The following is a 72,089-nucleotide window of genomic DNA, read 5'->3' on the forward strand; positions in this document are numbered from 1 at the left end:
AAATGACTCCTCTGACGTCGATGCCGGCTTGGCGAGGATAAAACCTCACAACGTCTGGCGCGTTAGGGAAAAGCTAATAGGTTATTTTTGCCGGTCCCGAAATTGTGTACATTGAGGCTACGTCACAATACTGTCATTATAAGAAGGCCGAGTTTTTCTAAGAAACCACAAACTTATTGATCAAGACGATATTCGACAAAAAGAAAAGAAGGAAAGGAAGCACGTTGTTAAAACGCAAGGAACATGTACAATAACCATGACTGGCATCGTTCAGCTATAATGAAGAAGTTTAATTTAAGTTAAAATTAAGTAAAACAAGGTATGAGCGAGGAAATCACAGCGTAAAATTAAAGGCACGTAAAATCAAAGGGTTAGCAGTTTAGTTATGTGAAAAAAAACACCAGAAGAGCACAGTTTCACGGATAAGATTCTAGATGGAGTATTTAATTTAAGTATGTCTGCCCCTAGAAGCACCGTCAGGACTCGAGAACTAATTAAAAGTGCTCTACGTCAGCCTGCAGGTGTATTGGTGGCGAAGTAAAATTAGTAAAAAGGCAATCGAAAAGTACGTATTCCGTCTTACCACCATGTCAAATGACTCCTCTGACGTCGATGCCGGCTTGGCGAGGATAAAACCTCACAACGTCTGGCGCGTTAGGGAAAAGCTAATAGGTTATTTTTGCCGGTCCCGAAATTGTGTACATTGAGGCTACGTCACAATACTGTCATTATAAGAAGGCCGAGTTTTTCTAAGAAACCACAAACTTATTGATCAAGACGATATTCGACAAAAAGAAAAGAAGGAAAGGAAGCACGTTGTTAAAACGCAAGGAACATGTACAATAACCATGACTGGCATCGTTCAGCTTTGACGAACCAAGAACATTCTGTGGAAAGCTCTTAAGGCGACGCAAACATGGTAAAAGACTAATGACGGATGAGCTGTGCCGATATGAACTTCCATCCACCTCTGCACGACAAACTAGTCAATTAGAACAGAGATGAAGACAACTCTTAAAGAGGCGATCCAAATTCGCCAAACAAACGGTCTTCACAAGGACTTACGTCTTGGCCAGGGCAGAAGCTACTCAAGTCCAAGGTCAATTATAACGTGCTTTGCATTAACTTGTTTTGTAGAACAAATTAATTTAATATACTTCATGCAGTACACTTCCGCAGAAGGTGTACAGCATGAAGTTTCTCCAACAGCAACAGCTTCAACAGTTAGATTGGACGGATGGGCTGATCGACAAATGAAAATCTTCTAAAATTTTCTCTCGCCCAGCTAGACCCGTTTGATAATAGTTCTTAGGTTTACCGTCCCAAAACAACGTTATGATTATGAGTTACACCGTATTCTGGAGGGATTAGGAAACGTTGACCACCTAAGGTTCCTTAACGTGCAGCTACCGTATGTTCAAGGGCCTCAAGCATTTTTGCCTTCATTGAAAATGCGACTTCCGCGGCCAGGATACGGTACCGCAACTTTCGAACGAGCTTCCTAGAATGAGATACTCGTGTAATATGCACATTAATTGACGTGCTCCTAATCCAACATTTTTTTTACAAAGGATATTTCGGTGAATGCAAAAACAAAACAAGCACAATTTTTGAAAGCACACAACGTGTACAAAGTAATACGCAAGTTGAACTATTAGCGGGTGACAATCTTACCATAATAAGTAAAAAAACAATGACGAATGAGCTTCAACATATGAACCGTAAAATGGGCCTTGCAAGCGAAACAAGTGCTAAGAAATAAAGAAGCTAGTGTTTTTCAAAAGAATAAGCGCAAGTCATATCCAAAGAAATAAATTAAACACGTAGATGACAACTTCCAGATTATTTGTCAAGCATTGGAAGGAAGAAGTAATGCATGGAGGAACGGTAAGGAAATGCGCTGAAGCAAATTGAACGTGGTTGAAGCTGAGTGGACAAGAATTGGTCGCATAAATGTGGAGACATATTCGGTCTTCCTCATGGGCCCACAGTGCTTCAGCGCCTCGGTTATTACGACTCATACGAGCACGTTGTCGTTTTGCTTCTTCAAAGCCCCTGATGCGCGGTTCGCGTTACACTCCCGCCTGCAGAAAAACCAGGCGCACGTGTCGGGGGAAATCTGCTATAAATTACCGGCGTGAAATACGCAGTTTCATGTAAGTTCTTTGCGGTATTGCCTGCATAGTGATTTTTTTTCAGACGAGAAGGTTGTTAGCAAAATCAGAGAAACATTTTCCACCGACCCGCTTTGAAGCTGGTACATTTTTCACGCTCGCTGGAGAACGCTCGTTCAAAACCTTGCAATTTTCCTTTTTTTTCTTAAGGCAAACTAAGGTGCCAGCATACATTTACTAGTTCGTTGTATCTGTGAAGAATGGCAGCGCGTGGCACTCGTATGTTTTTTTGTGCTTGATAAAGGAAACTTGTGTGGCAGTTCCCGTACATAAAGAGATGGGTTGCGAATCAGGGAGCATGATACGGCAATAATTAAAGCGCCTAAAATGCTGCGAGGTTAGTGAGATTGTTTTCAAAGACGAAGCATTACGTGGGACGTAAACTGCATTTTGAGAGGTCGTTTGCATCGTCCAGATGTCTTTGGGCTTGCGTGAAAGTCTCAATCAAACTTTTCGGTGGTAGACACTTCCGATAATTATGCCCTGAAAACGAGGCCCTAAAAAGGTAGTAATAAAAAAAAAGATGAAGGCCGAGTGAACGCTTTCCATTAAAAGAAGATGCTGACTAATATTTTTATATCTTTTTTTTTTCGAAGAAGGAGAAAATACGCCCTGGAGGCGTTCACGAATACAAAGCTTATGAGTTTGGAAGGATGCTATAAAGTTTGAAAGCACGAAAGTAATTACGAAATGGTTGAACAAACTTTGCCCCTCCCCCCTCCACCTTGAAGATACTGGTGCTCAAATATGAGCGGAATAAAACAAGTGCGTGTGCTTCAGAACGTCTCCATCTTGAATGCATGCGCTCGCAACAAAGACACACGGAAAATGACGTATACATCATTCCGAACACGGGTGCGCGCGGACGCATGTCGCTCTCGCTTCGTCGGTAAACGTAGAATTACCCTGGGGAACACAAGAAGGAAACTGAGACAAGCACGAGAGTTTCAGGAATGAAAACAGCGAGGGCGAAAAAGAAAGAAGACTGTAATGGAAGTTTTTCTAAGAAGCTAATATGAAAGGTGAATGTGACGACTAAAGAAAAGGCAAAAAAAAACGCGTTCCGCTATTTTTCTTTCTCTTCTTTCGCCATGTTGCGAAAACAGTGTTGCCGCGAAGGAAGAGACGTTGCTGTGAAGGAAGAAAAAAAGCAGAACACATCTGCGCCCGTAGTGGCGTAAAACATTCGCGTAATCATTCCTTCTTGTCACTAACTCGTATTACGTGAGAAGTATGTGTCGTCCTCTTCTTCCCACATTTTCTTCCTAGTTAAAGCCTGCTCTGTGGCGGAGGTGCCTGCTGAGTGGCCAAGTGCATGGTGTCCGGCCTATAGGCAGAATATGAAAGGCAAAACAGACAACCACCAGTTAGTAACACGAATTCGTACGCATTTCTCAGAGGGATTCCTTAGTCGACGAAAAATTCGCCCAGGCCTGGTGGTCATGCTACAAACTGGTGGTTGTCTATTATCTCTTCCTCAACGCTTCCACCTATTTTTGGGATTCATGGTACTAATTTGCATACGCAGATCATGATTCCTCATTTTTTCTCGGACCTAATTAAACGAGTGGTGGGAAAAAGCTAGTGCACGTGTGCCTGCTAGTAATACGTGCATGAGAAGAAAAAAGGCTAAAAATAAAAAAGCAACTTAGGAACGTGGCCCTGCGTGAGCCCTGCATGAATAAAGGTTTACTTGAAAGTAAATTGATACGCGAGAGTGGTTTAATTATGAATAGAAAGCAACCTCCTGTATTCTCGTAACATGTTCTTAATAAGCAATCACTGTTGCAGAAAAAAACGAAGAAACATGAAAAAAGTCCGAAAACGGTGCAACGAGTTGAAGGGGAAAAAAGAAAGAAGTTTATATCAATATACCCTAATTCAAAGAATAGCTGCGAAGAAAGTGAAGAATGGGGAAGCGCCATCATGTTAGGGTGTTAGGACAAATTGGGTACCGTGCATATATAAAGGATGGTAATAAGAACTCGTGTTCCAGGACCTGATGTAATTTCTTCCTTGAGGCATTCTCTGCGAGTGCCGCTAACTGAATTTATCTTTTCTTCTGGTCCCTCGTTCTTCAGATCTCATCAAGAAACAGTTAGTGCATTACAGAAGAAACGTCACCACCATTTATTCCGTCACACTCTGCGAGTGCAGTTACGGTGGTGATAGTGAGTGTGGATTTCATTGATTCAAGAACTTAGCGTCACGGCTGCACCCGACATAGATATTACGAGGAAAAAATTATTGAATCGGAATGAATTTGGTCACGCAATAAAACAATGAGCCAGTGCTAGTGCTTTAAAAATCCCGTCCGAAGAGTTTATACTGTCCATCCTAATACGAGAATCAGTTCCCTAAGCAGTGCCTTTGCTAGCGTTGCATAGCTGAGCTTGCCGTGAGCTGAAGACTCGGCGCGCGTATAAAAGAGGGGAGGGGTCATGTAGGCGTCGCATCTGAAGCTTTAGAGGGGGGAGGTGGGGGTTGCACACATTTTAAAACACTCTCTCCAGATTCCAAAGGAGATCAATATGCAGAAGTCTTATTGTGTTGAACTCACGAGAACAGGACGTTCGTTTCGTGACCTCCGTTTGTTTTATAAAAGCGCATATGCCCAAATAGCTACCGCCACGTCAACGAGGACATCACTACACCCTTTAAAGGGTGCAGCAATATTCATTTGTCATTTGTACAAAAGGAAGTGTACTTTTCTGGAGTAATAGCAGCTGTCGCACGCATTATGTTACGCTTTTGTGGTGCCATAAATATTGCTACAGAAATTTTCTTAAAGAACTATGGCTCTTCAGTCGCTCAGGTATCATTGAATTGGTGCGCGGCTTATAAAGATGTCTAATCTTCATGCTCATCACTTAAGATGTACTGCCTGCATGAGCACAACTTTAGAAGTATTTCTATACTTGTGAACGTATAACACACGTATACACACAAAAAAACTTCATGCACGTGCATAGGCAGAGCAAATAATTGCGTTTTAAAGAACATTTTTGTTGTTTAAGATAGTCGCTATGTTATCACTAAGCTATTCGGTTCAATGGGGCTGAGGTCAAGCGAATTCATGCAATTGCTACCTTTTGCATGTAGGCAGGACCATCATGTTTGCAGCTACGGTAGACACTAGCGCGAGGTTTCGCACTGAAGGTTCTTTTTGAGAAACTCTGGGTATATCTCACTATTATCCGCACTGAGGTCAAATTTACTAGGTCCCCTGCCATGGCAGGCCAGCTTTCAACTCGACACTGCCATGACCGGTAGTTGTGATATGTTTTGCGAAGGAACTTTTTTGCGTATAAAAAACGTTGTTGGAATATTTTTGCTATTTCTGTCATGATGCATTAGACCCGCAAATGTTCATACCAGTGAGTCGCCAGGTGTGGTAATGTGCGTTTTATACTGAAATTCTTTTTTTATTTGCTGGGGTTAGAATTTCTAATTTAGGGCGCCTATTTGCATAAACTTTTTGTGAAATGAACTAGTCAAAAATGAGGCGAATGCCATTGTCACAACACCTCAATGAAGAGCGTGCTTGACTGCAGATGTAGGCTTTTTGTGGTGAAACAAACAGGGAAAAAAAACGTGGTGGTGATTCTGAGTTCATGTCGGAGCCTACAAAGCTGGAAAATTGGACCATCATCACCGAACATCGCACCATAATTTTTCCTATTACATAAAACCTACATATACAGTGCAGCAAAGCATGATAGAGACCATCAGTACAATTGTTGTTGCTATGGAATCGCGCCAGTGAATATTTATATGTTTACTGCATATGATTTAGAAACACACACGAGTACGGAAAAGTAGAAAGAAAAAATCGCAGTAATAGCACCTGTCGCATTTATGAGGCACTGATTGCGTCAACTGACAAGAAACAAGAGAAACAAATGCAAAAATCATTCATTATTAGATGGGTAGAAGATCAGAAATAAGTTGGCACCAAAATAGAGAAACAAATGCATGACCAAAACATATGTGCACGACAACAACGAAAAGTGTGTCACTGCTTGCTAAAGCGGCTGCAAGAACATACTTAGAAAACGGTTTGCACAACATTACGCTGAGCCAACAACTCAATTTGTAGTACGTTGCATCAGAATGTCCAGTATACAGTATACAAAGGAAACCGGACTTTCCTTTTTCTATAGAAATTGTTTTATGTTGGAACAGTGCAATGCAGAGAGCAAGATGGGCACATGATATTTACATGGCGGACAGCAGGGTAGGTCATATCGTCTAATAAAATTAACTTGTCTTCTTGATTATATTTGAACAAATGCTAGCTATGGGTTAAAGTTGCAACGAGTCAGTTTAGCTTCAACTCCCAGAGCTATGTTTTGAATACATGTACACATATACGAAAGAATGTGTAGGAAGCCGAAATACTATCAACAGCAAAAGTTTGCGGTACGCGAAATCTTCGATAAAGCTGAATTTTGGCTTTGTCTGAAATTGTAATTTCGAAATATATGTTCTATACTACACTTGGCAATCCGACCTATACAGTCACCAGCTTGATTACAAGCATTAGGTGATTATATAGCAGAAAATCGCATTTTTTGTGGATCCGACGTCCTGCAAACTTTCATTGTTGATGGTACATCTTCGCCGTGCCTCCTCCATTTCTGGACACGCTCACGAATAATATGGAGTTTATGGGTTAGGCTACCCCTAGTGTTGAGTTAGCTCTTTCTACCACTTTGATGTCAATTCTTAACTCATTATGACCACAACTTTTGCCACAGTCACTCATAACAGCAATAACACTTCACATTGAAACAGCGTGAAAGAAGGGGGCATAGAAAGAATTCAAAGCGCGAGTGCTGTGTTGTCAAGTGGCTGCATCCTAGAATTTTGCCGCCCGAGCATGGTTTATAGACACACATATTATCGCATAACAGAGATAGCTGACGCCTTCACTATATGAAAAAAAAAGATAACACGTGTTTTTGCGCACCGTCCATTGCGTTACTTGATTGCGAGTGGACGTACCTAAAGAAAACGCAATGATGTTACAAGTTGATTGATTGATAAGTGGGGTCCAACATCCTAAGGCCACAATATAATCAGAGACTTTGTAGTGGAGGTCTCTGGAGATTTCTACCACTTGGGGTTCTTAAACGTGTACCCAATTCCGAGCACTAGTCAAAAAACAGTGCTCGGGTTGACAAATCTTTCTGTGTCCCCCGTCTTTTGCGCTGCTTCAAATATTGATTAATATGTGGGGTTTAACGTCCCAAAACCACCATATGATTATGAGAGACGCCGTAGTGGAGGGCTCCGGAAATTTCGACCACCTGGGGTTCTTTAACGTGCACCCAAATATGAGTACACGGGTTTACAACATTTCCGCCTCGCTGCTTCAAATATTAACGCAAACCAACTAGCCCAACTCTTCATTTTGCTGTAGTTAGTAGAACACCTCAATTAGAACAAGAAAAAAATTGCGTTAATTCTTCAGCGCCTTGATTGGCTTCCGTTGTCTGTCGGTATTCAAGAGCTTATTACAGAAAAATTGAGCACTCGTTCTTGTTGTTCTTCTTGGCCTTCTCTTGTGGCTCGTACTCATCTCATATTCATCCTTGTCACTATATACTCAGTATTAGTGGCACTTGCCAGAAAATTGTGTAACGTCATTCACAGAAAACACCAAGGAATGCTAGGGCGTGGAGGTGAGTAAGGAAGAGGAAAGGGGCATTCTTGACACAGCCAAGAAGGCGCACACAGGCACAGGGCTAACACACCCGAGCACCACCGTCTTGTATCGGGCTGGTCATGTCACACCGAGTGCCAAGCCAAGCACGATGCCAACACGGGGGCACAGCAGCCAAATTCCCGCTCGCATCGCCATGCGCAGTGGTTGTGTGGTCCTGGGGTCCCAGAAGCCACCGATTTCCAGGAGGAGTGGGTTGATGACGCAGCGGTTGAAGCCGCGACGACTTCTGTGGCAGCTCCTTTCTTTGTTCCCCAGATTCTGTCCCTTTCGCGCTTTTGCAACTCCACCATTATTCCTTTTATCACTATTCCAGGCTCTCTTGTATGCCTCAGTTGCGACTGCACCCACTGGCTTTGTTAAATGTGGTTATGGATATAAATTTATTAAATGCGAAGAGTATGAATATATGGTTAATGTTTGCTTGAGATATAAAATGTAGCATGCTGAGCTCACAACAATTATAGTTCTCGGACTGCCTTTATTGCATTTTGACAAAAATAAGATATCGTACATTTATAGCTTTGAAAAATGGCCTTCCACCTACGGGCTGTCTGGATACAAAATATTGCCACGCCCATTTCTTGTTTCAGTTTGGATGTGCTCGGTTTGCGCCCACAAAGTCTGCCAGCAATGCTCGGCGAAAAAATTAAGTGTTCCAGAATTTTCGCGATTGCGGTAGATCATTTTGTTAAGATGCGCACAGGACGCGCACCATCGAACTTATTCCAGAACTTACGGAATCACCAGTGATAAGGGTGGAAGGCTCGATGCATGATGAATAAAACGAGGCGCGTCCCAACGATGATAAGACTATCAACGACCGACACTGACTGCATACGACGTACTAGCATAGCCACTGCATCGAAAGGACCCGGTGACCACGGTACTGTCATTTATTACATGCCGTTTACTCATTTTCAAGTACAGCCGCGGCCACGTCTGCGTAGAGCACGTGAACAGCCGGTTTTAGCTCTGCGGGGCGAAACCTTGTGGCAGTATCAGGTGCTGACGTGGTCAGCCTGATAACTAGGCCGTTCATGCTGCTGATATACCACTTTAGAGCCTGAAACTGCCTCAAGGTTACGGCCCGCACAGCAAAAACCGGCTGCCCGAGCGCTCTACACAAACGTGGCCATTACTGTACACCCAATGGCAAACCAGGAGACACCAGCCGCCTTGAAAAAAAAAAAGTGGGGCTCAGTGAAAAAAAAATAGTAAGTGGCGCGACTTTTACTCTCCTCCTCTTCTTTCTCGTTCTCTTTTCCTCCTCTTGGCCAGTGAACCGCAAATGCAGACATGGTGCGGTGCGGCTCAACATGTGCTTGTGTCATTGGCTACAGCGATTCACTTACAGAGGAAAAGAAATTGGGATTAGCCACGTGCAAGCATGCTCCAAGTGATTCTTTCAGATCCTTGCAATCATTGCAGATAATGAGGCTGCTTTGAACATTGCCGAGAAGCTAACTTTTACTTTGTTTCTGGTGTACTAGTAAAAGCAGCAGGCACGCTGATTATCTTGCTCTGTGTAAGGTCTTGTCTACACGACAGTGTAAATACCACAATTCCATTTCTGCCATTCTTCTTTCACGTCTCGATGTAGACTCCACTTCAACTCTGTGCCGAAGAAACATATGAAACCACGCTGAAAGAAACTGCCTGCCCAGCAAATTCTTATTTTTTTGTTAATATTCATGTTTGCTATTCTTTCGTATATTTCATCTATATTCACGACTTTTCTACTTCGTCAGTTAGCATCGATTCTTACACTGACCGTGTTTATGAAGTTAGTATGTCTTCACCGTTAATCTTCTACGAATATTATTAATACATGGAGGATGCTTGAAAGAAGGGCTGCAATCTTTGTCATTGACAACATCACGACATTTCAGGTTATAAGGGCTGATAACACTTATATCGGCAATGTTCTACAGCAGGAATTGACAACCTGTGTCCCTTGAGTCGCATGTAGCCCACGGGGCAGTTTTATGCAGCCCCCGCATGGCATGAGAGCACTCCCCGTCGTCACTTCCTATTTCAAGCCGACATGGCAGTTTTGATCTCGAATGTGGTTTTTGCTTGCAACCTATCTTGTGACGTGTGTGCAAGAAATAAAAATAAGTTTATTTGTGTTTGTACTGTATTTTCGATGATTAGCTTAGCGATTGAAGTACACGAAAATAGACTTCATCAAGCGTGCATAAACGTAAAGTGACAACGTGTCGAGGGAAGAAAGCACAAATATTTTACTTGTATGTGCTGTTTTCTGCCTCAAGTAACCACGTCTTGAAGATAAAGGGATAGATTTTAAACTTCGCAGAAAAGACGCGACTGCAATTGCGAAATACATTCAATAGCGGTAGGATACAGAAAAACTCGCTCTGTGCCCAGTGCTTTTTTGCCAAAAAAGAAAAGCTTTTAACGCAGGCCCATGCCAAAAATGTTTTTTTTTTCATGAGGAAGGGGGTGGGTGGCTGGGGGCATCTGTTGAAAGCCTTGAAAAATCATTACCTTCATGATATATTTTTAGTAAACCACCCCCTTCATGCTGATTTTGAGAGGGGGGGGGGGGGGGGGGCTTAGCGAACTCTCTGGGAACTACCATGTTCCCACGAGTATAGCGGCCGTGACAGTATTCTGAATCGTCTACACTGTTCGAAGAATCTCGATAAGCAGCTGGCAAAAAAAAATGAACAAGTATTTATTCAAAAAAGTGGTTTTACAGTGGTTTGTCAGAGAGCGCTACCACAGCCGGGCTATCAAAATGTCTGGTTCGTGAATGTCACCATGATGAACACGTGGCAATTGTGCACATGTTGATATAGTATGTTGTTATAAACACGTCCACTTCCTATAGTGTAAGTTTAACTGAAAGCAAACATTTGGAGTCAAGTAGGGCTGGAAAAACTTCATTGATTGAAATGGGGGGTTTATCGTCCCAAAACCTCCGTACGATTAGATTGTGAGAGACGCCGTAGAGGAGGGTTCTGAAAATTTCGACCACCTGGGTTTTTTGTAACATGCACCCAAATCTGAGCACATGGGCCTACAACATTTTCGCGTCCATTGAATAGGCAGACGCCGCAGCCAAAATTCGATCCTGTGACCTGCGGGTCAGCAGCTTAAGCCCCGAGATCACCGTGGCGCGCTGGTTGCAAACACTTTATTGACTTTATCGTGAGGGAAATATCTGACCCCTCGACAATCTGAGTAGTGGCTTTTGTTCGTTTTCATTGCACATTTTTCATGCATTGTGCAGCCAAGAGGAAACGTTAAAGAGCCCACAACACATTCTCAAGTTGCCCAGATTAGCATTATTTCGTATTTGTAAGAAGTATATATCAATTCTCGAATGCAACTGATTCTTTTTGAGAGATGTTTACTTAGGTAAATGTTGTTGTCTGTCAACCGTATCCTTTTCAGTAAACTTTGGGACGTTAAACCCCACATATCAATCAATCCTTTTCTGTAATACAGGTCAAACATGTAACTTCAAATGCCACCATTCAGTTCTCCGCGTTTAGAAGAGCGTGGGCAGAATTTTTTGTGGTGTCTATTTGTTGGGCTAACCATAGCCTTCGTTTTTAGTTGGCAAAGTGATGATTAGTTGTATTCACCCAACATCTGAGGCACGTAACCATTTACTGTATTCATCAGCGCTTCCACGAATACCGGGAATGAAAGGCTCGACTAAGAACAGCATTGCTCTTAGAAGACCACGGCTTTCGCTTTTAATGCGATAGCGTTAAAAAGCTCGTTTCGCTGAAATTCCGGCGTCCACATTGTTGGATGTGTGCGAGGAATCATCATCTTATGCGTGACCGAAAATTCGGGAAAAAATGCAAATAACATAATAAAATATTTGGTGCGAGTGGGCATTTGATCCGGGTCGTTTGCGTGGCAAACAGGTGTTCTACCACGCATCCACGTCTCTTTTGGTGAATACAGTGAAAAAAAAATTCCTGTGCTTGGAAATACAGTGAATGTAACTTTCATGATTTACAAACACACGCGTCCTGAACACATGCTTCACAATACAACATGAAATATTGCCGTAATAATGCGTGGTACAAGCGTGCATTGCCATCAGTAGTCAGGACATGTGATTATCATGGTCGCTTGATAGTTTAAAGCCAGTCACCCACTTCAAAAGGCCCACACGTTACTGCACCCTTAAGACCACTTAGAGAGTGCATAGCGAGTTCGAATAGATCTCATTCACCAAGTGTTTGAAGTACGCACTAGGAAAAATAAATTGCTATCGCATTCAACTCTCAATGGCAAAGCTTAAGAGTTCCTTATTTATTAGATGCCTTATCGGTGAATGCATGAGAGACTCTGTGAGTTTTGTCTCAGTAATAGTTCTGCGATAACGATGCTCTCATTGAAACATCACTAAAGCATGCCGTAGTGTAAATTACTCCGTAGATCGGCGCACTGCACCAATAATCAGTGCTCCTATACGGGAGGCTTGAGATTAATTCGGATGACACTATGCATAAGTAAAGTTGCTGCATGTTTGTGCACGAGAACTTGGGAAATAAATCTAAACCTTTTTTTGTGTTTAGAGAAAGTTTCAGAGATAGGGGCAAGTGTAACGTTCGTAGAAAGAGTATACATAAAACATGAATTGAATGGGCCCACACCTCGTCTTACTTACTGGAGGAGGCGGCCACATTGATAATTATTAGAGCGTTCGTAATCGTCGAGAAAATTCACGCTGCATCTCTTCTTTTTTTCGCACCACGGGCATGCTTAACCGTCTAGTGAAAATGTCCCGCGTGTCTACAATCTTTGCGGCAAGAACGCGATGAAAATAAGCAGAAGTGCGATAGATTGCGTGCGGAATATCAATGAGTTGACTCTTTTTAAGAAGCACACTTGCACTACAAAAAAATTCCAGCCAGTTCAATGCCGTAAAGAACAGTGAGACCTTTTACCCCTTCGTTATAGGCATTGTATTTTGCTCCTAAATTTCTGCAAAGTTTTAATTAGAATTTTTTTAAACAGCGAAGTGGTTCTTGATCAAACCTTTTGTTTATGTTCAGTGTGCGTTAGAGATTGTAGGTCGTGGCAGCATACTCTCTTCTAAGTCACATAGCACACAGTGGACTTGACGCGCCTCTTCAAAGAGAGTCATATTCGTGGAAAGTCTGTACTATCCTAAAAAACTCATGCGTACTTCTTTTCATGCAGCGTGGTGCAGGACCTGCACATACTCCTTCACTGTAATAAGATTAAAATGTCGTCCCCGTAAACATAAAGCAACAAAGAAGGTAGAAGAGCCGATATGTACACATATATGCGGCCGATCGACTCGGGCACCCTGCTTGTCGCATGACCGCAGGCCCGATGCTCGGGAGACGATCGCCTGTCCGCATTATGGTGCAAGGGCAGCTATTTCTTATTCAGCTTACTTCGATCTTTTTTGCATCCTTTACATTTCTTACTGCCGATGCTCTGTCACCTTAAATGGCGTCCACCCAGTTCTGTGAAAGCGCAGCGGAAGGTGAACACCGCTTCTGGCGCTGCCATCTTCTACCTGGTATCTTGCGCATTTTTGTTCGCTTTCCCTCTTCCTGTCTACTTTTGATCTTATTTCTTTCCTCTCGTTACGTTCAGTTGAAAAAAAAAAACGACTTCTCTCAGGTATGGTGCGTACATGTAGATACGAGACAAAATAAATGCATAGTCATGAAAACTTTGCGTCTTCTTGTTTTTTTAATGAATAATAATCAGCGAGTCTCTTCACTGAAAGCGAAGAGACTCGCTAAGCCTGGCAGGCTATTGAAGTGGACCATCTAATTCCTCCATGGTTCCATGCGTACAATAAGAAAAAAAGAAATGCATATATAGAGAGATTCGAATGAAACCCATACTTTTACACCACTCGTTTTGATATACCGAGATGCACAGCACCCTCCTGACTGCCGCTATCCGCTTCGCGAGGCCACAAAAGCTGGGGTCAAGCTTTCGCATCTCTCGCTTTTGTAGAAATGGATGTCACAGGATTGCATGCGTTCTTTCTTGCGTTTTGTTTACTTTTTGGCGCTATACTAAAGAGTGTTCATGGTGGCGTATGAGGGGATTTGAGTCCCTGACAGATCTCAAACTAGGTGTTGCTGTCTAGGTTTATGCTAGAGTACCGCTGGCTTCGGTGCTCGTGCGTCGTCATATATTGTATTTGTTGTTGATGTTGCTATTAGGAAACACCACTTGTCATTGATTCTTTTTTTCTCTTTTTTGTGTGTACACTTTCCTTCTTTATCTTTCGGGAGTCGAAAGAGAAATAGGAAAGACGCATTTGTGATTCTTAGAAGCTGGTAATAAATTAGTGTAGACGAATGTTCGCCAATGGCAATAAAAAATGCTGCCATCTTCCCTATGCGAGAAAGTGGATGCTGGATTGGTTGGTTAAAAATGTGTTGGTCATGTGGTGTTTGGTGAAAACGTTATTGTATAAGGCCGTCTGGTCAGTTTGCAGATTCAGAGCAACTGCTTTCACCTTTTCGACTGGTGTGCTGCAGTGAGTAATGGAATTGATCTCACAGTCGTCAGCTAACTCAACTCGAACGCAGCCTGTCCTAAAATGGTCTGATTCATGCCAGCAACGCGTAGCCTTGCGTTCTGATGCCGATACGTTACCAATACATGCCAACATACTATCCAGGCATACGGAGGTATTATCTCGGTAACAGCGCCCAGCACTTCGCAGCTGGCATCAGTCAAACCTATCCTTGTCACACTGTGAAGCGTTCGAGTTACGCGTGCTGATGACTGCACCTCACGAGCTAAGCGAAGAATACGTAGGCGGACAACACGATGCTCTCGCTCCAAATGAGACTTAAAGAGCACGTTAAAGACTCCCAAAGGTGTACATAACGCCAGATAGCACCGATGGTTGGTGCAATTGTTGCGCTGTCGTGTGGTGAAAGCCCCCGGCAGTCAAGGAAGCCATGCACTTGAGCAGACATTACAATTTGCACCGGGCAGAAGAAGCGGCAGGTCGCCGAGTGATTCGATCATCAATATCACGCCAATGTTATAGTATTGTTGCACCCATTGAATCGGTGTCTTTCCAATGTGCAGCTCGCCCATACTTGCGTGAGCACGTTGCCTGGCATGGATAAATATTGGGGCTCATTTATGAGGTAGAATATGCAGACCAGCTTTCTCCAAGCAACGGTTGCATCCAGCGCTCTACGAAATGTACCATAAACAAACACAGTGGTGTGAAGTATTCTGACACACATTGGGATGTCGTTACCATAGGTCACTCTGCCAATAGGTGTTAAAAGCAGCACTGTATTCCACACAAGACCAGGCATATCGTATATTTTCATCAGTTATGATGTACTCTACCTGAGACACCCTTATGATAATAATATTCTTGTTCCAGTGGCAAGGTACCTATGCAAGCGTGATCTTCTTTGCGCTCCTTCTGACGTGCGCAATGCCAGAGAAAGCACACCGAGGTGAGTAAATAAACAAAAAAAAACATGATGGAACGCAAATGCACCATTAATAACTACAACGGCAGTAACAGCAAAGACAGGAGCAGCAGCGGCAACGATGGTGCTGAGAGAGCATTACCATTACCAGCATTTTGATATTTACCTCCAATAACTTTAATATTGCTCTGCACTCGTGCCGGTACCTGCTTAACAAAAAGGCGGATCTTCTCTTTTCACTCAATAAAGCCTGGAGTTTCTGCAATAAGAGAACAGATTTGGGTTTTTTGTTGACTGCTTAGTTTATTTACCCTGCAGCCTCTGTTCAGTCCTTTATGAGTTTCCTTATCAAGAAGCCGACGTCATGTGCCGACCATGTTCCCCCCTCTTTCCCTCTACATCGAGCCTGGCTATGCAATACTCGTACGAGAAAAATAGCCGGAGCCAAATCTGCGTGTTCACACCACATTTTCAGGTCGACCGAATGCTTAGACTTTGTAAGGGATGCACCTGTCACCCTCCAGCGTCTTCGTTAAACCCGTATCTCTTTATGGTGCAGCGTTGTGCTTTCTAGGAACGCCCGTAGAAGTTGCTCTCACGTCTATGGCGAGCACTCGGTTCTCAAAACGTGTTCTTGACGCAATATTCACGGCTAGTTGTAGTGAGTGAATCGATCAATGTTAATGAATAACGCCGTTCAAATTTACGTTTTGAGAGTCAATATCGAAAGTCTAGGAGAAAAAGAGAGACAGAGAGGAGCATGATTGAGCAGCAATGCTCGATAAGGCTGATTTTTTGGGTAGTATTTTAACCACAAAGCAATAATCGTCAATAGTCGTGGTTAAAAGAGCGAGAAAAAACGTGGCATTCCATACGAACATTGCTATGTAGTTAACGCGCATACTAACAACTGTATCGTTTGTTTTTACATATATATACATTGTTTCTTATGGTGCCAACATCGAATATGCGGCACTGTACAATGATAAGGCAGATCGGGAAAGCACCCATGCAAGTGCGTAAGGATGGCATCACTTGGGAGATTCGGGTGCAAGGAGTGACTACACCTTAACAGCATGATTAGCGATTACACTCTGAAGCATGTTCAAGTATCCGAATAAAGCCTTAATTAAGGCAACCATCATTATAGAAGAAGCAGTATTGTGGTCAGTAATAATTTTAACATTTTCTTTATGGTATGTTATAGATATTGCAAGCATTGCATGTTCGCCGTCACGTGTCCTTGTTATGCCTATTTCATAAGTACGTGTACAGTAACAAAACATCGCCATTGCACCTTCAACGTCCCCTCTACACGTCACGCATGTTACATAATCATCTCAGCTTCACGCGCATGCTTGGTAACACAATCACGTTTAACACATCAGCACTACCACAAGCCGTCCGCATGTGGAATGATCTTCCCGACATTATCGCCTCTGATAGTCATTCTAACACGTTTTGGCAAAAGCTTGAGATGCATTTCTTTCCTATAAAATCGGGAGATTGCTTTACTTGTTTAACTTTCGAGCAATTTTATGTTGTGAAATGTTGGCCTTTATTTTCATCAGCAAGTTGTAATCTTTCTTTTAAGTGCTGCTTACCTATTGAATTGTTAGTCTATGCTACACCTCATTATGCTATTATTATCAACTTGCATTGTATAGTTGCTCCTTACAAGTTTACTTTCACATTCACTGTAATCCCGCCTTCACTCAATGCCTTCGGGTCTGTAAGGCATTTTTCAAGAAATAAATAAAAAAAATAGAAGCGCTACTGTTCACGCCGATGTAGTCATAACAGACTATAAACTAGGGGAGAAAGTTACGAGAGCGATGAGGGACAAAAGGATTGCTGCACAAGTACTCCCACGGCAAAACCGGGTTGTATGATGGATCAAGAGAAAACTCTTACATCGGCTTAAAACCGGAAAAAAGTTGCTGCGATCATCGCGGCACTTGCGCGAGCACGCGCGAAGTGTTCAATCGGCGAGCTGCGTTTCTCGCGGCGTCACACAGTCTTTTATTTACGCTTTATCCACCCGAGTTTCCGCGTTTTCGACGCTGTCACGGTGAGTGCACACGCAAGGACTTCACGTTATGGCGCCTCTGAAAACGGTGTTCTTGAGCTTGTCGACTTTAGAGGGAAAGAGGATACTGTCGTTGCAGCTGGTATAGGATGAATGCGAAGAAAGGGGTGGGGTGGAGTGCTGGATGTTTGTAAGGTGACATGGTGGCGTATAACACGTCACTCACAGCCATGACAAGGGTATCACGATAACGGAGTCACTTGACGATGCCAGCAGGCAGTGTTGTGTTCGCGGAGGCTGTTGAGATGTATACAGTGAAGTAGAAGTTCCCCGACTGAGGTGGATTGCTGACAAGGCGGTGAGGGTGCCGTCACACCGACGCTTTAAGTGACGGTCCTAATAGAAGACATTATTATAACGCAACCTTTCGGAAAACCAATAACTACTGTTGGGGTTGAACGTCCAAAAACCATCATAATGTTACGAGAAGGAGACCGACTCGGAGGAGTAGTCACAGATGTATTTACAGCCGGTTAAGCGAGCAGCGCCAGCCACAGAGATTACCTCGGGCCAATCTGTGTCTTCTTCATCTACATGCAGCATAGCAATATTATTACGAGAGATGCCATGAAAGAAGGCTCCAGAAACTTCGGCCACCTGTGGCAGGGGCGTAGCGAGGGGTTGGCACACTTAGCCCCCCGTGCTCCCCCCTCGAAAATTGTTTCGTCATGGCATACAAAGCAAAAAATGACTATTTCAAGGGGGTGCCCTCCCCGAAATCAAGGAAGTCTCCCCCACAGAAATTTCTGCCTACGCCCCTGACGTGCGGTTATTTAACGTGCACCTGAATCTAAGTACTCAAGCATTCAACCTCAAGCATTTAACCTCAAGCATTTAACCTCAAGCATTTAACCTGCATCGGCGATGCGGCCGCTACGGCCGGGATTCGATCCCGCCACCTAACGGTGAGCATTCGAGCGCCATAGTTAATGGACCACCATCGCGCGCAGGACAGCTTCGTCGGAGTTCGCTAAGAGGTATCGTGACTATAGGGAAATAATGAGCCTTGGTAGGGCTATAGCCTTTATTTATATTTTTCACTTTTAAACAACAGCTGGGTATACAATGTCAATATTGGTAGGTGACGCTCGTAGATTTTATAAAGCATATGAGATAGCATCAGGCGAAGGCTAATGTAAAATAAATCTCTATATAATGAGTGCTAGCAGTCACTTGACTTATGTATGTTTCTGGTCTACAACAGAATCTAAATACCAAACCGACCTCCTCCTTTTTATGCCAGGAGGCAATAAAAAGCACATTCATCATTATTTTTTTTCCTACGTGCCATTAAACAATAGTGAGCAAAACAGCTAGAGGCTGATACACATGCAAATGACAGTTTTATTGCGTCAAGCATAACGTGTTGAACATGATCTCTTGTCACCAAAATGTGATTCGAAATAATCAAAACAGGACGCTGTCAGAGGAGATACTCCCGATACGACGTTTTATGATTAGGCCTACTGGAGTGGAATCTGATATGCTTTTAAGGAAACAGGTCACGCTCCCGTTCTCAAGACAGCATTAAAGATCAACATTGGGAAACACCTATCATCTTAATAACATCGTGGTTGTTTAGCCCTCTAAATGACAACGCAGGTAATTAACGCATTGCGAAAGCTGCATGATCGCGCCGGAACGAACTTCTGTGCATCTTCAGCAAACTTTGGCATCATGTTGCTGCTTTGCTCTATTTTTATCGCTTTGTTGGGGTGTTATTTATTATTCAAGCCGCTAAATTGAACTGGTACGTAATAGATGAATTTTAATTGTCCCTTTCCTCGACGTGTAGTTTTCTTTCAAGCGCGCCTCGTGTGGGCGTTATGCTGTGTTGTGTGCTTCAAGTGTGCGTTTACGTTCGGCTAATTGTGCGAAGTCGTTGAGTGCCCAATATCACATCGTGCCTGAAATACGGCACCTCTCACGGTAAGCAGTTTTCGCGCAGCAGGCTTTGTACACCTGCACAGTCAATATCCTCATCAAAAGGAAGTGCAAGCAAGACGCCTGCATTGAAAAAGAAAACAAAAAGAGGCGAGACGAGCAGTTCAACTTGTTTCGCAACTATTAAGGCTAAGCGTGCTGCCTCGCAGCTAAGTTGGTGGGTTATGCTCCAGTGGTACGGAGGACATATATAACCATATAACTGATAAACCCTATGAGTTATAAAACAGCTATCAGTTATATATTCGTCCAAGCATTTGACCTAACACACAGGAGCGGTCACTTGATTACACTCCAATAGATTCCTGGACACTGCAGCCTAGTTGGCAACAAAACAGCCGATAGCGAAGCAGTATACAACGCTCCTATGTACGTCAAAGTACCGTATTCGCGCAGTGATGTCAACACAGTGTTGAGATCGCTCATGCGCGAATGCGCTGCTACTTACTGGTCGCTACCAGATCACCCGAACAAGCGCCTGCGGGAAACAGACGCCGGTATGACGTTTTGTCTTCCAGATAAAATCAGCCGAAGACTTGCTAATATACTGCACCGAATTCGCCTAGGCGTCGCATTCACTCGCCACTACACCCACCTAATCGGCCGTGCGGACAGTCCGAATTGTGAACGCTGTCAAGTGCGCGAAACGATAGCTCACATATTTTGTTACTGTGCATTATACGTGGCGCAAAGAAAATGCCAACTTCAACGTTGGCAAGCATCGGACGAACGCTATTAAGTGAAAGCAACATATTGTCAGCAATGAACGACCAAACAGTGTCAAAAACTGCTACAAAGACTGTTCTAGACTTTATAAAAAGCACTGGACTAGATACTAGACTGTAGGGTACTATACTAAGTGGCTACTGTACATACGCACCACCTCTTCTTGTCCCCATCGTCACCCTTCACCCCTTTTTCCTTCCCCTTTCCCTTGTCCCCTGTGTAGAGTAGCAGGCTAGAGCGAACTAGCTCAGGATGACCTCTCTGCCTTCTAATAAATTCTCACTCACTCTCTATCAGTTATATATATATTATTATATAAATTTCGTTCGCGTGAGTACGCCTCTGCTACTGCCAACATGAAGATCAAAACAACAATCACATGTTTTTCATTGCCGACAGCGTAGAACATTTATAGCGTGCGTGGCCTTGTTTTGCACTGCATACAGACCATAAGGTATATTTAACGTATCACGAAAGGCAGCTTACCTCGACCTTTACTACGCGGTAATCTCGCAGACTTCAGCAATGAATTTCGCGTCGTTGGACGTCATTGTCGTTTGCTGCACAACGTATACCCTGCGGTCTATAGAGTTACGTATCTATGTATTTTCTAAACGAAGATACAGACTACCTAACACTAACCTATTGATGCTGTGCCTAAAATATCCGTTATTTTTGTTTTTGGGTAGATATTGTTCACGAATATGAACGCAGCCATCAGATCGTGCTGGGCGGCTCATAAGGCCACTCACGCAAAAAGGTTTGCGTAAAAAATTGAACAACGCTTCACGTCTCTGACGCACGTCCGGCGGAAGGTTGTTATGAACATATTAGAAACTTTTTCTAAAGAAATAAAAAAAGAGAAGGCATTAATCGCCCGGGTCTCGAGTATTGTAATTTAATACGCGGCTTCGCGCTCGCGGCTCTTGCTTCCGTACGTCGAGAAACTGGAAGTGCCCTTCACGCGGTGAAGTCCGTGTAAAGGTGAAGAATACTGCCTTGCATGATTAGCGTTACGCTGTTAGGCGTATCTTGCGGAAAAGGAACAAAGAAATGATGTAGACCGGTGTGAGGTAAGGGCATATAAAAACAAAAAAGGTGTGTGTGAAGATAAGCAACTACAGTTATATTGTTCATTCCATTTATTATTTTAATGTGTTCCCTAATATAATCTAGCACACACATTCTCAATAATGAGAAGCGATGGACATATAACACGATGCAGTGAGTGAACACTATTTCTTAACTTTGTTTAGCGAAAACTTTCTGGCATGATACAAGCGGCTCGTAATAATCTTCAGTCGTCTGAATGCAAAAGTTAAACAGTCTATGGTTTTCTGTAGCACCTCATTGGCTTTGCACTTTTAAGTACATGTGTAAATATTACGTTTGTTATTGGCTGCTCTAAATAACCATAGCTTAAGCTTGAGCACCCGTATTACAAACAGTTATTTTAATATTCTGTTCAGATATGCAGGATTGCTCGGTTGTTAGCATTAAAAGCAGTCAAAATTGTATGATCAGCTCATTCTTATTCCAACTCTATTGATCGACCCCTCGAGTGACCCTTGAAAAAAAAACGTACACTTACACTTTTTACGTCTTCGCGATATTAAAAGTTCACGTTTCCGCCTGAGGTTTCACAACGTTCAAAGGTTGTAAAAGAAAACTTTGTTTCTAAAGCCGGGTCCCAGCCTTTCGAAGGTTTCCACGGGTCAAGACCACTAGACTCTAGCCCGCCTCAGTGATTGTACGTTGTGGTCGGCGTAAAAAAATGGCGCGTAATTAGTTGCGTTCAAACGAGCAGTGATAAGCTGTGGAAAAGATTTTGCTCCACGCTGGTCGTTACCCTATCCCGGAGCGGCTATTGAAAAAATTCTTGAATCTCCGCGGCCCATAACCTTCATCCGTTGAGCTTCCCTTTTTTAAACACGGCATCACACACGGGGAAGCTGATGGCCTTATTCACCAACGACCGAGAGGGGATTCAGCACCGAGGAAGTAGAGGTGAGTTCACACTTGTCGGCTGAGATCACCGTAACACCACGATCACCGTATCATACACAGAGAGAGTGAGACAGAGAAATCTATGCGATAGGATGATGAAGAGAGATTGATATGGAGTATAAACCACGGTTAACGCTTCGAATTTGCTTAGGCCTGCCTGTTGGCGAGTCGAAGACGGCTTCTGTAGCGATCGAAGGAGATGACTTCGTAAAGACGCACATGGACGATGAAACGCTCAGGACGAAGACATCTTGCTCGAAGTCCTCGCCACCACCTATCCTTTTTACCAGCAGACAGACCACGCACCTTTTTTTTTTTTCAAACGGCTGCGGCATATCGTGAGCATTTGCCAATATGCTTCTCGCCCGGCATGAAACCTTGATCTCTTCGTGGTGCCTGACCCAGCCTAGCATTACCTTGGTGATACCCGACATCCGTAAAAGCAGTACGTCATCACCGGCTCCCAAACAGCTCGGCTTGCTCCTGCTGTATGAGAACAACCGACGCTCAATGCACGTATACAACAACCGCTCTGTTATGCCGAACATCTCAACCGCCGCCGTCGTTATACCTGTGAAAGCTGCAATAATCGAATTTCAGACATCTCACCCGACGACATCGACAACAGCGGAGCTCGCTGTGCTACATGTCACATAACACGTCAGTGCTGATGAACGGGCACAAAAATGGGTGATCTTCAGGGACTCAAAGGTGGCACTGCAATCCATTCTGTCACCGCTACGCCGCGGCCCACACAAGCAGCTGGTGTTTGAGATTGTAGAAGAGGCCCACCGTTTACTTGAAAAAGTACGTGAAATTACTTTTCAATGGCTCTCAAGTCACTGCAAAATTATCGATAATGAACGGGCCGATTATGTGGCCCCTTCAGCCCATAGAGAAAATAGTCACATATTAATACCGCTCTCGAGGACTGAAGCTGAACGGAAGCTCCGCGTGCTTGCTCGCCACTGCAGCACGTCGCAGTGGAACAAGCCGCGTTTCAAGCACGAACGGCTGTATTCCTTGGATCCAACCCTGAGTCTTCGAATGCCTCCAGGATTTCATTGATGTGACGCTACGCTTTTCTGTAGGCTATGGTTGGGTGTTGCATTTACGCATGCCTCTACGCGTTTCGCACAGAGGTGGCTGACACAACAGCAGGTGACCACTGTGGCAGTGTTGAAACTATTGAACATATTCTGTGCGAGTGTCCACGATAATCTGTTGTAGCACCGAAAGGCGGGCGAGTTGGAACTTATCCATAGTGGGCAGCGCACAAAAGGAAACACACAAGAGAAGGAATCAGGACAAGCGCTGGTCTAACAACTGAAAGTTTTATTTGAAAGAAAGCATATATATACATGTGTACACAGAAAATCAAGTGCTACGCAAGATTACTTCCGATCAATGAAACCAATCTCCTGTTCAGATAAAGAAACAGATGGCTGGCTAACGCAAATGCCAACACTCTTCGCCATGTGGTAAGCCTCAGCAATCTCACGTGTCCTTTGATTATGATGGCGGTCGATGATTGCGGTTTGCTCAAAAGAAGGAATACAACCGCAATCTGTATTCTCTGTTACTATGTTTCTGTTACTATGTGTTAAGGAAACTATCACTGAACTAAATGAAGAAACGCGGTTTGTTGACAAATGTGGTATTTCTGTTCAAAGTTTCCTTGAACTTCTTCGTTTTTATCTTGATTCTACTTTTGTTTCTTGGCAAGGGGATTTGTTTGTTCAGGCCTCAGGTGTATGCATAGGTTCCAGAGTTGCCCCGGTCCTAAGTGACATATTGTTGAGTAGAATTGATCGCGATCTAGAAAGAGATTTTGAGGGTTGGGGGACTCGTATATTTAGGTATGTGGATGATTACTTGGTTTTTTTGGATAGTGTTAGTAGCTTACATGATAAGGTGAACATTCTCAAGGCATTTAGGGAAAGGGGGCAGGGTCTTCAGTTTACGTGTGAAGTTCCCAATGAAAAGAATGAGCTTCAGTTCCTTGACCTAACATTGCGATTCCAGGATGCGCATGTCTGTTGGTTATACGCTCCCAGGTCGGCTAAACCCCTCCTAAACTTTAAATCTGCTCATTCTAAACTGGTAAAAAATGGTATAGTCACTTCATGCCTTCACGCAGCTGTCGCAAAATCTTGTTTCCATGCCACAGAGGAAAGCTTTCGTAATCAGTGTGATCGGCTTAAGACAGCGGGTTTTCCCACCGCCTTTCTCGTTTCTGCTTCCGAGCGTTTGCTAAAGAAAGTAAATAGTAACGCGCAGCCCACCAACCAACCAGCAACCTCTCAACGCGAGCAAAAGCGTTTTGCAGTGATTCCCTATGTACATTCCATTTCACATAGATTAAAGAAAGTTGGGGGCCAGTATGGGGTTGACGTTGTTTTTTCAAGTGGGAATAAATTGGGTAGCTTATGTGGCAAGATTCATAGACGCGTTAAGGGAATTACGAGGGCGGTTGATAACACTTGTTCAATCAAGCACGTTAAGAAGTATACCGCATGTTCGACCGGGGTAGTCTATAAAATTCCTTGCTCGTGCGGGAGTGTCTGCATAGGACAGACCGGTAGATGTATTAATATTAGGCTACGGGAGCATGAAAATTCCTTAAAGGGTGGGGTTCTGTCTCACCTCGCCAGCCATTGCTGCGATTGCGGTTGTATTCCTTCTTTTGAGCAAACCGCAATCATCGACCGCCATCATAATCAAAGGACACGTGAGATTGCTGAGGCTTACCACATGGCGAAGAGTGTTGGCATTTGCGTTAGCCAGCCATCTGTTTCTTTATCTGAACAGGAGATTGGTTTCATTGATCGGAAGTAATCTTGCGTAGCACTTGATTTTCTGTGTACACATGTATATATATGCTTTCTTTCAAATAAAACTTTCAGTTGTTAGACCAGCGCTTGTCCTGATTCCTTCTCTTGTGTGTTTCCTTTTGTGCGCTGCCCACTATGGATCCACGATAATGTTTCCAGGGACAGGCGCTTCGCCATACATTTGAGAAACTAGACGACTGAACTCTTCCGGAAGAACAAATCCTGCGCCATCAGCCAGATCTAACGTTTGAAAAGAACGCTCTGCATGGGCTACTGTGCTTCTTGCGTTCAAGTGGCCTCTCAGAACATCTTTGATCTGAACGTTCTGTGTGTGCGTGTTTGTGTGTTTCTTTTTTTTCGTTTTTATTTATTTCTCGTTCTGTCTTTTGTAAAACATCTATTTCCAGACTCCGCGCAAGGTAGCAAACTGGTTACATTCATCAAGCTAACCCTCCAGGGTTTTCTCTTCATCCATTTGTCTCTCTCTGTCTTACGATTAAATGACATCGTTGTGATATTGAGCTATTTTCATGTGCTGTACGTTTTCATTATGTTTATGCTGTGCCGCGAGGGGGGCACCTTCTGGTCACCTGGTTCCGGGTCCGGTTCCTAGTCGAAGAGTCGAGACAATTGTATTGCATCACCTTTACTGCCATACAACGCATCATTCGTACTCCATTGAGCTTTATTCCTCAAACTATAAACTTCACCGGCCCCTAAACCACCCGGGACGAAACTGTGCATTGGCAAAAATAAAGCGCATGCATTAAAGCGGGGGTCGGCAACTTGTGGTCCTTGAGGCAGTATTATGCGTCCCACGGCCCAATTTTAAAACCCACGCATTTCCCCTTATCGATTTCTTACTTAAAGTTGACATGGCATTTTGCACCTCCAGTGGTGTTAGACACCACTGCCAAAGAAGCATCACTTCCATTTGGCATTGCGCCCCATCTTCAGACCTTGCTAAAGTTTGACCAATATAATGATACATGCATGTATATTGATATTTTAGGGGGCGACGCGCATGTGTGCCTGACGGGGAAGACGAAAAGTTGTCTTCGCTCGATCGCTGGTGAGCCGGGCACGCCATTACTACTGATTTTGAATATATCTAATCCCCAGCTTTGTCGTTACGGCGCTTCTTCTTTTCCGTAACATATTTGGTGGAGGTGGAATGTTCCCGGTCTTCACCATGAAGCTTCGCAGTGGCCGCACCATTCAGCCTCCGGTCATGGCTACCAATGACAACAGCCTGTCAGCGTCCTCATCTGTAGCTCCAGCCACTACATACCTGACGATGCCCACCACCCGTGATCCCGGTACATTCTCCGCACAACCTGGGCTCGACGTCGACTACTGGCTTCGTATGTACGAGCGTGTTAGCCACACACACCGATGGGACCCTACCGTGATGCTCGCCAACGTAATATTTTACTTGGACGGCACCCCACGGGTCTGGTTCGACGCCCATGAGACCGAGCTTACTAGCTGAGATACCTTCAAGGAGTGACTACGCGACATCTTTGGGGACCCGTCCGGTCGCCAAATGGAAGCACGAAAAGAACTCGCCTTTCGTGTGCAGTCGTCAACAGAGTCGCATGTCTCGTACATACAGGATGTGCTCGCGTTGTGCCGAAAAGTCGACGAGCAAATGACAGAGTGACAGGGTGGGCCACATACTTAAGGGCATCGCGGACGACGCCTTCAATTTGCTTCTCTACACTAATGTCACGACCATAGATATGACTATCAAGGAATGCCGCCGCTTCGAAATGGCCAGAAGCCGCTGTGTTCTGCCTCAATTTACGCGGCTACTAAACACGGCTGTTACATCCACTTGCACCGATCTCGGTGTCACACCACCCATGCAGGACAGCGTGACACGAATAGTTCGACGGGAGCTTGAGGCGTCAAGTCCGGCACCTTTTCCTCCACATCCGCTCGACCAAGGCGTCACACAAACGCCTCCGCCCGTCTCCGTTATTCAAGCCGTCGTGAGGCTGGAAATTGGATAGCTTGGTTTTCCTGTGACCTGCTCTGTCTCCCAACCCGTTTCCAGACCAATGACAACAAATGCACCACGCCATGACTTACACTTTATTCCGCGATCCCGCAATCCGGCGGAATGGAGAACTGCAGACGACAAGCCGATCTGCTTCCGCTGCCACCGAGTTGGCCATATCTCCCGCTACTGCCGCAACACTTGGACGCCCTCAAACTGGAGCCAATTTTCCTCTAATCGACCATACGAGGACTCCTGTCCGTATTCGCCCAGTCGTGTGTACCCTTCTTCCGACATCACCAACAGCCGCTCCACTGCTCGTTCGCCGTCACCTCAACGCCGCCGTTCCCCATCGCCCCAACCACGCCGCTATCCGTCGCCGGTCTACTATGGATCCTCTCGGACGGGAAACTAGATCATGCAGCTCCAGGAGGTAGTGCTGCATCGCTTGCGAATGATCCAAATCCTCCATTGACGCTCCCAGCTGATACGAACTTGATTGAGGTGTATGTGGACGGTATTACTTTGACGGTGTTAGCCGATACCGGAGCTCAAGTGTGCATAATGAGTGCTCATCTGTGTCGCCTGCTCAAAAAAGTCCTCATGTCTGCAGCAACTAAAGCCCTCCGTGTCGCTGATGGTGGAACTGTGGTGATCACTTGAATGTGTACCACTCGTGTTAGTATTGCCGGCCGCCATGTTCCCGTTTTATTTACGGTGCTTGAAAATTGCCCCCACGACCTAATCTTCGGCATGGACTTCCTATCGACGCATTCTGACCACATCAATTGTGCCGCCGGTACTCTCTGCCTAGAACTTCCTCTGCTCCCGGATTCTCACCCGGAACTCCCGAACAGCTTGTGCACCACTGACTTCTTCCGGATACCGCCTAAAGCTCTCACATTCATTGAATCGACAACACCTTCTCCCGTGCTCGATGGTGATTATATTGTCACGGGGTCGTGACGTGGCCGAAGACAGGAGACTTCGTGTAGGGATTTAACTGTTTATTAAGGCGAACCTGTGCCCGGTAAACGGAAAGTTCAATTACAGCAGCAGTCTCGCATAGATAGCAGTCTCGGACTGATAGCGGCGAACGGAGCGTCGGCCTTCGATCAACAACTGACAAGCGGCGAAGCGCGTCGGCATTTATACTCTTGCCGTCGAATGTTCTAGCGTTATCGCTGGCGGTGGCGTAGGTTCCAGAACAATCTGTACCGTTCGCACAGTGGGCGTGATCTTATCGAAATGATCTACTAGAGTCCGGAACCTTCTCGAAAACTGCAGGCGCGGTTTGCGCTGAGAATCGTGTGGTGTTTTGGGACGATAACAAAAACTTGGGAATTGGAACGTGGCATTGCCCCCCTGTGAAAAAAGGCATCGTCCCGATGCTTTAACTAAAGATGAAATTACAAGTATAATGCAAGAAAGTACAATGAGTAAATTACGATACAACAATAAAACAAAAAACTCTGGTTCAGTTTCTTAACGCGCATGAAACGGCTTGAGGCGCGTGACATGGACGACTTCAGGTCGTGATCGGCGTCGTTGAGAGATCGTGATGCCGTCGGGGACAACCGACGAAAAGTACTTGGCGTTATGGAGCCGATCAAGACTGGCTATTGGCAAATCGAAGTCGACGAAAGAGACCGAGAGAAGACGGCGTTTATAACACCGGACGGCCTCTTCGAGTTTAAGGTGATGCCCTTCGGCCTTTGCTCAGCACCTGCAACTTTTCAACGCGTTATGGATACAGTACTGGCAGGATTTAAGTGGCAGACTTGGCTTGTGTACTTGGACGAGGTTGTAGTGTTTTCCTCGAGTTTCGACGAGCATCTTCGGCGCCTTGAAGCTGTACTTCAAGCCATTAAGACTTCCGGACTCACACTGAAGCCAGAAAAGTGCAGATTTGCGTATGAGGAGCTCTTGTTTCTGGGGCACGTTATCAGCAAGTCTGGAGTTCGTCCCGATCCACGGAAAACAGCCGCCATCGCCGACTTCCCGCCGCCCACTGACAAGAAAGCCGTGCGCCGATTTCTGGGCCTGTGTGCCTATTATAGGCGGTTCGTGAAAAACTTCGCCCGCATCGCCGATCCTCTCACTAATCTTACCAAGTCCGACGTGGAGTTTAGGTGGGAAACGCCGCAGAAACATGCTTTCCAGGAGCTTAAACATCGCTTCCAGACGCCTCCGTTACTTGCCCATTTCGACGAATTCGTCGAGACAGCAATACATACTGACGCAAGCAGCGTAGGTCTTGGCGCCGTTCTTGTGCAGAGGGCTGACGGACTTGAAAGGGTTATTAGTTACGCCAGCCGATCGCTATCGAAAGCAGAAGCAAATTATTCCACAACAGAAAAGGAGTGCCTCGCCATCATCTGGGCTACGTCGAAATTTCGCCCCTACCTCTATGGCAGGCCCTTCAAAGTTGTGAGCGACCACCACGCCTTGTGTTGACTAGCCACCTTGAAGGACCCTTCAGGTCGCCTCGCACGGTGAAGCCTGAGACTTCAAGAATATGACATTACTGTCATTTACAAGTCCGGCAAAAAGCACTCCGACGCTGACTGTCTCTCTCGTGCGCCTGTCGACCAACCGCTACCCGACAACCCGGATGACGACTTTTTCTTAGGAACGATAACTACCGACTACTTCGCTGAACGACAGAGGGCCGACTCAGAACTTAAGGCCCTAATAGAATACCTCGAAGGCAGGACCGCCGAAGTCCGAAAGGTACTGGGATCGAGAGGTACTGGGATTGTTACCCAGCACCTCCACCAGATGTCACGGGGTCGTGATGTGGCCGAAGACAGGAGACTTCGTGTAGGGATTTAACTGTTTATTAAGGCGAACCTGTGCCCGGTAAACGGAAAGTCCAATTACAGCAGCAGTCTCGCACAGATAGCAGTCTCGGACTGATCGCGGCAAACAGAGCGTCGGCCTACGATCAACAACTGACAAGCGGCGAAGCGCGTCGGCATTTATACTCTTGCCGTCGAATGTTCTAGCGTTATTGCTGGCGGTGGCGTAGGTTCCAGAACAATCTGTACCGTTCGCACAGTGGGCGTGATCTTATCGAAATGATCTACTACAGTCCGGAACCTTCTCGAAACCTGCAGGCGCTGTTTGCGCTGAGAATCGTGTGGTGTTTTGGGACGATAACAAAAACTTGGGAAATGGAACGTGGCAATATTGCGACGCCGATTACTGATGTTCTCCTGGCGCGTGACATTACTGTCCCACACTCTGTCGTAAGCATGGCCTCTAACCGAACATATTTACCTGTTATCAATTTCGGTTTCATAAAACAAGTGCTACCCCAAGGAATTTCGGTCGCCACACTAAGGCCCTTAATTGACGACCACGTCACCTGTTTTACGGCAGACGTATGTCCCGAGCACCCACATCACTCGCAGGATGCAACGTGCCTCGATACGACCTTACGCTCTATGATCGCCCCGGACCTCAAACCTGAGAACTCAACCGCGCTGTACCGCCTTCTGGCTTTATACCGCGACATATTCGACATCGACCACCATTCACTTGGCCAGACTTCACTCGTGAAGCACCGCATTAGCGCAGGTGATTCTCATCCCATTCATCGGCGACAATATCGTGTGTCTGCCACCAAGCGTAAAATAATTCAACAAGAAGTCACGAAGATGTTAGCCAAAAGAATTATTGAACCCTCTTCGAGCCCTTGGGCACCTCCCTTTGTGCTCGTCAAAAAGAAAGATGGCACGTGGTGCTTCTGCGTGGATTACCGTCATCTGAATAGAATCACGAAAAAGGACGTTTACCCTTTACCCCGCATCGATGACGCTCTCGATTGTCTCCACAGCGCCCGATACTTTTCCACAATAGACCTACGTTCCGGCTACTGGCAGATTGCTGTCGACGAAAAAGACCAAGAGAAGACTGCATTTGTAACTCCAGACGGCCTATATCAGTTCAAGATTATGCCATTTGGGCTATGCAACGCCCCAGCCACGTTCGAGCGCATGATGGACTCTCTGATACAAGGGTTCAAATGGTCAACATGTCTTTGTTATATTGACGATGTCGTTGTATATTCCCCAACATTCGAGACCCACCTTCAGCGTTTGTCAGCTATTCTCGACATATTCCGCACTGCAGGCCTCCAATTGAACTCGTCGAAGTGCCGCTTCGGACGCCGGCAAATTACACTGTTGGGCCACCTTGTCGACGCCTCTGGTGTGCAGCCGGACCCCGAGAAAATTCGTGCAGTCACCAGTTTTCCTATACCCCAGTCAGCCAAAGACGTCCGGAGTTTTGTAGGACTTTGCTCCTATTTTAGAAGATTTGTGAAAGATTTCGCAACCATCGCTCGACTCCTCACAGAGCTTCTAAAGAAAGACGTCACATTTACGTGGGGTACCGACCAAGCTGCTGCTTTTTCTCACCTAATCACGCTATTGACGACTCCACCCATATTGGCTCACTTTGACCCATTCGCTCCGACGGAAGTTCGAACCGATGCTAGTGGTCACGGAATCGGAGCCGTGTTAGCCCAGCGCCAACGGGGACACCACCGAGTTGTCGCCTACGCTAGCCGCCTCCTCACAGCTGCTGAGCGCAACTATTCTATTACGAAGCGTGAATGTCTTGCTCTTGTTTGGGCAGTCTTAAAGTTCCGCCCATATTTATATGGCACTAATTTCTCTGTGATAACTGACCATCATGCGCTATGTTGGCTGTTGGCTTACGTCACTATAGGATCCTACTGGCCGGCTCGGGCGCTGGGCTCTGCGACTCCAAGAGTATACCTTTACGGTGACGTACAAGTCCGGACGCCTACATCAGGACGCAGACTGCCTGTTGCGCTACCCGGTCGCTGAGTCGAGCACTATGCATGACACCGACACCGAGCCTTGGGTCTTTTCCCTTTCGCAAATGACATGCATCGGTGACGAGCAGCGCTATGATGCGTCCTTGCGTGCTATCATTGAGTGCCTCGAATCACCATCTTCCAGTCAGTCCGATCGCTCATTCGTGCTCCACGATGTTGTACTATACCGCCAAAGTTTTGAGCCGGATGGACCGGCTCTGCTGCTTGTCATTCCGAAACCCCTTCGCTCGGAAGTTCGACATGAACTTCATGACCTTCCAACTGCTGGTCACCTTTGTGTGTCACGCACTTACGACCGAATACGCCGACGCTTCTACTGACCAGGGCTTGCACGCTCAGTCAGAAGATACGTTGCGGCTTGTGAGAAATGTCAGCGCCGCAAAAACGCCATCGACACTTCCCGCCGGACGCCTTCAACCACTTGATATTCCGTAAGAACCGTTCTTCCGCGTTGGCTTGGACCTACTTGGCCCTTTTCCCTTGTCTTCCTCGGGTAACACGTGAATAGCCGTGGCCACCGACTACGCCACGCGTTATGCCATCACACGAGCTCTCCCAACAAGCTGCGCCACAGATGTCACCGACTTCCTCCTCAAGAACGTGATTTTGCAACACGGAGCCCCACGGCAGCTGCTTACAGACCGTGGCCGCACCTTTTTGTCGAAGGTCATAGCCGACATCTTGCAGTCCTGTAAAACGAGACACAAGCTGACTACGTCATACCACCCGCAAACCAATGGACTCACGGAACGTCTAAATCGAACTCTTACAGACATGCTCGCTAAGTATGTTTCTACCAACCACACCGACTGGGATCTCGCGTTGCCGTACGTCACATTTACCTACAATTCTTCGCGCCATGACACTGCCGGTTACTCTCCATTTTTTCTGCTGTTTGGCTGAGAACCAACATTGCCTCTAGACACCGTCATACCGTCCCCTGTAGTACCGACCAGTGAATATGCCATGGACGCTATCACTCGGGCCGCTCACGCACGCGAAATCACCCGTACTCGTCTTCTGACCTCTCAAGAGAAGCAACGGCGCTTGTATGACCAACGACAACGCGACGTACACTTTCCGCCCGCTTCTTTGGTACTGCTCTGGTTTCTGACCCGTCAAGTTGGCTTGTCAGAAAAACTGCTTACTCGCTACACAGACCTATACCAAGTCCTCCGTGTAGTTACTCCTGTAACATATGAAATTGGTCCTGCCACCCCGTTGCCGTCAAGTGCCCAACAGGCTACCGATATTGTGCATGTTGCGCGCTTGAAGCCCTACAACTCTCCTAGTGACGTTGACATTTATATGCGCAGAGACGGTGCTTGCGCCGCCGGGGGTTATGCTACATGCATGTATATTGATATTCTAGGGGGCAACGCGCGTGTGTGCCTGACGAGGAAGACGAAGAGTTGTCTCCGCTCGATCGCTGGTGAACCGGGCACGCCATTACCGCTGGTTCTGAATATATCTAATCCCCAGCCTCATCGTTACGGCGTCTCTTCGTTTCCGTAACAATATTGTGAAAATTGAGGCAGTGTTGTACCTTATTGTTAATCGGCATACTGTATTCTCAGCCTGCAAAGCCTGCAAGAGCTGCCGTTGGCCCCCCGCTTTGTGAGCTTCATGCAATTTGACCTTCCGGCTCAAAACGCTACTGGCTACTGGTATTTTAAGGCATTCTTAAAGCGAGATCTTAACTGGCTTATTTAAGCAAGTTTCGCTGTGTTATTTTGCTTGACTGTTAAGCGATGAGCACATATGCCTTGGCACGAGCCCCGTCCAGCACCTCTACTGTTCCGACGGCCGCTAGGATTACAAATGGTGCCTCGTAAGTCTTGCCCACGTAATTAATCGTGTGTCTCACTGTCACACCGGTCCCGTTAATTAGGGAGGCGATCGCCGGGCTAATTCCAAGGGCCGAAGTATCGGCCCCCCGAACCGCACCACGAAAGCGTGGACAATTAAGAAGTGGTCCTTTTTGGCGCGCCAGCGGACGCCGGCTGTGGCCCAAAGAACAAGTCAGAGCCGAGAGTTCATAAACAAAACAAATATTATATTCTGAAAAATGGCAGATTGAAAACAATACACAAGAAGGCACACTCCACAATAGTTACATACAATACGTCACCAATCAAACAACGTACTACACAGTACAATCAGCCACACTCAAAACAACGGACACAGACAACGATACGCACTAAAATGCAGTCGCATGCATTGAACAACCAAGACACTTAAAGACTAAAGAGATAAAACACCTATCCAGTCCAAAGTTCTTGGAACAAAAGCCTAAATGATACTCTTCTGAGAATCACTCACTCAAAGTCCAGCGTTGTTGTCGTTCCGCAGCCCTCGAAGTTTCTCTTCCAGGAAACCTCGCGTTTTTAATTGGCCACTCTTCAAGCTTCGAACTTCCTCGCCCGAACACGTCGGCCTCACACACGCAGTTGTCGCCACGCGTCTTTGCTCGATAGCGGTAAACACACGCTCTTGCCTGTAGCTCGAGCCTTCACCCCTCAGGTGGAAATCCTCTTCTTCTCCTGCTTTGTCCCTACGGACAAAACCTTCGCCGACTACATGGCGGAATCCTCACGCGCTCTGGCGCTAACTTCCGTCTTCTCCTGATCTCTCGTCTCCGCTGCTCGGTTAAATACCTTCCGCACGACATTCCAGAAAGTTCTCGTCATTTCGTCGGCGCAATACGCAGCGAAGGCTGGGGAGGGGGCGAGACGGTTGGATTGCCCTCCGCGATGGATGACTCAACCTGGCGTGACCACACCTCTTTTATTCTAGAAATTTCGCGGCCTTGCTCGGCCGCCGATGTGGGATGAGGAGGTTCGTCGGCGAAGCCACGCTCCCGAGGGGAGAGCGCGCGCCCGGGGAGCTTTTAGATGTTTGTTTTCTTTTTCTTTTGACCTCGCGGCGTCACTCCGGCGTTTCGTCGCGACAATTTGGCGGCGCGCCCATTTTTAGCGCTCGTTCTGTGACACTGTCCCCCATTTTAAGAATATTATCTTATAATATTCAAAACCACACAAACAAGCGCGAACAGTCACCACACACTCTCAAACACTGTAACATAGTCCGTCGCTCATGACACGTCACATTCACAATATATAACTCAATACAATTGGACATTACAATTCAATCTCACACACATGAAATATAATCGCAGGTACATGAGCACAACGCGTCATCACACATTCCAAACAATACAAACGTACAAAGTTCTGTCTTTACAACAATTATACAACACTATACATCACAGCACAAACACTTCGACACTTGTGACACAGGATAACACAACATTAACACAACATATGGCACTCAGCACTGCCAAACACATTCTGCTTCGACCTCGACACCTATCCGGTGCATTCCGAGCGGCACTTGCGCCCTTTCTTGCGGTGCTCGCTCGATCTGTTCTTGTGTTTCCACGTTCTTTTCCGGCGAGCCCTTTCCAACGACGATATCTGAGGCGGCGTCTCAGCCATCGTTGTCACTTCCGACACCATTAACGGGTCATAACGTTCAACGGGTCCTGTCTGTTTATTTACCAGCTCGTTCATGTTACGGCATTGGGCTTGGCTGGCCAACACCGTGACCATTACTTTGTCGGTCGGTTGGGGTCGTGCCGACATACGTCCAGCTGCCCAGCACGTGAACTCATTCAACTCGATCATCTTCTCATTCGCTGTCTCTTGCGCTGCGGCTTCACCTTGGGCTTTAGTGAGATCCGTCACGGGATGCTCCTCCACTGTATCTCGCGGTCGCTGGGTTGGCGAGGGCTCTATTTTAGGGTCTTCTCCCAAACATTCCGGATCATTCGGTCCTCGCGCCCCGTCGATGTTTCCGATGACAAGGTCGTACAGGGGGGTCGTCATGCATAAAGCAGTAACCTTCCCGCTGAAGTACGGGGTTTCCACCTCAATCTCTGCTTCGGGAAGCATCCGAACCGTACGGTCAATTAGGCTAACCGGTTTCGTTCTGCCTGTCAACTCGCTTTCCCGTACCAAATTTCTCCGCACGATAACCGTGGAGCTACCGGTGTCTCTTAGAACCGTAATCTTCTTGCCTGCAACCTTTCCAGGCAGCGTTGGCATTCCCTTCGTAACACCGGTTGGCTGTTTTGACGTTACAGCACCCACAATAGGAATTTTCTCCCCATTTTTCAACTCTACGAATTCATCGGTGATGGCATTATTATTAGTATTCGGTGCCGCTTGCACACAGGATACCTGGTGAGTTTAACTCACTCCGTTTCCACATGCGTCTGCTTTGTGCCCAGTCTGACCACACTTAAAACATTTTACTGCCGTAGGGCTCGTAAAGATCGTTCGACAGTTTTTCGCGCGATGACCCACTCGGTTACACAGAAAACATCGCGGAATGCTCTCTGGTGCACGCTTCTTTTCTTCGGGAGCCAATTTCTTCGAATCATCGGGACAATCCTTCTTGACCTTGGCCAAATTAGTTCCACCTTGCGCTTCCAAGAATTGATCAGCCAATTCAAGCATTCCTTCAAGTGACTCAGCCTTCCTCTCTTTCAAATACAGCGACAGGCTTGGGTGGCAACAAGTAAGAAATTGTTCTCTAATTAGGAGCTCTCTAAGTTCATCGTACTCCTGCGCTGTCCCTGAAAGTTCAATCCATCTGTCGAAATAATGGCTAAGTCGGGCGGCGTACTGTGTAGCCGTCTCACCATCAGCTGGCTTTCCTGTCCGAAATCTATCCCGGAATCTTTCTACAGTAAATCTAAATTGCTTCAGCAAAGCAGCTTTCACCTTTGCATAGTTGGCTGCATCGGTCGGCGTCAGCCTACCGTACACACTGAGTGCTTCACCACTCAAGCAAGTACTCAAAGCAGTTGCCCATTGATATTCCGGCCAATTCTGGCTCCTTGCAATCGTCTCAAATCGGTGAAGGTACGCGTCAAGGTCGTCCTTCCTTTCATCAAATGCCACGAGCAGCTTGCTTGGGTTCAAGCGGAAGCCATGCTCCTCCCGTTCGCTGGTTTCAACTCTAGCTTGGACCGGAGTTTCACTTCGCTGTTGCGAACGGAGCCGCTCGAGTTCCATCTCGTGCTGCCGCTGCCGTTCCCTTTCAGCCATCTCCGCTTCTCTTCTCTCGCCCTTTCAGCTGCCAACTTTTCTCTCTCCAGCTCCAACTTCAATTGCTGCTCTCTTTCTTCTCTCAACTGTCGCTCCTTTGCCTCTCTTTCTTCTTTCGCCATTTCAGCTGCCAACCTCTCTCGTTCCAACTCAGCTGCTTTTTCTTCCTTGGCTCTCTCAGCTGCCAACCTCTCTCGTTCCAACTCAGCTGCTTTTTCTTCCTTGGCTCTTTCAGCTGCCAACCTCTCTCGTTCCAACTCAGCTTCTTTTTCTGCTTTGACTCTTTCGACCGCCAGCCTTTCTTTTTCCAGCTCAGCCGCCTTTTCTTCTTTGGCCCTCTCTTTTTCTTTTTTTTCCTTCTGGGTGACCCACTTCCGTAGTTCGGCGCCAGAAAGACCCATCTTCTCACCAAGAGCGACTAACTTTTCGAGATCCATGGTGCCTCGCAACTCGCAAATAAAACCTTGCCGCGTGCAAAAAGTATTTGCCTAAATCAGCCTATCGGAACACTCCACTGCACTCGTTAACGAGAACACTGAACAACACACAAAATCGTTCCGATAGCACTATCAACAACTCGAGGCTCTTTCTCACTACTTTGGACACACTGTGCACCAAAAGGTCCTGTCGCGGACGCCAGAATAATTGTCACACCGGTCCCGTTAATTAGGGAGGCGATCGCTAGGCTAATTCCAAGGGCCGAAGTATCGGCCCCCCGAACCGCACCACGAAAGCGTGGACAATTTAGAAGTGGTCCTTTTTGGCGCGCCAGCGGACGCCGGCTGTGGCCCAAAAAAGAAGTCAGAGCCGAGAGTTGATAAACAAAACAAATATTATATTCTCAAAAATGGCAGATCGAAAACAATACACAAGAATGCACACTCCACAATAGTTACATACAATACGTCACCAATCAAACAACGTACTACACAGTACAATCAGCCACACTCAAAACAACGGACACAGACAACGATACGCACTACAATGCAGTCGCATGCATTGCACAACCAAGACTCTTAAAGACTAAAGAGATAGAACACCTATCAAGTCCAAAGTTCTTGGAACAAAAGTCTGGATGATACTCTTCCGAGAATCACTCACTCAAAGTCCAGCGTTGTTGTCGTTCCGCAGCCCTCGAAGTTTCTCTTTCAGGAAACCTCGCGTCTTCAATTGGCCACTCTCCAAGCTTCGAACTTCCTCGCCCGAACACGTCGGCCTCACACACGCAGTTGTCGCCACGCGTCTTCGCTCGATAGCGGTAAACACACGCTCTTGCCTGTAGCTCGAGCCTTCACCCCTCAGGTGGAAATCCTCTTCTTCTCCTGCTTTGTCCCTGCGGACAAAACCTTCGCCGACTACATGGCGGAATCCCTACGCGCTCTGGCGCTAACTTCCGTCTTCTCCTGATCTTTCGTCTCCGCTGCTCGGTTAAATACCTTCCGCACGACATTCCAGAAAGTTCTCGTCATTTCGTCGGCGCGATACGCAGCGAAGGCTGGGGAGGGGGCGAGACGGTTGGAATGCCCTCCGCGATGGGTGACTCAACCCGGCGTGACCACGCCTCTTTTGTTCTAGAAATTTCGCGGCTTTGCTCGGCCGCCGATGTGGGGTGAGGAGGTTCGTCGGCGAAGCCACGCTCCCGAGGGGAGAGCGCGCGCCCGGGGAGCCTTTAGATGTTTGTTTTCTTTTTCTTTTGACCTCGCGGTGTCACTCCGGCGTTTTGTCGCGACAATTTGGCGGCGCGCCCTATTTTAGCGCTCGTTCTGCGACATTCACCGATCTCTGCCACGTCAGGTCAACGGTCAAGGGGCCAGTTCAGCCATTGACTCAGGCTTGGCACTGATTGCTACATTTCACCATATTGACGAAATCGAGTGGCCCGTGGTGGCTTAAAATTATTGGTAGCGACTAGAGGATTTATTGTCAATTCTCAGCATACGTTGAGAGTGAGCTATACATTCTGTGTTTAGCGTCTTTCCAACAAATCAGCGAGCACATTTATTCTCTATTTTTTCTTGGTTTTAAACCCAACCAGTAGTAGAAGGCACCCTTTACACACAATAACATACAGCTTTCTTGCTTCTCGTATGTATTTCCATAATTCATCTACATCCCGAAGGCAGTGATGCGTCCACCAGTCTCAGCAAAATGTAAGTCAGGAGACTGCATCGAGTGCCGCGAGTCGGCGGTGTTAGACCAAGTTCTTCAGGTTCTTTCACCTCTTTAAAAGTTTCGCTGTGGAAGTAATTATGCGATGGCTAGGCTGCATGTTCCGACCACAGCTCCAACTGTTTTAAATAGTCAGTTGGCTTCTTCGCTGCTGCAGTGCCTCCTAATATAGTACTTAGCGTTGAGCTTTGGTAATAACGCAATAGCCGGACCCACGAGGAAGTCATCTGCTATTGTCAACCTTCAGAAACGATTCCAGTGGCATCGAAAGGTGCCATTAAAATTTCGAAGCTATTCATGGTGCTGTATTCTACGCGGCTCTACGTATTTTGCCATTTTTATCACATGTCATTCTGCATATATCGAGGTTTGACGTTTTGGTGCAAAATTAAAAAAACATTATGACTTATGGAAACCTTTTGCTCTTTGTTCACATAGGCTCTAATGTTAGTGGCGACGCCAGCCGTGGAGCCCTAGATGGGCGATGGAAGGAGGAAGTGAGGAGGGTGGTCTTTCTGTGCTAAAGTAGCTTGCTTGGTCCCAGTGGAGAAAGCGGCAATCGGCGTCGCACCACACTGCAGATGTGGCTCGCCTTGTTAACGAGTTTGAAAGCAAGCGACAATGGTTGGCCGAGGAAGTGGCGTTGCGAGCAGAGCAGCATCGACGGGAGCGCCTTCGCAGATGCCAACGCCCGCTTTCGGTGGGTGTTTCTTCAGTAGCACAAGCTTGTCCACACGTTTCAGCTTCGCTAATTAGCTATCTCTATGGAGTGCTTGTGCAGTGATGTCTTTTTATAGCCACCACTAAGCTAGTTAAGATATGCGTTGCTTTGCAGAAGCGGAATGAGCAGCAAGCTGACAATACAAAGCGCGTTGTCACTAGAGTAGTGAAACATGTCAATTAATTTATTGTCATATTAGTCTAGTTTCTAAAGTTGTTTTTTTCAGCTTCGACTGGTCTTATGTGAGTAGCCGAACCATGTTATTGTAGAGAAATTAAGGTGGCATGAAAGATCATCTACGGGAGGCCCGCTTTTTTTTTTGAATGGTCGAGATCGCAAATTAGTTTCGAAATTAGATTGCGTTGCTCTACACAGATGGATAAACGAAGAAAGACTTGTAATGATTGAGACTTCGTATGTCGAAGTAAAAGAAGCCTGTGCCTCAATGAAATTCCATTTTGAAATAATGAAATATCTATTGTTGCGAAAGACGGACCGATCCCGCCGAAGCCACCACTGTTGCGAAAGACGGGGACGCCAACACGGCCCCGAAGGCGCCACCGCTTTCAACTCCGCCGGGAAGGTCACCAGCCGTTTGGTAGCGTATGTTTCTCAGCTCGCGACTGCTTCTGCGCAGAGCTGATAAGACGAGCGGACGAGACGACGGTGAGTTAAACAAGGTTTATGTACAGCATATATACAGAGGCGTTACAATTTCGGCACTGGGGCCGACAGAGACTCGAAGAGCCGAGTTCTCCTCTCTAATACATAGGTCAACTTTTCGCCTAAGACCGCTGACTCATACACATGCCGGCTCTCCGACATGGGGACTCCTCTCTCGTAGGACCGCCGATCGCAACGCGCCGCAGGGCTTCTTTTATTTACACCGGGTCCAACCGAAATGTCCAATCAGAAGCGCCGCTGGTCGTCCGGGCAGATTCCTCCAATGGGGTAGCCGCGCCATGCGTCAGACCACCAGACACGAGGACGCCGGCTCGCTGTCACGTGCGCAGCGGACTCAATGCACGTGGGCCAGAGGGGCGCCGCGCGTGTTCCCGCCGTCGAGTTGATCGCGCCAGGCGGACTGCGGGCTGGCCTTGACCCAGATTGCCTTTTTCAGAGGCACGGGCGTTTGACGAGGACTCGCTGGCATAACAGCACCCCCGCCGCCAGACAATGCACCGGAAAGACGAGCTGCTTCCACGGGGCTCGGATGTCAGGTGCGCTCGTTCGCCAGGTCCCTCCAGGTTCGCCTCCAGGGCCATGGGGAGAATACAGCTCCAGACTGTTCCGGGAACACATCCCATTTTTGACGACGGATCCCAGCTCCACTGGTTTGTCGCCACAACTTGTCGACCAGCTTCACTCGTCTCTTCTGACCATCTTCGGTTTCAGCACTTGTCGATGGTTCTGCAACTTGCCAAGAACGGTTCGACAACAGACAACACACGACACAAGCAAGTGCCCTCGGTCCCCCGACAGAACACCAGACAAAGTATAGTACAACATATACCTATCTACGTGTCTATTGGAATTTTGTTCCCTCTACATCAAGAGGCACATGTGGGACACAAGACTCTTAAAGTAAGAACTTGAATTTTTCACACGTACAACAACGTAACGGATTAGAATACCACATAAAGCTGGCCCCTTGAGATCACTCTCAACGAGAGCGCTCGGCCCAGGTCGTGATGAGGTCAAAATTTTGCCCCGAATCGCCAGCCAGAAACCGAAAGGTTGAGAAGTTACTAACTGGAACGCACTGCTCAATGCACCTGCATTAGCGTTTACCTTTCCTTTATTTTTTTTTGTTTTGATAGCGAACGTCAAAGTTGCGCTGTGGAGCAACATGCTCCACTTCAGTAACCGGCCACTTTTAGGCGACGATACCTATGCGGCACCAAGAGCGGCTCACACTTTCGACGTTGCACAGGGGAACAACGATACGGCTTGCTACTGATTGACTCCTCACCGCTTAGCTCGATATCGTGTTCGATCACCGTCGTGTCTCCGGGACGGTCCGACAACACATAGCCAAACTCGGAAACAATCTTTCTCAGGTCCTCTTTCTCAGGTCCTCCTTCACTTAAGCTAGGCTCTAGGTTTATCTGCTCCCGGATTACTTTCGATCCCCCTTCGATCACCTCACTAGAACTCAAATTTTCTGCTTCCTCTTCCTCTGAAGCCTTCAACAGCTGATTTACGACTGCTTGATGTTGAACATTGGGTTTCATCAAGTTGTAAAGTTGTAAATTTTGTTCTGCCGCCTTTCTACTTGCACCTCATAATTTGTATCGCAAGGCTTCGATAATACTTTGGCGGGCCCTTCCCAATCAACCTCAAGCTTGTTCCTTTTGGATGGCTGCAGCCGCATTACCTGATTATCAACTTCAAAAGCGCGCTTCTTCCCCGATTTCTCGTAGTGCTCCTTCGACAGCACTTTTGCCGCGTTTTTCTGGCTTTCCACTAGCGCTTCAATTTGGCTTTCCACTAGCGCTTCAATCGAGAGATCCTCACTCTGCTCTCGAATGAGCGTCTCTCGATCAACTCTCGGCAGCTCGCTCCAACTTTCCGCTACAGGCGAGAGCGTTGCAACCCTCTCACTCTGATTCAATGGCGCCATGTCGTCTCCCCTTTCCACGGAAACCGCGCCGCTCGGTTCGGCGACGGGCCGCTCGCGCGACTGCTCACAAGACTCACGCGGAAACTTTCCTTTCTGGGGTTCCGTCGACCCGCCGACAAGGTCACTTGAGAGTTCACCGCATTGAACCAGATCAAGCTGCCGCGATAGCTTCCGCGCTTGCGATCGCTTGAGAGCCATGCACGCTAAGTTGGGGAAGAACGATTTGCCCTGCTCTTTGAGGAGCTGCTCCGAGTTGTTGGAGAAAAGATAAGGAAAACGATCATTTAGCGCGGCAGACACAGCCGCTTCGGTGCGAAGCTCACCGAACGGGCCTTTAATGACAACCGTGGCGATTGGTAAGCGAACACTCTGCTCCTCGGCAACCTGCCTGATCCACGCGCATTCTCCTGTGAAGTCATCCGGAGACACTAATGAAGGGTGGACAACGTCCATGGTTGCCGCTGAGTCTCTAAGTGCTCGGCACGTTTTCTCATTGACCCTAATTTCTTGGAGATACGGCTCCAACAACCGAATGTTTTTTTCTGATTCTCGGATCGTTGCGAAGGCAAACTTTTCCTGACAGTTTCTCGCGACGTGCCCTTCCTTTTTACAGTTGTATCAGATTAGCGGCTTCCGTTTGTTTTCCGATTCAAATGCCTGTGTGGTAGAAACCTCACTCGATATCTCCGCTTCTGTTTGCCCTTCCCCCACACTGTCCTTCGTAAGAGACGGGTCCTTCTTGAAATTACGGTGCGGAGCGGGTTTCCGTTGATCAGGTTTCTTTGAAAAGCCCTCTTTTCTTTCATCCTTTTCAACGCGCACTGCCCTGCTATGCAACTTTCGGCGAGTATAATACTCCTCAGCTAACTCGGCTGCCTTGTTTAGCTGTACTTCACCAAGTTTGTCCTGCAGCCAAAGTTTGACATCCTCCTCGATGCAGCGGTAGAATTGCTCCAATGCAACGCATTCCACCACTTTATCGCGGTCGTCATAAACACCTTCGCCCTTGAGCCATTCAATCAAATCGGCTTTAAGACGAAACGCGAAGTCAACGTGTGACTCATTCCCCTTTCTAGTATACCGGAACATTTGCCTGAAAGCCTCGGGTGACAACTTATAACGTCTCAAGAGCACTTCCTTAACCTCGTCATAGCTCTCAAACGCTTCCCTCGACAAGCAAGTTATCGCGTCGGACACTTCGCCGGGAAGAAGAGCTAGCAGGTTCCGCGCCCAAAGAGACTGCTCCAAAGCATTTCGCTCACAGACGTGTTCAAACTTGACGAGATACTTCGCCATGTCCTCGCCTACTACGAACGGTGGCAGTTGATCCCGAATTCTAATACCGCTGACCTGAATCGTCGGAGAAGCTGCGCTAGGCGCCTGCGAACACTGTAGGATTGCCAATTCTATTCGTTTCATCTCGAGGCGCTCCTGTCTCTCGGCCTCCTCGCGACGTTCGCGCCTTTCAGCTTCTTCACGTTCGCGAGCTTCGCGCCTTTCAGCTTCTTCGCGAGCTTCGCGCCTTTCAGCTTCTTCACGTTCGCGAGCTTCTCGCCTTTCAGCCTCTTCACGTTCGCGAGCTTCTCGCCTTTCAGCTTCTTCACGTTCGCGAGCTTCTCGCTTTTCAGCCTCCTCGCGGCGTGCTTTGATATCCACCCAGGCCTCATCGACTTCCTCAGCCGACACTCCCTCATCCTTCATGATCTCAAGGATCGCTTGCTTTCGTTTAGCACGGCCCAAAGTAATGCCGAGTTCCTCACAAATTTCGATGAGTTCCTTCACTTTAAGGTTCTCCATCGTTCACACTAGCCTCTTGCTGTTTGCCCCTGTTAAGAATCTACTTGCCGTACCCACTATAAGCCTACTAGCAAGACGCGCAAGCAATTTTGCACACTCCCGTGTTTACCCCCTCCGCATTAACTTTGGTTTCAAAGCGCTTCGACTTGGCTTGAAACGATCAAAGCTCCCTTCAATGCTTCACACAGCCCGTCTCTAAACTACTACAACCTGAGCTAGAGTAGTCTGGTGAACTGAGGGGAAAACATCAGGCACTCACCGCATCGATGTCGCTGACGCCGGTCGATCCCGCAGCTGCCAACCACTGTTGCGAAAGACGGACCGATCCCGCCGAAGCCACCACTGTTGCGAAAGACGAGGACGCCAACACGGCCCCGAAGGCGCACCGCTTTCAACTCCGCCGGGAAGGTCACCAGCCGTTTGGTGGCGTATGTTTCTCAGCTCGCGACTGCTTCTGCGCAGAGCTGATAAGACGAGCGGACGAGACGACGGTGAGTTAAACAAGGTTTATGTACAGCATATATACAGAGGCGTTACAATTTCGGCACTGAGGCCGACAGAGACTCGAAGAGCCGAGCTCTCCTCTCTAGTACATAGGTCAACTTTTCGCCTAAGACCGCTGACTCATACACATGCCGGCTCTCCGACATGGGGACTCCTCTCTCGTAGGACCGCCGATCGCGACGCGCCGCAGGGCTTCTTTTATTTACACCGGGTCCAACCGAAATGTCCAATCAGAAGCGCCGCTGGTCGTCCGGGCATATTCCTCCAATGGGGTAGCCGCGCCATGCGTCAGACCACCAGACACGAGGACGCCGGCTCGCTGTCACGTGCGCAGCGGACTCAATGCACGTGGGCCAGAGGGGCGCCGCGCGTGTTCACGCCGTCGAGTTGATCGCGCCAGGCGGACTGCGGGCTGGCCTTGACCCAGATTGCCTTTTTCAGAGGCACGGACGTTTGACGAGGACTCGCTGGCATAACACTATGCAGTTATCTCTGGCATGATACCACACATTTCGCCAATTGACTCGTAGTTAACAATCATGGGGACGTACGTTTTGGGGCTACCTCGTTTTCCACCAAGGTGACCACTGCGATCCCGTTGGCTTGTTTTTCGCCCCTTGTGTTGTCTCGGTCAGTCCCGCTGTATCCTTGTTTGCATGCGTGCCAATTCAGAATCAATACGTACCAGCCAGCTCAACGTTTAGCTGTTTTAAACTTCTGAAAGCTATTATCTTTGGATTAAATGACATGATGTAACCAAGCATAAAACTTGCCTTATTTCCTCAACTGTGTCTAAATACCTTACGTTAGTCAGGTACATGCCTCAAGCTTGCAGAATGCACTAGAACGAGAACGATGTCGTTTGGAGATCGTGAACTTAACAAAGCCGATATGTTGTCGGCGCTATGAGCAGTGTGCGGAATTGTGTAGATGACGAGGAGTGGTGATATCATCATCAAGATCAGAGAAGTGTTTGGAATAAAGAAAAGGTTGACGGGTGGGCTTCACCATTGGTGCGGCGGCTCGTCCTTTCATCAACATTTTGGTGCTGAAATCTGGGAGGAAAGACCTTCGGAGGTTTGATGAAGTGGACTTCACAAAGTTCGACTGCTCCAAGCACCACGAAGTCTCAAGCGATGTCGAGGTAACATGCTTTTTGATCTGGTTCTCAGGAATGGTTTGGCTTCGCACATCAGCTTCAACCAACGGCGGCTTCACAAAAGTCCTCGAGGCTGTGACTGTGGTCGAAATTCATGAAGGTTCTCGGCTGAACAAGAGAAAAAATGGAAAGTAAGAGGCAGTGTCATGGCGAGAAGAATTATATGCAAATGTCGCGTATGGCAAGACAAGTTCCCAGTCAGAGTGGTTGGAAGAAACATACTTCGTAAGCATGTGTGTGAGTGTTCGATTCAGACGCTCCGCGAGTCCATTTGTCTGCGGGTGGTACGACGTAGTGAGCTCGTGCCTCGTTTCACTTGACTGAAGGATATCGGCTATGACCTTTGATAGGAAGGTGCGGCTACAGTCTGTAAGCAGCTGGCGTGGAGCTCCATGTTGCAATATCACGTCGTGTAGGAGGAAGTCGGCGACATCTGGGTCGCAGCTTGTTGGACGTGCTTTTGTGATGGCGTAGCGCGTGGCATAGTCTGTGGACCCAGCTATCAACCTGTTGCCAGAAGAAGACAAGAGAAAAGGGCCCAGGAGGTCTAAGCCAACGCTGAAGGAAGGTTCTGACGAATTATCAAGCGGTTGAAAATGTCCGGCGGGAAGCGGCGCTGACATTCATCTCAAGCCGCAACGTATCTTCTGAGAGAGCGTGAAATCCCTGGCCAAAAGAATCGTTGGCAAATTCGTTCGTAAGTGCGTGACACACCAAGGTAATCGGATGTTGGAAGGTCATGGAGTTCCTGGAGAATTGCCGAGCGAAGGTGTTTTGGAATGACGAGCAGCTGGGCTGGTCCATCTGGGTAGAAGTTCTGGCGGTATAGGACACCATCGTGGAGGACGAATGAGCGATGGGACCTGTCGGAAAATGGTGATTCGAGATGTTCGATTATACCACGCAAGGATGTATCATGGCGTTGGTCGTCACTGATGCGGGTCTGTTGCGAAACAGAGAAGACGGAAGTATCAGTGTCGGTGTCAGGGATGGTGGTCAATTCAACTACCGAGTAGTGGGAGAGGCAGTTTGCGTCCTGATGTAGGCGTCCCTACTTGTACGTAACTGTATAGGTATATTTTTGTAGTCGCAGAGCCAAGCGCCCATGCCGGCCAGTAGGATCCTTCAGTGAGGAAAGCCAACATAGTGCATGGTGGTCCGTTATTACAGAGAAATTCGTGCCATACAAATATGGGTGGACCTTCGTGACTGCCCAAACAAGAGCAAGACATTCACGCGCTGTTATTGAATAGTTGTGCTCGGCAGCTGTGAACAGATTGCTAGCGTAGGCGATACCTCGGTCGTGCCCCCGCTGGCTTTGGGCTAGGACGGCTCCAGTCCCGTGACCACTCGTAATGGTTCGGACTTCTGCCGGAGCGGACGGGTCAAAGTGGGCCATTATAAGTGGAGTCGTGAGGAGGGTGATGAGGTGAGAAAAAGCGGGAGCTTGCACCACGTAAACGTCATGTCTCTCTCCAGAAGGTCGGTGAGTGGTCCAGCGGTTGTTGTAAAATCTTTGACGAGCCTTCTAAAATAGGAACAAAGTCCTACGAAGCTCCGGACGTCCTTGACAGACTGGGGTACAGGAAAGCTCGTGACGGCACAAATTTTCTCCGGGTCAGGCTGCACACCTGATGCGTCGACAAGGTGGCCCAACACCGTAATCTGCTGGCGGCCGAAGTGACATTACGACGAGTTTAGTTGAAGGCCATCAGTGCGGAAGATGTCGTGAACTGCTGACAAACGCTGAAAGTGTGTCCCAAATGTAGGCAAATATACAAGGACATCGTCCAGGTAGTACAGGCATGTTGACCCCTTGAACCCTTGCAATAGCGAGATCATACGCTCAAACGTGGTTGGGACGTTTCATAGCCCAAACGGCATCACTTTGAATTGGTATAGGCCGTCGGCAGTTACAAACGCCGTCTTCTCGCGGTCTTTCTCGTCCACCGCAATCCGCCAATAGCCAGAACGTGGGTCAATTGAAGAAAAGTATCGCGCGCCGTGAAGACCTTTGAGGGCGTCATCAATTCGGGGCAAAAAATAAACGTCCTTTTTCGTGATTCGATTAAGATGGCGGTAATCAACGCAGAAGCGCCACGTGTTCTCTTTCTTTTTAACGATCACAACAGGAGATGCCCAGGGGTTCGAGGAAGGTTCAATAACTCTTTTGGCTTTTTGGCTAGCAACTTGTTGACTTCTTCTTGAATTACCTTACGCTCTGTGACAGGCACCCGGTATGGTCGGTGGTGCATGGCAGGAGAATCAGCAGTAATGATGAGGTGCTTTACGAGGGAAGTCTGACCGAATGAACTGCTGTCAATGTCAAATATTTCGTGGTAGGAAGCCGGAAGGTGGCATAGGGCGTCAGTTTTTTCAGGTTTGAGTTTCGGGTTGATCATAGTGCGCCAGACCGCATCGAGAGATGTGGTATTCTGCGGGCTACATGGAAGATCAGAGCATGCGTCTGCCACAAAATCGGTGATGTGGGCCTCTATTAAGGGTTGAAGCGTGGCGACTGAAATTCCGTGTGGTCGTACTTGCTGCGCGAAACCAAAATTGATAATGGGCAGACATGTTCGGTTAGAGGCCATGGTTACGACGGCGTGTGGCACAGTGATGCCACCCGCAAGAATATTATGAGGAATAGGCATGAAGACATAATCACCATGAACAATGGGTGAACTTGTTGCCAATTCAATGAATTTGAGGGCTTTTGGCGGTATCCGACAGATGCCTGTGGTACAGAGGCTTTTCGGGAGCTCGGGGCGAGAATTTGGAAGAAGAGCAAATTCTAAACAGAGAGTGCTGGTGTAGCAGTCCATCAGCACAGAATGCGTCGATAAGAAGTTCATCCCGAATATGAGGTCATGAGGGCAATTGTCGAGCACGGTAAATAAAACAGGAACATGGCGGCCGGCAAGGCTAATACGAGCGGTACACATTTCAATGACGACCACACTTCCACCATGGGTGACACGGACGGCTTGGGTTGCGGCAGGCGTGAGTATGTTTTTTTTTTGGTGGCGACAGAGACGAGCACTCATTATAGACACCTGAGCTCCAGTGCCAACTATAGCAGTCAAGGAAAGACCATCCACATGCACTTCCAGCAAGTTATTATTAGTAGGGAGCGTCAATGGAGAGGACTTCGGTTAGTCGCACTTGATGCAGCGCTACCTGCAGGAGCTGCATAATCTAGTTTTCCGTCCGGGAAGATCCATAGTTGGTCGGCGATGGATAGCGGCGGTTCTGGGGTGACGGAGAATGGCGGCGTTGCGGTGACGGTGAACGAGTAGTAGAGTGGCTGTTAGGTGCGTCGTAAGCAGGGTATTCACGGCTGGGCGAATACTGACGGGGCTCTACGGATGGGTGAGGAGAAGAAGAAAATTGGCTTCAATGGAGGGGCGTCCAAGTGCTATGTCAGTAGTGGGAGACATGGCCAACTCGGTGACAGCAGAAGTGATTGGCTTGTCGTTTGCTGTTCTCCATGCCATCGAATCACGAAATCTGGGCAGAAAATAGAGGTCATGGCGTGGTGCGTTCATTGTCATCGGTTTGTAGTCCTGTCGGGAGACGGAACAGGTGACAGAAAAACCAAGGTTAGTGATTTATTGCCCCACGACTGCCTGAATAACTGACACCACCGCAGGTGTTTGCACGGTGCTCTGGTCGAGTGTAAGTGGAAGAAACAGGGCCGGATGGGCTGCCTTAAGCTCGCGCCGAAAGCCGCGTGTAACATTCTCGCACAAAGGTGGTGTGGCACCGAGACCGGTGTAGGTTGATGTGACAGCCGTGTTTTGGAGACGCGAAAATTGAGGCAGAACTCGGCGGCTTTCAGCCATCTGAAGCGGCGGCATTCCTTAATTATGGGATCTACGGTCGTGACGTTGTTCTACACAAGCAAGTTGAAAGCGTCGTCCACGATTCTCTTCAGTATGTGGCCCACCTTGTCACTCTCGGTGATTTGCTCGTCCTCTTTGCGGCACAACGCGAGCATGTCCTGTATGTACGAGGCATACGACTTGGTTGATGACCGTACACGGGTGGCGAGTTCTTGTCGCGCGGCCATTTGTCGACTGGATGGATCCCAAAAGATGTCGTGTAGTCGTTCCTTGAAGATGTCCCAGTTGGTGAGCTCGGCCTCAAAAGCGTCGAACCATACACGCGGGGAGCCATCCAAGTAAAAGATTACGTTGGCGAGCATCATGGTAGGGTCCCACCGGTGAGTCAGGCTAGCGCGCTCGTATATGCGGAGCCAGTAGTTGACGTCAAGGCCAGGCTGGGTGGAGAATATACCGGGATCATGGGGGTGGGACATCGCAAGGTAAGTAGTAGCTGGCGCTCCAGCTGAAGGCAGTGACGGGTTGCTATCATTGAAAGCCATGGCCAGAGGCTGAATGATGCGGCCACTGCGATGCTTTGTGGTGAGGATGGGGAACGTTACACCTCCACCAAATATGTTACGGAAGAGAAGAGACGCCGTATTGACAAGGCTGTGGATGAAATATATTTCAAACCAGCAGCAGCGTGTATATATCTTAAAGTCAACATTTTTAAGGTCTCACTATTTTAAGGTCGACATAACATATTGGACCTCAAGTGAGGCTAGACTTCACGGCCTGAAGAAACATCGTTTCTATTGGACATCAACATCAACAGCGCAAGACTACGAGTAGCTACGACGTAACTACAGAAGAAGAGACAAAAACAAAAAGAGCGCTCTTATCAAGTTTTATTAGGCATAAGCTATAATTTAACCCAAATGTGACCAAGACTGAGGCAGTCTTGTGCCTTATTGTCGATTCGCGAATTTTCTTCTTCTTAGCATGTGAGCTTCGAGCTGGTCAGCGCAGTCGCTTAAGAGGAGTGCGAGGGTGCAGGATCAGGATGGGAACCCGTTGCTTGTGGAAATCGCTAGGCAGTGATACAGCGTGAGCTTCGTTCCGATATTAGTGCAGTATAAGGGATATAGTGTTGGGTGAAGTAAATGAAGGATGTAAAGGGAAATGAATGAATTGGACAGAACCTGCCGCCAGGCAACAGCGTCCTCTTGGTTGAGTGATTTATGTGGTGGTAGGAAGCAACGCAGCGCGATGCGTTAACGAACTTGGCCGTGCCGCTCATCCCATTCATTTCAATAACGGCGAGCTATCATATATATGCAAAATTTACCAAATGAACTTAAAAGAGACACTCTGAAACAAAGCTTGTATATTTCGCTTGTATAGTTATGCAGTACAAAAAATGAGTACCTTTATCAAATCTAAAAATTTACATTATATTGACCGCTGATTAATGGCCAATGCCCCATGGTGGGTGGGAGCCATATATCAAGCACACAAGCAAGCAAGCTTTTCTCAACAACTAGCTGCTTCCGGCGTCGACGCCCACTCTGCATGTCCGGGGCAATCTGAGGTGGACGTTTTGGTGAAGTGCATTAGAACTGTACTTTTCGCTACCGTCACCGGTATCGTCAAAATCAACGAACGCCGAGGAAAGGAACACCCGACTGACACCGGCGAAAACTCTGTATCTAGTTCGAACTTGTGAAGTCACTGCGTATTGTACGAACACTTGCGCATCAGCTCCAACGGAATGCTATCTGTGCTGAAGTGAGGTGGGCACGCGTATGTGCCCAGATACAAGCAGGAGGACGTTCTGCTGCACGTTCGAGAAATGCTTCAGCTCAACGCACATTCGGTCTTGTTGAGTGCATTTCATATGGTTCCTAAATCACCCAGTCTTAGTTCGTATAACAGTCCGATGTCTTGCTATTGATTCATGGCTCCGGCGTTACGCCGAAACGACTTTTTTTTCGAAACAATGCCGTTATAGCGAAGTTACATGGCTTTGCTCATCCGAAGACTTCCCTCTCTCGTTTATCTCGTTACTTCGCTATGGTCTTTTTGTCAGGTTATCTCTCCTGCTTGTAGAGTGCTCTTCCTCACTATCTGAAGAGGAGGAATGTGAGTGTGCTTACACGCGACAGGAGAAACAGGTTAGTTTTGGGAGTGACATGAAGAGAAGCGGATGTTGACGTCACAGCGAACGCTGGAGATTATCGACAGGCCCTTAGAGGAGAGAATTGTTTCGTGGGATTGTTGGAGCTCTCGCGGCCCCTAGCGTTTCTGCGCTTGCCAACGTTTATAATAGCGGTATTCTCAACTCGACGTGCGAATTGCCTTAAAATGTTAAAATGTTATCGAAGGTGGCTTAAGAGCGCTTAAAGGATGACAAAAAATGACGTGTCACCTATTGTGTTGTTGATTTTGTTGGGCGTAGGCCGAGATGCACAGAGTTAAGCAGGTCACGTTCATATTTGCTTCAGGCCACAAAGGTGGGGGATCGCCGTAAAGGCAAGGAAAGTCCGACAAAAATATTAAATAATAATATTACTGTACTACGTAGTTTTTACTCTGATTATAGTTTATTATTGTGGAAATGTACTTTTTATTGAGATGATTAAAACCAAACATTTCTCAATGTTCTCTTGATGTAAACGTGTTTTCAGTTATTATGGTATTTTGACAGACAGACAGACAGACAGACAGATAAATAGATAGATAGATAGATAGATAGATAGATAGATAGCACCCCGCCGCGATGGTCTAGTGGCTAAGGTACTTGGCTGCTGACCAGCAGGGCGCGGGTTCGAATCCCAGCTGCGGCGGCTGCAATTCCGATGGAGGCGGAAATGTTGTAGGCCCGTGTACTCAGATTTGGGTGCACGTTAAAGAACCCCAGGTGGTCTAAATTTCCGGAGCCCTCCACTACGGCCTCTCTCATAATCATATAGTGGTTTTGGGACGTTAAACCCCACATATCAATCAATAGATAGATAGATAGATAGATAGATAGATAGATAGATAGATGCTTTTGTCTGAATCTGTAGAATTCCAGCCCAGCCTCCTAGATTTCCCTTCCCTGCCGGATTATCGGTGGTCACTTGAGAAACTGCCGTCGTCGGAACTATGGTGGTGGCGCCACTTAAGTAGGGGTGCCTTCAAGTTTTTACGTTTTTGGAGCTTATATGCAACAAAAATTATGTAAAAAGGTTTTAAAAGGGCGTAAACGTAATTATAATTAACCCTACGTAAGTGGCGCTGCCCTAAATGACAGGCGTTTTGTACTCATTCAGCAGGCAACTCCTTCAATACAAGGCATAGCCTTCGAAATTAGCAAACTCCTAAATTGCTGATTTCAATGGCCAAGTACAAGAACCCTTACTCCTTCGTAGGTAGTGCCGCCATAGATGACGGGTGTTTCGCGCTCATCCGGCAGGCAAGGTAAATCTAGGAGGCTGTCCTTCCAGACAATCTCACTGCAGCGTCCACGTTAAGCCCAAAACATATCGCGACCGAATTGCCGGCCAGCTATAAAAAATGCAAAGCACAAGCTTCCAGGAAACCGACACTGCCACCCAGAATCAGCTAAAGAAGTAATAGCGCAGCCGCTAAAGACGCAATCTCTCAAAGAAGAGGTAAAAGTTTGAGAAGTATCTAGGGGATCTGGGGCAAAAAGAACGTGGGACTAAAGGCGCCACTTATTTTTGGACTCGCGGCAGCTTGCCCAATTCCTGGATATTAAAGAGGAGAATAAGAAAGAAAAAAGCTTCCCATGAAGAACATGCGAAGAATGAACTCGTGATGAGCACCTCAGAAGTATTGTAGTAGACAAAATGAAACGAGAGAGGCTAAGCGTTGAGTGTGAGAGGCAAACTCTAGCACCAACTCTTGTGGGATAAGACCAATACAGGAAAGAAAAGAATTTTGGGGCCGCTTTTGTTCATGACTATAAAGGGGTGAGTAACAAGGAGAGCGCCACCGAAAGAGAACACATAGCTTGGAACTACTTTTAAAGAAATAACGCCCGCCCAGACGGTGGTGCATGTGCCTTTTTTTGTGTGTGAGGGAGGGGGGGTATTTTGACTTTAGCAATTTCTTTAAGCTCTGTGTGATCTGTGACTTAGCTGCGGCTGAGCGAAAAGCAATGGACCCGCATGAATTGGTGAATGCGCGGTGGTGGTGGTAAAAAACATTTATTTCAGAAAAAGTCTACTAGAGAGTGCCGACGTGGCGCATCGGCATGCAAGAGTGGCCAGACCCTATTCCGGGACGCGAGTGGAGCTGGAAGCTGCCCGTGTGCGCTCTACCAAGGAGCGTTGCGCAGCCAAGGTAGAGCAGCCGAGCAGGTGCTCCTCCCAAGCCTCTCCAGTTGGGATAGGAAAAGGGGATGAGAAAGGGACGAGATTAACTGGGCACGATGCTACGACGTGATATGTGTCGTCGAGGACATGACAGGTCAAGCAGGTGCCATTGATTTCAGGCAAAAAGTGCCTGCTGACCGCCAGACTGATAAAGGTGTTCGTCTGCAGGCGGCGTAGCAGTCGTTCGTCCGCTTTCTCTCCGGGTAGAGGTGGGTCCGGGTAGAGGGGGCGCGAAGCCCAGTATTAGGCCAAAATTTCGCGAAAGCGTGTCAGGTTGGTGTTGCCAGATTCCGTTTCGTACAAGGAGGGGCAACGGCCCGGATAGGAGAAGCGCGGTCAGCGGCATTCGCCGCCTCGTTGCCGGGCAGGCCCGAGTGGCCTGGGGTCTACACTATACGAATGGAATGAGGGTTGAAGCGCCAAAAGGCTGCCTGAAGTAGGCGAGCCGCCAGCGGGGCAATGGAACCCTGAAGGTACTGAGAACAGGCCGAGCACGGGTCCGTCAGGATGGTGCGTGAGGCAGGGTGAGAGGCGGCCAAGTTATGGCAACCTCTTCAGCGTACGTTACTGTGCCTTCTCGAAAGGACAGGCCTTCGACGTGTTTGCCCTCTGTAATCACGGCCGCCATGAAGTGACCCGAGGATTGATTGATATGTGGGGTTTAACGTCCCAAAACCACTATATGCTTAATAGAGACGCCGTAGTGGAGGGCTCCGGAAATTTCGACCACCTGGGGTTCTTTAACGTGCACCCAAATCTGAGCACACGGGCCTACAACATTTCCGCCTCCATCGGAAATGCAGCCGCCGCAGCCGGGATTCGAACCCGCGACCTGCGGGTCAGCAGCCGAGTACCTTAGCCACTATACCACCATGGCGGGGCGAAGTGACTCGAAGAGGAGAGACCCGAGACGTGCATGTAGAAAACACCAGAACGATCGGAGTGTCGCGTATCAAGGGCCGCGGTGTACGCTAGTCTACGGCCAGGATGGAGGTCGGGGTTCATAACACGCGGTAGAGGTTCCACCCATAGGTTTTGACGTCAAAGCTCTTGTACCGGCTGCAGAGGGTCTTGGTCAGATATCAGGTCAAGGCAAAGTCTGCGTAATAGACGGCGCCCTGAAGTCGTCTGCGACAGTTGATTGATTTGGTTAACGCAATGAACGTCGCGCATCTCTGCAAAGGTGTTGTGTACCCACAGAGCCACGAATCGGCGGTTGGAGGTTGCAATAGGTAACTCAATAAACAATTGTATCGGGCCAGTTGGTAAGGATCCATCTTGCTAGGAAGCGCAGCCACTATTACAAAGAACACACAACACAAGCGCTTAACTTCATCTTAACGTTTATTGCAAACAAATACGGAATGCAACGATGTATTCAAGCAACAAAGGCATTGCTACGATAACGCGTGATACGACTTGACCGAGATTATAGGACGGGAAAGCGGCCGTCGGCTTCAATTAAATCAACAGTTTTAGTAAGTGACTTAGTGAATGAGTGTATGAGTGAGTGAGTGAGCGAGCGAGTTAGTGAGTGAATGAACGAGTGGGTGAGTGGGTGAGTCAGTAAGTGAGTGAGCGATTGAATGATTGGGTGAGTGAGTGAACGACCATGTGTATGGGTGAGTGAGTGAGTGAATGAGTGAGACTTTGGCTGTAATGCCTGTAGCCTTTCAGAGCAGTTCAATAAGTCGCCTGCATTGAGGTTCCCTCGCAACATACGTGGCCGTTTGAGCTGAAAACTGGGATAGCATGATTCATTTTAGCCACTAGTTATACTCCGCTAATAAACAGGTTACTCGGTCAGTCAGTGAGCCACTTTAATGGTGAGTGAATGAAAATGAGCGATTGAGAGAATCTCATGTAACAGGCGGGACAGAGAACATTGGTGCTAGCGCTGAAATATAGTATTTCTAACCAACAATTTATTTTTCGTAAGATAAAAAGAAAATATGTCTCTTCTGGACAACTATGCGGTGGGCCTTTTTGTTATGCCATTAATAACCGGCAAAACGCAATCCTAGTTACAGCATCTCTTTTTTTTCTAACCTAAGTAGATTCCGAGTTGTCAACCATGCTTTGATTAATTTTTCTGGATAAGGCCGTTGGTATCTATGAATAAACGTGCAACAAAGTGATGGATTGGGAAATAAACCGTTGAAATAACTTCGGCATTCAGAAACTGAGAATGGCGAATATAGCGTAGAGAAAAAAAAACTGTTGTGCAGGTACGCTCGTTAGCGGATTAAATACAGCTGTACAGACCGAAGAAAACGGTGCAAAATAAGTGGAACTGACTGACACGTGACCACAGAGAAATCTCAGTATGCTGGAGCGAAATGTATGCCAAGATGCACAAGAGCTGATGAACTACGCAAAGGAGTCTTCTTCATAACGCGTTACGTTGAATGTTTAATAAATAAACTGCATAAATGTGCGCACAGCATAAATGCTCTTTTGAGCCTCCTCATGGAATCGACGTTGCGTGGTAACCAGAGGTTTAGATATCACATGACGTAGGGCTCTGCAAAAATGAAGCGAGAGTAGAAACACAGGATGATACTAAAGGGGACGCAAGAGAAGGCGCGGTTCCCCAGCATTAAAGCCAAGGTAAGCTTTAGCCAACAGAAGGCAGCGAAAAAGAAAATGATTCTCTTGCGAGTCGCTTTCTGCATATAAGTGGTCTTGAAGTAAAATCTTGTGTCTAGCCAGTGCCTAAGTTTGCATTCTCTTTATTCCTTCACCTACTGCATCTCCGTTTTGATGGTGCAATGTAGCAACAAGCTAAACAGCTGCCATTCCATGAAAGCAAAAAAAGTTCATCTCGGGCAATCTTTGAATGGGAATAGTCTGACAGATGCCTACCGTTAAGTGTTATGTAGCATTGACTTTTGGGTTGCGTTGCACTATGTTTAAACATGGTAAACACATATCAATATTTACGTAGTGTCTTATTATTATAATATTCATGTATCCCCTTCATTCGTTCTTCCGTGCTCCTGGTGCTGCGGAGTGTCTAAAATCTAAATCCATCTTTGTTGTTTCTGTATAACAGGATATAAACACTGCACCCGCATTTCGATGAGGACATTCAACAACATCTATGAATTTGGCATAACAACCATTCTGGGAACATTGAGAGGTCCAAATGAATCCGGAAAATTCCGCTACCTATGTCCTCAATCGTACTGCAGTTACCTAAGAAATTATGATTACTGTATAATAAAAATCACGTGCCCAAGTCGACAAGGGCAAGCAATTATGTTTGCCATCAACGCATTAACGATGCGGGCTGCTGGAATCAACCGAAGGTTAAAAGGAAACACAGCAGCGGAGGAAAGGGGAAACGTAAACCGAGTGCTCGCAATCTTCATCAATGGGCTCCCTCGTTGGAGCATCACACTGGGCATGCAGGAGTGGTCATTTAATAGCAGTTATTGCCGGGCGGAACCCGGGTACATCTCCTTTTACCTCACACAGATTACACGTCGGCCTGCTCTAGGCATCCCGTACATGTGTTCCACAGAGGCGAGTCCGTTTGGCCCATCTTTGTCAATGTTTATGCCGCTGGGCCATTCGTCCAGATTACTTGTCCGTATGAAGCCCAGTCTCTTTTTGCCCTGCTTATTACTCTTCGCTGTGGCCCCCGACCACTGCACCTGCGCGCTGGAAATAAGGGTTTTCACGCTTGTGTTTTTTTTTTCGGTCCCGTTTCGTGTAGCAAGCGCCGATGTTGCTCCAACAAGCGTCGGTTCGTTGCGGCCTGCAACCGCGCACGGGCCAGGTTGCCAGCCAGATACGTACAGAACGGAGATGAGCGTATGAGGAGGAGCAGAAACGGGGAACGGTGCACTCCGATAGTTCTACTGTTTGTTTTATTTTTTTCTCTTTGCCACCAAAAGACTCTTAGAAACCCGAGCAATACTGACCCTGATCTTGTGGTCGATTATGGTCGCGCGTTAATGTTGCCCCGTTTGCCGTTATAGTGTAATCGTCTATAAGGTGGTCGTCTCATCTTGGTTGTATTTGTGCCTCCGGCTCCGTACAATATTTTCGATTCGAGACCACGTCGTTAGTGGCGCCTGCGTATTTTCTCCGTTCGTTTACGGAGAATGGCTCGTTTCTTGTTGGTGCTGGTGCGGTTTCACCCTACTTTGCATCCGTGTTCACATTGCCTTAGAATGTCGTGTTTTACGAATCGTGCATACAACATGTACTTACTATGAAGTAATTACCAACAAAACAGATTACCGGGTCTTAGCACTTGAAATCGGTGTTACAGGTGACTTCAGAAATATCAGCACACGCACGAGGACGCCTAATGTTTTGTCAGGTTAGCTAGGACCCCATCGTTATGCAAGTGTGGCTGTGAATTTTATGAAAGGCAACATGTGAGCGTGTGCCAAGCAACCTCATGCGGTACCTGTGGCGCGGAGCAGTGGCGAAATGTGAAAATAAAACGAGAGAGTCATGTCATTCCTTCACTGCCTACCCTACTATCAGGAATGTGTTTACTTTTCTTACGCTAGTTTATATATCCATAGTTGGTTGGGCCCTTTTAGCGAACAACGATCGTTTTATATTAGGACTGTTGCTATTACAGCTTTTGCAGCAACACAAAGGAGCTAAGAAAAGAAGAAAAACTGCACGAAGAACTGTGAGCAATAGAAGGAAATGCGTTGCTCCCTTCTTTTGGTTTAATAGTTTCAGAAAGAACAATACTTCAACGTTTAAGTTGTACTCATTTAGTAATCAGTGCTGTGTAGAAAATAATGTTCAGGATGCATCCATTCTTTGTAAAGCCCCCTTTTCACTATGCGAGCACATTTCGTACACATATCGTTCTCTGTTGTTCTTTTTTTCCTCTCTTTCTTTGCTTCCTGTATTTTTCTCTTATTTTTTCTTATATTTTTATGTATTTCTTTAGTTCCCTCTTTTTGTTGCTTTCTGCCCATTCTTCATTCGTTATTTTCCCTCTCTTCATCGTCACTTCCCTATCGCACCTCACTGCAGTAACTACACAAGGCTATGGTACACGCTCTTTTACCGTCTGTGCATGTTGCAGAGAAACGCATTGGCAATAATTTCTTCAACATCGTGCCTAAATAGAATGGGGACTAACCTAAAAGATATATTTCAGCAAATGAAAATTCAGCCAGAGAGAGAGAGAGAAAGAAATGGAGAGGAAAGGCAGAGAGGTTAACCAAATGTCAGCCAGCATGTTACTTGCATTGGTGAAGGATTCATCCTCACCGTCATTCTAGTGTTTCACTGGTAGCGATTTTTGGTAGGGAAAAAAATGTTTCTCTTTTCTGCAGTGTCTCTTTTTTACGCTCTTCTTTTTTCGTTATGTGGTCCATGAGAGTCATTGCATCCTGCTCTGGACAAACCGGTGTATGCAGCGCTTCTGCAGAGGGCTGCAAACTTGGAGCACAACAGCTGTTCTGTAAAAAAAAAAATCTTTTCTTGCAGGTGGTAGGTCTCGGCGTCTTTCGCCACACTGTGTTAAAGCTACCGTCCACCCTGGGCTTGTGCCTTAACGTGAGAAACTAGTAGGTGTAAAGAAGAGGAAGTACTCCGGCGCAGAGGCAGCAGCATCGAGTGTGCAGCAGCAGCTCGAGCTCGGAAATTGCGGCTGGTGCATCGCCTTCCAAGCCTTTTAAGCACCAACCTTTCTGCTTAATAAATCTCCTTTATAATTGGTGGAGACGTGCCGGGTACCGTCCCTTACACCTTCCCGCTACCATCCTGGAACTCCGTTCTCGACGGCTACCTTCTGCTATGCCGGACGCCGATCAGCAGACGCTTCCATCTCTTCCGGCCACCTGTCCAGGCAGTGTTCCTCAGCGGGAGCCTCCAATCTTCAGTGGAACAGATGACAACGACGTTGAAGAGTGGCTCTCGACTTTCGAACGGGTGAGCGCTTTAAACAGATGGATGGACGCGGACAAGTTGACACGCGTTTCGTTCTATCTCGCGGGTGTAGCCAGCCTTTGGCTTAGAAACCACCAGGCAGACGTCCGAACGTGGCCGCAATTTAAAACGTCGATTGTAGCAGTCTTCGATCGACCTGCCGTCCGAAAACTTCGTGCCGAGCAACGTTTACGCACACGCGCACAAGAAACGAATGAAACCTTCACAAGTTACATAGAGGACGTCGTCGATTTGTGCAGACGCGTGAACGCCGAAATGACGGAAGCTGAAAAATGTAAGCACATCCTCAAAGGAATTGACGACGACGCTTTTCAAATGCTCTTGGCGAAAAGCCCGACCACTGTTAACGACGTAATTAGCCTCTGCCTAAGCTACGATGAATTGCGGAAGCAGCGAGCTCTGACAAGACGTCCTCCAGTGCACGATTTGGCATCGCTGTCTAGTGTGATCAGTGGTCATGACCACGCGTCACTAATAGCCGAAATAAAAGCATTTGTCCGCGAAGAAGTTGCACGACAGCTTTCCTTGGTGCCTTTCACACCAGAAGCTACCACAACTTTACCATCGTCTCTACGTGACGTCATTCAAGGAGAGGTCGCCGAGGCCTTACCAGCTGCTCGCGAGCCTAATCTTGTGGCTGCTCCTCTCACCTACGCCGCGGCTGCAGCCATGCCAACTCGCAAGGCGCCTGCGCCTCCGTTCCAGCCTCGCGCGAGCTATCCCCCAGCTCCAGTTCACTGGACCAGCACTAACACCGCCAACCCGTGGCGCACCCTCAATAATCGCCCGATATGTTACGCTTGTCGATACCCCGGACACGTCGCAAGGTATTGTCGCCGCCGGACGCATATCACCAATGAAAACCGCCGTGAGCCTTTCTTCCCGCTTGACTCCAACGCGCGATACGGTTCCTCCACTCCAATGCCAGCCCGCTACCAGGACGACCACCGCCCTCGGCCGGGACGTCTTCGCTCGCCCTCTCCACGCCGCCGCTCGCCTTCTCCTATGTGTCGACGGCCTGCACCTAACGAGGAGGAAAACTAGACGACGCAGTTCCTGAGGCAAGAACTGCGCAAGTTTCGGTTTGCCTAAGTCCTCATTTGTCACCTACCAATGTTATTGATGTGTTCGTCGAAAATATCCCTACTGTCGCTCTTGTAGATACCGGTGCAGCTGTTTCGGTTATAGATGCTGGATTTTGTCGCTCAATTCGTAAGGTTACGACGCCTTTCTCCGGATTATCGCTTCGCACAGCCAGTGCTCAACCTGTTCAACCGACCGCAGTATGTACAGCAAACGTGACAATTCAGGACGTTCTGTATACGATAGAGTTCATGGTTCTTTCATCATGCTCCCATAATATTATTTTGGGATGGGACTTTTTGTCGCGTCATAACGCCGTAATCGACTGTGCTAGGGCTGAGGTCGAATTTTGCTCACTGGATGACCAAGCGTCCGTCGACACCCAGTTTGCCGCTAAACTTGTCGTTAGCGATGACACCTACATCCCTCCATGCTCTTTTGCGTTCGTGCCAGTTTCATGCAGCGCCATATGTGACGGCACGGTCTTCTTCACACCATCTCCAATATTCGTCGCCCGAAGAGCTCTCCCCCTGCCTTTTGCTGCTCTCGATCTTGTAGAAGGGTCAACCACAATGCCAATTTATAATCATGAGCCGTCGTCTTTATCCCTACTTTGTCGCGAGTGCCTTGGCCACGTCGAGACAATCAGTTCTTCCAGAATTATATCCGTCCCCGATGAGGTGCCTTCTACCTCCGTCTGTGAACTGGCTGTCGTCTCAGCGCCTGACTCAACGTCGGCAAACATATTTCAACCATTCATCGCTGCAGATTTGACATCTTCGCAGCGTTCACAACTCCTCACCATTCTTGAGAGCTACCGCCACTCTTTCGACGTTGAACAAACATCTCTCGGCCGTGCCTTAGCAGTAGAACACCACATCGACACTGGGTCCCACTCAACGCTGCGACAACGACCATATCGCGTGTCCGCTACAGAACGCCGCGTCATTGCTGACCAAGTAGACGACATGCTTCGCAGAGGCGTCATTCGACCTTCACAGAGCCCATGGGCGTCTCCGGTGGTTCTCGTCAAAAAGAAAGACGGTTCTATTCGTTTCTGTGTCGATTTCCGGCGATTGAACAAGATCACGCTGAAGGATGTCTATCCACTACCGCGCATTGATGATGCTTTAGACAGTTTGCAGGGTGCCGAGTTCTTTTCCTCGTTAGACTTGCGGTCAGGCTACTGGCAGGTGCCTATGGCGGAGGCCGATCGCCCCAAAACCGCTTTTGTCACGCCAGACGGCTTATATGAATTCACCGTCATGCCCTTCGGACTTTGCAATGCACCTGCAACGTTCGAACGAATGATGGACAACATCCTGCGTGGACTAAAATGGAAGATATGCTTGTGTTACCTCGATGATATCGTGGTCTTCGCCCCTAACTTTGACACACACTTACGTCGCCTTCAGCACGTCCTTACTTGCCTAACTAACGCCGGTTTGCAATTAAACCTCAAAAAATGTCAATTTGCCATGCGTCAACTGAACATTTTGGGCCACGTTGTTTCCAAGGAAGGTATCCTCCCGGATCCCGAGAAATTGCGAGCTGTTACGGCGTTTCCTAAACCTGCCACCATCAAAGAACTTCGAAGTTTCATCGGCTTCTGTTCGTATTTCCGGCGATTCATCCGAAACTTCGCGTCTATTATATCACCTCTCACGCAACTTCTCAGCAGCTGTAAAGAGCTCTTATCGTGGTCCCCTGCCTGCGACGAGGCTTTCACCACCCTGCGACGGCTTCTTACGACGTCACCCATTCTACGCCATTTCGATCCTGAAGCTCCAACTGAAATCCACACCGACGCCAGTGGTGTAGGCCTGGGTGCTGTGCTCGCACAGCGTAAACCGGAACATCAGGAATACGTCGTGGCATACGCTAGTCGCACACTTACCAAAGCGGAGAGCAACTACAGCGTCACAGAAAAGGAGTGCTTGGCCATTGTGTGGGCCCTTGGAAAGTTTCGCCCATATCTATATCGTCGTTCTTTTGACGTCGTGACCGACCACCACGCGCTGTGCTGGCTTTCGACGTTAAAAGACCCATCTGGCCGCCTCGCTCGCTGGGCGTTGAAAATTCAAGATTACGACATACGCGTGGTTTATCGGTCAGGACGGAAGCATGCTGACGCCGACGCCCTTTCCCGTTCCCCCTTGCCCCAGAATGCCACAGCTGACTCCGCTTGCGATTCCACATTGTCATCGCTTGACTTTGACTCCATTGCTATCGAACAACGCAATGACCCGTGGACTGCGTCTCTCCTCAATCATCTCTCCGACACTTCTGAACTCCCAAAGACGCGAACGTTTCGGCGCCAAGTTCCACACTTCTCGATACGTGACACGCTTCTCTATCGACGCAACTACGCACCAGAGAGATGCAAGTGGCTGCTCGTCGTTCCACGAACCCTGAGGTCGCAAATTTGTTCCTCTTTTCACGCTGACCCACAATGTGGCCACGCAGGAGTCTTCAAGACCTACGAAAGGCTTCGACATCGCTACTACTGGCGTGGCATGTATACCTTCGTTCGCAACTTCGTCAGCTCTTGTGCCGAATGTCAGCGCCGAAAATCTCCACCACACACCTCCGTCGGTGAACTGCAGCCTTTACCCTGCCCTTCCCGACCCTTCGAACGGGTTGGAATAGATATTTATGGGCCACTCCCATTGACTCCGACTGGCAACAGGTGGATAACAGTTGCTATCGACCACCTAACGCGCTATGCTGAGACCGCTGCTCTTAAAACGGCTACAGCACAGGAGGTTGCCACTTTCCCACTGCGTCATTTTGTGTTGCGTCATGGAGGCCCTCAAGAACTCCTCAGTGACCGCGGCCGCGCCTTCTTGTCCGAGGTCATTGAAAAATTGCTCGCTGAGTGTGCTATTGTACATAGCACATGTACCGCTTACCACCCACAAATCAATGGGGCTACCGAGCGCTTTAATCGTACTCTCGGTGACATGCTATCTATGTATGTGACGCCTGACCACTCTAACTGGGACTTAGTTCTCCCATTCATTACATACGCCTATAATACGGCAACGCAAGCGACAACAGGCTTCTCCCCTTTTTGCCTCCTCTACGGCCGTCACCCCTCCCACACCATTGACACCATTTTGCCCTATCGACCAGACGCGTCCGAGTGCCTACCGATCTTGGACGCCACCAAACACGCAGAAGAGTGCCGCCAGTTAGCTCGTCGCTTTACCTGCGATGACCAAAACAGGCAAAAAGCAATTCATGATGCCCAGACCTCAACTCCCGTTTTTCTTCCGGGTTCTCTTGTATGGCTGTCAGTGCCGCATCGCACACCAGGGCTCTCTTCCAAACTTCTGCCAAAGTACGATGGGCCATATCGTATTGTCGAACAAACTTCGCCAGTAAACCCCCTCATTGAGCCTCTTACGCCACCATCAGACTTGCGACGCTGCAACCGCGAGGTTGTACACGTCCAGAGGCTTAAGCAATACCACGGTTCAACGCCGCCTGCCCAGGACTAAGCCGCCAGGATGGCTCATTTTTTTTTCCCCGTGGGGCCATTGTAAAGAAGAGGAAGTACTCCGGCGCAGAGGCAGCAGCATCGAGTGTGCAGCAGCGGCTCGAGCTCGGAAAATGCGGCTGGTGCATCGCCTTCCAAGCCTTCCAAGCACCAACTTTTCTGCTTAATAAATCTCTTTTATATAGGTTACATCATAGTCACGTGATAAGTGAGCATTTTGTTTGCTGGGAATATGCACTGCCTGGCTCTGAATTCGGGAGTCGTCATACATTGCTTCCTTCGTCGTATTGCGCGAGTGCTCCGAAAATCTAATTCTCGGAATAGATTTCCTCCGTGAGCATGGAGCCGTTATTAACCTTCGCGACCTGCTCATAACGTTCTCTGACGACCGTACAGCCAAACAAAAGAATGCAGCTGCGCAGACCACAACACTTCGAATTTCTGATGAGACCATCGCACTTCCGCCGCGAGCCAGTATGTGGGTAACTGTGGAGAGCGACTGCGACAACAAGAATAGTGGCATCGCCGAAACTAACCTTTTGGTGCTCTTTGCTCGGTAGATTTGTGTCGTGCGCACTATCATTTAACTGAAACATCGGAGGACTCGGCTTCTGATCACGAATTTCAGCGGCGAATACCAACACTTGGCAAAGCGAACAGCGATCGCGAAATTTGATGCCATTGATGACAAAGAATGTTCCAATATCGCCCCGGTTACCACTGCCGCCGAATGTGACACTGCATTAGCCAGTACAGTTGACGTGAATTGCTAGCTATTCTCTGCGCATTATTAACATATACGCATAATTTTAGTACGCATAGTGACTGCTTTGCGTCCACCTTCAAAATCAAGCAGAACCCAACTGTGAAGCACCACATTGTAACGAACCCTACCGAACGGCCTGTACGACAGTACGCCTAATGCGCGTCGGAAAAAGAACAAGAGGCAATACGTTGTCAGGTAACACAGATGCTGGATGATGACGTCATCATACCTTCGAACAGTCCATGGCTGTCGCCCATCGTACTTGTTAAAAAAAAGACGGCACTCTTCGATTTTGCGTGGATTACCGAAAGCTCAACAAAGTGACAAAGAAATATGTCTACCATCTCCCACGCTTAGATCACTAACTGGATTGACTTCGGCTTGCCCGATATTCCTCAATAGATTTGCGCAGTGGTTACTGGTAGATTGAGGTCGATGAATGCGACAGGGAAAAACAGCGTTCATTACTCCTGATAGCCTCTACGAATTCAAAGTGCTACCGTTTGGACTGTGCTCTGCACCGGCCAAGTTCCAAAGGATGATGGACACCGTGCTGTCCGGTCTGAAGTGGGAATACTGCCTCGTCTATTTAGACGACGTCGTCGTTTTTTCTAAAACATTTGAGCAACATTTACAACGACTGCAGTCCGTCTTCGTCACTATTCGATCCGCAGGCCTATCCCCTGAAACGGTGAAGTGTCATTTTGGCTACGAGGAACTAAAGATCATGAGCCACCTTGTCAGTCACGATGAAATACGAACAGACCCAGAAAAGACCATGGCCGTTGCTGCATTTCGTCCCCCTTTGAACAAACGGTATTTGCGTCAATTTTCGGGTATCTGAGCATACTACAGGCGCTTTGTGCAGAACTTTGATAACATCGCTAAAACCCTTATCCGCTTAACGAAGGAAGATACTCCTTTTGTATGGGGTCCAGAACATAGAGCTGCTTTTTCCAATCTTCAACAGCGCCTCCAGACTGAGCCCTTACTAAGGCACTTTGATGAAGATGCTGCCATCGAACTGCACACTGACGAAAGCAACATCGGTCATGGGGCAGTGCTTGTGCAGTGGCAAGACGGCGCCGAACGTCCAATCGCTTATGCTAGTCGCTTTCTGTCTTCTGCGGAAACTACCCACTCGACCACGAAGAAGGAATGCCTTGCTGTTATTTGGGCGATATCAAAGTTATGACAATATCTGTATGGACGTCCATCCAGAGTAGTTACCATCATGCCCTCTTTTGGCTGCCCAATCTCAAGGACTTTTCAGGGTGTCTCGCGAGGTGGAGCTTGCGCCTTCAAGAGTTGGAGGTTACAGTCGTCTACAAGTCTGGCCGCAGGCACACTCATACCGATTGCCTTTCGCGCGCTCCCTTCGCGACGACATTGAGCGATGATGATACAGATGGCCATTTAATTTGCGCAGTCAGTGAATCTGACTAGCCCAATAACAGCAGAATGATTCAGAGCTTCAACAACTAATCAAATACCTTGAAGGCCACAGCTCGAGTCCACCATCGGCATTTGCACGTTCAGAGTCATTTTGTCTCCGCAACGACATCCTCTACAAAAAGAACTTCGAACGTTGTGCGACTGAATACCTCCTTGTGGTCCCACCAGGGCTATGTGCTGACATTTTATCTGCCAGCCACGACGAGACTTCCTCCGGTCACCTAGGATTCACACGTATTCTTGCCCGGATTCGGACTCATTACTAATGGTCAAAGCTCACCCAGGATGTCAAGCATTACGTTAAAACGCGTAATCATTGCCAGCGCCGTCAAGTCCCACCTGCGCGCCCTGCAAGTTTATTGCAGCCTGTAGCACCACCGTCACAACCATTTGAGCGAATCGGCTTGGCCTTGCTTGGGCCCTTCTCGAACTAAGAGGATGGCAACCGCTGGATCGTAGTCGCTGCTGACAATTTAACAAGGTACTGCGAAACGAAAGCCCTACAACAAGGCACCGCCAATGAGATTGCGTATTTTTTCATGAACAACATCGTCCTTGCCATGGAGCGCCAACAGTTCTTATCACTGGCCGTGGAACAGTCTTTACAGCCCAACACATGCAAGACGTCGTGAGACTTAGTCGAATAGCTCATCGCAAAACGACCGCATACTATCCACAAACCAATGGTCTGACGAAGAGATTAAGCAAAAGGCTCGCTGACATGCTATTCATGTACGTCGATCGCGATCACAAAAACTGGGATGAAATTTCGCCATACGTAACGTTCGCTTACTTCAATGCGGTTCAAGAAACTACAGGTTTCACTCCTTTCCGGTTGCTTCACGGTTGCTTCATGCTGTATTGTTCCAATTAATATTAATTTTTTTTCAATTATTGGTCCAATTATTAATAATTTCGCTACTATTATATTCATGTCATTAAGTTATTACAACTTCTCGACCCTTTTCAAATGTTTATTTTGTGGTGTTAGCGGCGTGGTATATTGTTTACACTCAATGTATTTGTATTAAAATTTCTTAACGGGCCTCCAGGCACATGAATAAATACGCCAATATAAACGGTGGAAACAAAATTTTCCTTTCAAAGAACAAAATGTGGGCGATTATAGCGTTAAACTATCTCTCGTTGGTTGCTTTCGAAATGCTCGTTAGCTGTATATGATTGGTCTAAACTGTCTTTATGATGCACACAGCACCAGCTTGATACACGAGACAACAAATTACGCAAAAATGACCCATCACGTAAAGACCACTTATGTACCACGTAAAAAATAAAAGAATAAATGATTTTCGATACTGCATATTGTTTGCCATCGGTTATTCGGCATTTAAAATTTTCTGTGTGCCACTAAATCGCCTGCTTGTTAGTTGCCGCCACGAAGCCGGGGAGCATCTCTTTTTAAGTGGAATTCTAGTAGTAGCTGCCAATCACATTAGCAGCGGCTGCTTATAGCAGCTGGCGAGAGGGATTATGAGTTTAATAAAACATTTCCGTTTTCAGCATAACAGTATTTTGTTGTTTGTGCGCGTATACATTTCTGTGAGCTCATAATTGCTGCGAGAAAAAGGAATAGAAAAGAAGTGGTTCTAAGAGGGAAAAGGAGAGAAAAGTGAGCCTCGTAACTGTCTGAATCAGGGTGCGACACCTCCACAGTAGCTCACAAGGGATGGGGGTGATGAGGGATTAAAAGATTAGGGTTAAATATATATATAAGTTGAGAGAGAGACGCGCTGGGCCAGCGAGCGAGGAGATATGAGGGAATAGGAGAGATAGGAAAGATGGAAACACGGTCACAGGAGTCCGAGGACGGGGCACCACTTGCGAAAGCTCTTGTCGGCGTCATCAGACGGTGTAGGGCAAGTCCAGTAGGTCAGAGCTACGCTGTCGTAGGCGATCAGTGTCAGGAGATGACGTAAGGCCAGCCCAGTCGGCCAGAGCTACGCTGACGTCTAAGATCGCGAGGGCACAACCAGTCGGCACGGAATTCAGCGAGCGAATCAAGGAATAGAGAGAAATAAGCAGCGCTGTAAGCATGTGCGTCTTTACTGTCCGAGATGTATTTTTGGCTGTAAAAGACTATTCGAGTTTAGTAAAAACCAACTAGCCCGACTCTTGACTAAGCCTTCATGGTGCTAAACACCACGGTATTTCACTTTATCCCTGGTCCAGTGGGTCAAGTTGTAGGGCAAGCTAAAAAGCTGAGCTTCCTAATGCTTTAGTCGAGGCCACTTTGCAATCTGCCGCTATAGCTCCAAGTAACCATAAGAAAAGCTGATCAGGTTTATCGAAAACTAAATTGGAAACAGTTTTTGGCGTTTCAGTACGGAAAAACTTAAACATCAAAAATGATTCGTCACAGTCATCTCGCAACAGCTTCGACAGCAGTGGTGATGATATATCCTTTTCGAAGAAGATTATTTTCCGGAAGCAGCAAATGCTTTGACCAGCCCATAAAAAGTTTGCTCATTGGCATCCGTAACTGCATCAATGAGTCACAGTAGAATAAAAGCATGAATAAGTGATATAAATTACGGGGTTTTTGTCCAGCGCTTGCCTGTTCTGCAATACTACAGCACAAGACGCGAAAGCATCGCATAGGCGACACGCACTGCAAAGAGCGTACAAGTAAAATCATTACAGCAGAAATGTCGGAAAAATTTCGCTATATTGTTACATTCTCTCATAACATTTTCATTCTTTCGTAAGAATATAATTGAGTGATTACTGTTGTGATGGAAAACTTCGCCTTACTTGTTGGTTTCCCCAGCGTGCAGCCAAGAAAGACCATTGTCAAAAGTGGAGGAGCTCAGCCCCCCTCCCCCTTTTTTCAATAAGGGTTCGCACCCCCCTTGCCTTCCCGGCTGATACGCCTGCGGCACCGGGCATGCTTATGTGTGTTCCTGCCTCATCTTATGCGAGGGCAATGTGTCGTTATGATATGGAAGGTGTTCTTGAAGGATTTTAGCGACCGACGCTGAGTTAGTCGACGTCATTGTTAGGATAAAGGCAATGACCTCTTTGTTCTTTCTCGATTCATTCGGAGAGAGAGAAAATAGATGTTATGTCGTTGCAATAGGTAAAGCTTGGCTGTTGGCTCTGGTATATATACGCTCTGGTAATAGGTTCCGGTCGGCGCCGGCGTCTCTGGACGGATGCATCAAACTGAGTGGCCGCCGCTGCCGACTTCGTTCTTCCCGTCTGCACGACTTCACTAGTTTTCCCAAGTAGAAAGGGTCGGCCTCACTTAGTCGTTGAAATATGCGCGACGAGTTTCTTTCGTGGGCGGACGTGGCCATTCGCGGTACGACTGGCGTCTTCCTTCCCGACTAGCATCGCCATTCTTGCACTGCTCGTCTTCCTCGCAGCCTTTAGTTTTATGCATAATGCGTCATCGTGAATTGTCATACTCAACTTCGCAAGGAACCCAAACTATAGAAGATTTATTGGAAGCTGAAGTATTCACAAGTGAACGAAGTGACGAACTTTCAAGGGTACAAAGCTTGAGATAAATGTAGCCATATGGCAAGCGCACTGGTCCGTCTTGGTCACCTCTAAGCATGAAGTTGGAATCCGAAATGTGTTCGGTGATTATAAATATTGCGAGTGCATTACGGCGTTCTCTTAATATGAAAGACTGTGATCTGTGGTTCGCCTGTCGTGGTAACTACGTTTTAAGAGGAATCACTTTAGAATAGTGTCTGTTGGCGCTTTCAAAATCAATGTTATGTATGGGAAAATGAGAACTGATCATGCAAGCTGCGCAGGGTGTTCGCTTTCTCGCAGTCAAGTCAATCTGTAGGCTTATAAAGCAAACGGTCAGACAAGGTAGACTATAAAAATAAATACAAGTAAATGTAGGGACGTTGCGGAATATTTATTTCATTGCAATAATTCTATCAATGGTTATAGCACGAATGAAAAGTTCTTGAAAATATTTCGATCTGTCCTGCATGTCGATTGAAATTATTCGAAGCTTAGCGCTTGTCCTGTCTGTTTCTCTGGTGTTCTTGCTCGTGTTCGTTATAGCAACATGGTAGCATTCAGTGAATATATACCAATAAGCGCAGCTAAAGTGATTAACAAGTTCGAGTTAAGCTTGCGGACCAGGATAGCCAGGTTCCGGTACTTTCTGCGAATTTGGCTATTCGGTGCCAATTTGGCTATTTTTTTAGGCCGATGGCGGCGGAAAAATTTTCTTGGCTGCTTGACTCAATTTCGGCTGCTTTCTTGTCCGCTCAATTTGAGCCAAACTGTCAATATCAGGTAAGGTTGCAGCCACTGATGCTGGAGTATATGGTGTCAAAACAAGGCACTCAAAGCGGGCTTCAGACTGCGAAAATTGAACTTATTTCTTTATTTATTGCTCGTATTATGGATTTAATAGAAAGGCGTGGTGCTTTTGCCTGACTAAACGTAAGGGTCAATTATGGCGAGCTACGTTTTCGTGAAGACAAGTAGCAAAACACGCTCATGTGCTCGAATTGCATCCGGGTGTCTGAAGTAACTTAGCAGCGTGGCGTTTTGGGCTAGTTGAAAATTATTCCTCGTTTTTTTTTTGTACATTTGTCGTCTCTCTGAGCTCGCGCTATAACAACCGTCGGGTCTTTCAGCTACGGTTTATGGCGTATTTATAGAGCTTCTAGCGTTCATAAAATGTCACACTTCAGTGCTGTAGCATGACAATGTGTAGAAGTGAATCACCTACTTTCCTTGCCAAATCACAACTGTAGTGAAATTTACAAAAATGGTCGCGAAACGATTGCTTACACTGTGAAAGTCGAATCGACTATTTTTTCCGAGATGTTCGATTTGCAGATCGTACAGCGCTCACAGTGTCATCAGACATAGTGCGTGACAGGAGTTAACGCGAGGTTTCGAGTTGCGTTGAATTCACTTGAACTCGAAGGTATACTTTCGTAAACCACCTTTTCCTGGAAGGCGCTATAGTATCAAAGTCCGCATTCGGGAAAACGATGTATAGGCCGCAACTATTCGCCGTTATAACCAATGTAGCGAATTGTCATGTTCGGAACGTAAACGATTATGGACTATCGAGAATAATGTTTAGAGTTCCCCGATCGGCACAGGGTTCTCTATTAGGTGTGGGCTGCTGCACCTCAGCATCCTTTCTCCCCACTGCAGTGGTCTAGTCAGTGGATGAAAAGATAGAAATGAAGCGGTAATATGCTGCTTCTCACTGCCTGCCT

The sequence above is a fragment of the Rhipicephalus microplus genome, chromosome 5 (assembly GCF_043290135.1).
Source record: "Rhipicephalus microplus isolate Deutch F79 chromosome 5, USDA_Rmic, whole genome shotgun sequence".
NCBI classification, from domain to species: Eukaryota; Metazoa; Arthropoda; class Arachnida; order Ixodida; family Ixodidae; genus Rhipicephalus; species Rhipicephalus microplus.